The sequence below is a fragment of the Taudactylus pleione genome, unplaced genomic scaffold (genome assembly GCF_031769625.1).
Source record: "Taudactylus pleione unplaced genomic scaffold, aTauple2 ptg001137l, whole genome shotgun sequence".
Classification (NCBI taxonomy): domain Eukaryota; kingdom Metazoa; phylum Chordata; class Amphibia; order Anura; family Myobatrachidae; genus Taudactylus; species Taudactylus pleione.
The window spans coordinates 8,077,196-8,149,284 of record NW_028285538.1 but is presented as its reverse complement, the minus strand read 5'-3'; positions in this window follow the sequence as shown (position 1 = coordinate 8,149,284).

Genomic DNA, 72,089 nt, shown 5'->3' with positions numbered 1-72,089 from the left:
ACGAGTAAATATATTTCTGGTGAGTTGTGTCAAAATTAAGCACCAAAATCAACTTCTGTCCCCTCAGCAAATCTTTTTTAAGTTGTACCAAAAGTTTTAAGAAGAATTTGGGGATTTTTGAAAAAAAAATATTTGGTTGAATTTTAAGGTCCGGGGTTACATAATTTTTCATTCGGGGAAAATATATTTCTGGTGAGTTGTGTCAAAATTAAGCACCAAAATCAACTTCTGTCACCACAGCAAATCTTTTTTAAGTTGTAGCAAAAGTTTTAAGCAGAATTTGGAAATTTTTGAAAAAAAAAATTTTGGGTTGATTTTTTAGGTCCGGGGCTTATGTAATTTTTCATATGGGTAAATATATTTCTGGTGAGTTGTGTCAAAATTAAGCACCAAAACCAACTTCTTTCAACGCAGCAAATCTTTTTAAGTTGTACCAAAAGTTTTAAGCAGAATTTGGGGATTTTTGAAAAAAAAAATTTTTGGCCGATTTTTAAGGTCCGGGGCTTACGTAATTTTTCATACAGGTAAATATATTTCTGGTGAGTTGTGTCAAAATTAAGCACCAAAATCAACTTCTGTCCCCGCAGCAAATCTTTTTTAAGTTGTACCAAAAGTTTTAAGCAGAATTTGGGGATTTTTGAAAAAAAATATTTTTGGCCGATTTTTAAGGTCCGGGGCTTACATAATTTTTCATATGGGTAAATATATTTCTGGTGAGTTGTGTCAAAATTAAGCACCAAAACCAACTTCTTTCAATGCATCAAATCTTTTTTAAGTTGTACCAAAAGTTTTAAGCAGAATTTGGGGATTTTTGAAAAAAAAAAATTGGGGGCCGATTTTTAAGGTCCGGGTCTTACGTAACTTTTCATACGGGGAAAATATATTTCTGGTGAGTTGTGTCAAAATTAAGCACCAAAATCAACTTCTGTCACCGCAGCAAATCTTTTTTAAGTTGTGCCAAAAGTTTTAAGCAGAATTTGGGAATTTCTGAAAAAAAAATTTTTGGTTGATTTTTAAGGTCCGGGGCTTATGTAATTTTTCATACGGGTAAATATATTTCTGGTGAGTTGTGTCAAAATTCAGCACCAAAATCAGCTTGTTTCAACTCAGCAAATCTTTTTTAAGTTGTACCAAAAGTTATAAGTAGAATTTGGGGATTTTTGAAAAAAAATATTTTTGGCCAATTTTTAAGGTCCGGGGCTTACATAATTTTTCATATGGGTAAATATATTTCTGGTGAGTTGTGTCAAAATTAAGCACCAAAACCAACTTCTTTCAACGCAGCAAATATTTTTTAAGTTGTACCAAAAGTTTTAGCAGAATTTGGGTATTTTTGAAAAAAAAATAATTTGTCGCGATTTTTAAGGTCCGGGGCTTACGTAATTTTTCATACGGGTAAATATATTTCTGGTGAGTTGTGTCAAAATTAAGCACCAAAATAATCTTCTGTCCCCGCAGCAAATCTTTTTTAAGTTGTACCAAAAGTTTTAAGCAGAATTTGGGGATTTAAAAAAAAAAAATTTGTCCCGATTTTTAAGGTCCGGGGCTTACGTCATTTTTCATACGGGTAAATATTTTTCAGGTGAGTTGTGTCAAAATTAAGCACCAAGACCAACTTCTGTCACCGCATCAAATCTTTTTTAAGTTGTACCAAAAGTTTTAAGCAGAATTTGGGGATTTTTGAAAAAAAAAATTTTGGACCGATTTTTAAGGTCCGGGGCTTACGTAATTTTTCATATGGGTAATTATATTTCTGGTGATTTGTGTTAAAAAATTAAGCACCAAAATCAACTTCTTTCAACTCATCAAATCTTTTTTAAGTTGTACCAAAAGTTTTAAGCAGAATTAGGGGATTTTTGAAAAAAAAAATTTTGGGCCGATTTTTAAGGTCCGGGGCTTACGTAATTTTTCATACGGGGAAAAAATATTTCTGGTGAGTTGTGTCAAAATTAAGCACCAAAATCAACTTCTGTCACCTCAGCAAATCTTTTATAAGTTGCACCAAAAGTTTTAAGCAGAATTTGGGAATTTTTGAGGAAAAAAATTTTTGGTTGATTTTTATGGTCCGGGGATTACGTATTTTTTCATATGGGTAAATATATTTCTGGTGAGTTGTGTCAAAATTAAGCACCAAAATCAACTTGTTTCAACGCAGCAAATCTTTTTTAAGTTGTACCAAAAGTTTTAAGCAGAATTTGGGGATTTAAAAAAAAAAAAAATTTGGGGCCAATTTTTAAGGTCCGGGGTTTACGTAATTTTTCATATGGGTAATTATATTTCTGGTGAGTTGTGTCAAAATTAAGCACCAAAACCAACTTCTTTCAACGCATCAAATTTTTTTTAAGTTGTACCAAAAGTTTTAAGCAGAATTTGGGGATTTTTGAAAAAAAAAATTTTTGGTTGATTTTTAAGGTCCGGGGCTTATGTAATTTTTCATACGGGGAAACTATATTTCTGGTGAGTTGTGTCAAAATTAAGCACCAAAATCAACTTCAGTCACCGCAGCAAATCTTTTTTAAGTTGTACCAAAAGTTTTAAGCAGAATTTGGGAATTTTTGAGAAAAAAAGTTTTTGGTTGATTTTTATGGTCCGGCTCTTACGTAAGTTTTCATACGGGTAAATATATTTCTGGTGAGTTGTGTCAAAATTAAGCACCAAAACAAACTTCTGTCACTGTAGCAAATCTTTTTTAAGTTGTACCAAAAGTTTTAAGCAGAATTTGGGGATGTTTGAAAAAAAATAATTTTGGGCCGATTTTTAAGGTCCGGGGCTTACGTAATTTTTCATATGGGTAAATATTTTTCTGGTGAGTTGTTTCAAAAATAAGCACCAAAACCAACTTGTTTCAACGCAGCAAATCTTTTTTAAGTTGTACCAAAAGTTTTAAGCAGAATTTGGGGAATTTTGAAAAAAAAACATTTTTGGCCAATTTTTAATGTCCGGGGCTGACGTAATTTTTCATATGGGTAAATATTTTTCTGGTGAGTTGTGTCAAAATTAAGCACCAAAATCAACTTCTGTCACCACAGCAAATCTTTTTTGAAGTTCTACCAAAAGTTTTAAGCAGAATTTGGGAATTTTTGATAAAAAAAATTTTTGATTGAATTTTAAGGTCCGGGGCTTATGTAAATTTTCATATGGGTAAATATATTTCTGGTGAGTTGTGTCAAAATTAAGCACCAAAATAAACTTCTGTCACCGCAGCAAATCTTTTTTAAGTTGTACCAAAAGTTTTAAGCAGAATTTGGGAATTTTTGAGAAAAATAATTTTGGGCCGATTTTTAAGGTCCGGGGCTTATGTAATTTTTCATACGGGTAAATATATTTCTGGTGAGTTGTGTCAAAATTAAGCACCAAAATAATCTTCTGTCCCCGCAGCAAATCTTTTTTAAGTTGTACCAAAAGTTTTAAACAGAATTTGGGGATTTTTGAAAAAAATTATTTTTGGCCGATTTTTAAGGTCCGGGGCTTATGTAATTTTTCATACGGGTAAATATTTTTCTGGTGAGTTGTGTCAAAATTAAGCACCAAACCAAGTTGTTTCAAAGCAGCAAATCTTTTTTAAGTTGTACCAAAAGTTTTAAGCAGAATTTGGGGATTTTTGAAAAAAAAAAATTGTGGACCGATTTTTAAGGTCCGGGGCTTACGTAATTTTTCATACGGGTAAATATATTTCTGGTGAGTTGTGTCAAAATTAAGCACCAAAACCAACTTCTGTCACCATAGCAAATCTTATTTAAGTTGTACCAAAAGTTTTAAGCAGAATTTGGGGATTTTTGAAAAAAAAAAATTTTGGCTGATTTTTAAGGTCCGGGGCTTACGTAATTTTTCATATGGGTAAATATATTTCTGGTGAGTTGTGTCAAAATTAAGCACCAAAATCAACTTCTGTCACCGCTGCAAATCTTTTTTAAGTTCTACCAAAAGTTTTAAGCAGAATTTGGGGATTTTTGAAAAAAAAAATTTGGGGCCGATTTTTAAGGTCCGGGGCTTACGTAATTTTTCATATGGGTAAATATTTTTCTGGTGAGTTGTGTCAAAATTAAGCACCAAAATCAACTTCTGTCACCACAGCAAATCTTTTTTGAAGTTCTACCAAAAGTTTTAAGCAGAATTTGGGAATTTTTGATAAAAAAAATTTTTGATTGATTTTTAAGGTCCGGGGCTTATGTAAATTTTCATATGGGTAAATATATTTCTGGTGAGTTGTGTCAAAATTAAGCACCAAAATAAACTTCTGTCACCGCAGCAAATCTTTTTTAAGTTGTACCAAAAGTTTTAAGCAGAATTTGGGAATTTTTGAGAAAAATAATTTTGGGCCGATTTTTAAGGTACGGGGCTTATGTAATTTTTCATACTGGTAAATATATTTCTGGTGAGTTGTGTCAAAATTCAGCACCAAAATCAACTTGTTTCAACTCAGCAAATCTTTTTTAAGTTGTACCAAAAGTTATAAGTAGAATTTGGGGATTTTTGAAAAAAAATATTTTTGGCCAATTTTTAAGGTCCGGGGCTTACATAATTTTTCATATGGGTAAATATATTTCTGGTGAGTTGTGTCAAAATTAAGCACCAAAACCAACTTCTTTCAACGCAGCAAATATTTTTTAAGTTGTACCAAAAGTTTTAGCAGAATTTGGGTATTTTTGAAAAAAAAATAATTTGTCGCGATTTTTAAGGTCCGGGGCTTACGTAATTTTTCATACGGGTAAATATATTTCTGGTGAGTTGTGTCAAAATTAAGCACCAAAATAATCTTCTGTCCCCGCAGCAAATCTTTTTTAAGTTGTACCAAAAGTTTTAAACAGAATTTGGGGATTTTTGAAAAAAATTATTTTTGGCCGATTTTTAAGGTCCGGGGCTTATGTAATTTTTCATACGGGTAAATATTTTTCTGGTGAGTTGTGTCAAAATTAAGCACCAAACCAAGTTGTTTCAAAGCAGCAAATCTTTTTTAAGTTGTACCAAAAGTTTTAAGCAGAATTTGGGGATTTTTGAAAAAAAAAAATTGTTGACCGATTTTTAAGGTCCGGGGCTTACGTAATTTTTCATACGGGTAAATATATTTCTGGTGAGTTGTGTCAAAATTAAGCACCAAAACCAACTTCTGTCACCATAGCAAATCTTATTTAAGTTGTACCAAAAGTTTTAAGCAGAATTTGGGGATTTTTGAAAAAAAAAAATTTTGGCTGATTTTTAAGGTCCGGGGCTTACTTAATTTTTCATATGTGTAAATATATTTCTGGTGAGTTGTGTCAAAATTAAGCACCAAAATCAACTTCTGTCACCGCTGCAAATCTTTTTTAAGTTCTACCAAAAGTTTTAAGCAGAATTTGGGGATTTTTGAAAAAAAAAATTTGGAGCCGATTTTTAAGGTCCGGGGCTTACATAATTTTTCATACGGGGAAACTATATTTCTGGTGAGTTGTGTCAAAATTAAGCACCAAAATCAACTTCTGTCACCGCAGCAAATCTTTTTTAAGTTCTACCAAAAGTTTTAAGCAGAATTTGCGATTTTTTGAGAAAAAAAATTTTTGGTTTATTTTTATGGTCCGGCTCTTACGTAAGTTTTCATATGGGTAAATATATTTCTGGTGAGTTGTGTCAAAATTAAGCACCAAAACCAACTTCTGTCACTGTAGCAAATCTTTTTTAAGTTGTACCAAAAGTTTTAAGCAGAATTTGGGAATTTTTGAGAAAAATAATTTTTGGTTGATTTTTATGGTCCGGGGCTTACGTAATTTTTCATATCGATAAATATATTTCTGGTGAGTTGTGTCAAAATTAAGCACCAAAATCAACTTGTTTCAACGCTGCAAATCTTTTTTAAGTTGTACCAAAAGTTTTAAGCAGAATTTGGGGATTTTTGAAAAAAAAAATTTTGGGCCGATTTTTAGGGGACGGGGCTTACGAAATTTTTCAAACGGGTAATTATATTTCTGGTGAGTTGTGTCAAAATTAAGCACCAAAATTAACTTCTGTCACCACAGCAAATCTTTCTGAAGTTCTACCAAAAGTTTTAAGCAGAATTTGGGAATTTTTGAGAAAAAAAATTTTTGGTTGATTTTTATGGTCCGGGGCTTATGTAATTTTTCATACGGGTAAATATATTTCTGGTGAGTTGTGTCAAAATTAAGCACCAAAACCAACTTCTGTCACCGCAGCAAATCTTTTTTAAGTTGTACCAAAAGTTTTAAGCAGAATTTGGGAATTTTTGAGAAAAAAAATTTATGGTTGATTTTTATGGTCCGGGGCTTACTTAATTTTTCATACGGGTAAATATATTTCTGGTGAGTTGTGTCAAAATTAAGAACCAAAACCAACTTCTGTCACCGCAGCAAATCTTTTTTAAGTTGTACCAAAAGTTTTAAGCAGAATTTGGGGATTTTTGAAAAAAAAAAATTTTGGCCGATTTTTAAGGTCCGGGGCTTATGTAATTTTTCATACAGGTAATTATATTTCTGGTGATTTGTGTCAAAATTAAGCACCAAAACCAACTTCTTTCAACTCATCAAATCTTTTTTAAGTTGTACCAAAAGTTTTAAGCAGAATTTTTGGATTTTTGAAAAAAAAAAATTTTGGCCGATTTTTAAGGTCCGGGGCTTACGTAATTTTTCGTACGGGTAATTATAGTTCTGGTGAGTTGTGTCAAAATTAAGCACCAAAACCAACTTCTTTCAACGCATCAAATCTTTTTTAAGTTGTACCAAAAGTTTTAAGCAGAATTTGGGGATTTTTGAAAAAAAAAATTTTTGGTTGATTTTTAAGGTCCGGGGCTTACGTAATTTTTCATACGGGGAAACTATATTTCTGGTGAGTTGTGTCAAAATTATGCACCAAATTCAACTTCTGTCACCGCAGCAAATCTTTTTTAAGTTGTACCAAAAGTTATAAAGCAGAATTTGGGATTTTTTGAGAAAAAAAATTTTTGGTTGATTTTTATGGTCCGGCTCTTACGTAAGTTTTAATATGGGTAAATATATTTCTGGTGAGTTGTGTCAAAATTAAGCACCAAAACCAACTTCTGTCACTGTAGCAAATCTTTTTTAAGTTGTACCAAAAGTTTTAAGCAGAATTTGGGGAATTTTGAAAAAAAAAATTTGGGCCAATTTTTAATGTCTGGGGCTGACGTAATTTTTCATACGGGTAAATATTTTTCTGGTGAGTTGTGTCAAAATTAAGCACCAAAATCAACTTCTGTCACCGCATTACATATTTTTTAAGGTGTACCGAATGTTTTAAGCAGAATTTGGGGACTTTAAAAAAAAAAAATGTTTTGGACGATATTTAAGGTTCGGTGCTTATGGAATTTTTCATCTGGGTAAATATTTTTCTAGAGAGTTCTGTGTCAAAATGAAGCACCAAATTCAACTTCTGTCACCGCAATACATCTTTTTTAAGGTGTACCGAAAGCTTTAAGCAGAATTTGGGGATTTTTGAAAAAAAAAAATTTTATCCGATTTTTAAGGTCCGAGGCTTATGGAATTTTTCATCCGGATAAATATATTTCTGGAGAGTTCTGTGTCAAAATTAAGCACCAAAATCAATATCTGTCACCAAAGCAAATTTTTTTTATAGTGTACCAAATGTTTCAAGCTGAATGTAGGGATTTTTGAAAAAAAAATTTTTTGGCCGATTTCTAAATTCCGGGGCTTATGGAATTTTTCATCTGGGTAAACATATTTCTGGAGAGTTCTGTGTCAAAATTCAGCACAAAAATCAACTTCTGTCACCGCAGCAAATCTTTTTTAAAGTGTACCGAAAGCTTTATGCAGAATTTGGGGATTTAAAAAAAAAAAAATTTAGGGCCGATTTTTAAGGTTCGAGGTTTATGGAATTTTTCATCCAGGTAAATATATTTCTGGAGAGTTCTGTGTTAAAATGAAGCACCAGAATCAACTACTGTCACCACAGTAAACCTTTTTTAAGTTGTACCGAAAGCTTTAAGCATAATTTGGGGATTTTTGAAAAAAAAAAATGTTGGCCGATTTTTAAGGTTCGGGTCTTATGGAATTTTTCATCTGGGTAATTACATTATTGGAGAGATCTGTGTCAAAATTAAGCACCAAAATCAACTTCTGTCACTGCAGCAAATCTTTTGAAAAGTGTACCAAAAGTTTTAAGCAGAATTTGGGGATTTTTGAAAAAAAAAATTTTAGGATGATTTTTAAGGTCTGGGGCTTATAGAATTTATCATCCAGATAAATATATTTCTGGAGAGTTCTGTGTCAAAATTAAGCACCAAAATCAACTTCTGTCACCGCAGCAAATATTTTTCAAGGTGTACCAAAAGTTTTAAGCAGAATTTGGGGTTTTTTTTTAAAAAAAAATTGTTGGCCAATTTCTAAGGTCCAGGGCTTATGGAATTTTCCATTTGGGTAAATATATTTCTGGAGAGTTCTGTGTCAAAATTCAGCACCAAAATCAACTTCTGTCACCGCAGGAAATCTTTTTTAAAGTTTATCGAAAGCTTTAAGCAGAATTTGGGGATTTTTAAAAAATAATAATTTTTGGCCGATTTTTAAGGTCCGGGGTTTACGGAATTTTTCGTCCGGGTAAATATATTTCTAGAGTTCTGTGTCAAAATTAAGCACCAAAATCAACTTCTGTCACTGCAGGAAATCTTTTTTAAAGTGTACCAAAAGTTTCAAACAGAATTTGCGGATGTTTGAAAAAAAAATTTTTGGCCAATTTCTAAGGTCCGGGGCTTATGGAATTTTTCATCTGGGTAAATATATTTCTGGAGAGTTCTGTGTCAAAATTAAGCACCAAAATCAACTTCTGTCACCGCAGTACATCTTTTTTAAGGTGTACCGAAAGTTTTAAGCAGAATTTGGGGATTTTCTAAAAAAAAATGTTTTGGCCGATTTTTAAGGTCTGGGGCTTATGGAATTTTTCTTCTGGATAAATATATTTCTGGAGAGTTCTGTGTCAAAATTAAGCACCAAAATCAACTTCTGTCACTGCAGCAAATCATTTTTAAAGTGTACCCAAAGTTTTAAGCAGAATTTGGGGATTTATTAAAAAAAAAATTTGGGATGATTTTTAATGTCCAGGGCTTACGGAATTTTTCATCCATGTGAATATATTTCTGGAGAGTTCTGTGTCAAAATTAAACACCAAAATCAACTTCTGTCACTGCAGCAAATTTTTTTGAAAGTGTACCAAAAGTTTTAAGCAGAATTTGGGGATTTTTGAAAAAAAAATTTTTAGGATTATTTTTAATGTCTGGGGCTTATAGAATTTATCATCCGGGTAAATATATTTCTGGAGAGTTCTGTGTCAAAATTAAGCACCAAAATCAACTTCTGTCACCGCAGCAAATATTTTTAAGGTGTACCAAAAGTTTTAAGCAGAATTTGGGTATTTTTTAAAATAAAAATTTGAGGCTGATTTTTAAGGTCCGGGGCTTACAGAATTTTTCATCTTGGTAAATATATTTCTGGAGATTTCTGTGTCAAAATTAAGCACCAAAATCAACTTCTGTCACCGCAGCATATCTTTTTAAAGGTGTACCGAAAGTTTTAAGCAGAATTTGGGTTTTTTTAAAAAAAAAAAATTGTTGGCCGATTTCTAAGGTCCAGGGTTATGGAATTTTTCATCCGGATAAATATATTTCTAGAGAGTTCTGTGTCAAAATTAAGCACCAAAATCAATTTCTGTCACCGAAGCAAATCTTTTTTAAAGTGTACCAAAAGTTTTAAGCAGAATTTGGGGATTTCTGAAAAAAAAAATTTTCACCTGATTTTTAAGTTCCGAGGCTTTAGGAATTTTTCATCCGGGTAAATATATTTCTGGAGAGTTCTATGTCAAAATTAAGCACCAAAATCAACTTCTGTCACCGCAGTACATCTTTTTTAAGGTGTACCGAAAGTTTTTAGCAGAATTTGGGTATTTTTTAAAATAAAAATTTGAGGCTAATTTCTAAGGTCCGGGGCTTATGGAATTTTTCATCCGGGTAGATATTTTTTTAGAGAGTTCTGTGTCAAAATGAAGCACCAAAATCATTTCTGTCACCGCAATACATCTTTTTTAAGGTGTACCGAAAGCTTTAAGCAGAATTTGAGGATTTTTGAAAAAAAATATTTTTATCCGATATTTAAGGTCCGGGGCTTATGGAATTTTTCATCCGGATAAATATATTTCTGGAGAGTTCTGTGTCAAAATTAAGCACCAAAATCAATATCTGTCACCAAAGCAAATTTTTTTTAAGGTGTACCGAAAGTTTTAAGCAGAATTTGGGGATTTTCTAAAAAAAAATGTTTGGGCCGATTTTTAAGGTCTGGGGCTTATGGAATTTTTCTTCTGGATAAATATATTTCTGGAGAGTTCTGTGTCAAAATTAAGCACCAAAATCAACTTCTGTCACTGCAGCAAATCATTTTTAAAGTGTACCCAAAGTTTTAAGCAGAATTTGGGGATTTATTAAAAAAAAAATTTGGGATGATTTTTAATGTCCAGGGCTTACGGAATTTTTCATCCATGTGAATATATTTCTGGAGAGTTCTGTGTCAAAATTAAACACCAAAATCAACTTCTGTCACTGCAGCAAATTTTTTTGAAAGTGTATGAAAAGTTTTAAGCAGAATTTGGGGATTTTTGAAAAAAAAATTTTTAGGATTATTTTTAATGTCTGGGGCTTATAGAATTTATCATCCGGGTAAATATATTTCTGGAGAGTTCTGTGTCAAAATTAAGCACCAAAATCAACTTCTGTCACCGCAGCAAATATTTTTTAAGGTGTACCAAAAGTTTTAAGCAGAATTTGGGTATTTTTTAAAATAAAAATTTGAGGCTGATTTTTAAGGTCCGGGGCTTACGGAATTTTTCATCTTGGTAAATATATTTCTGGAGATTTCTGTGTCAAAATTAAGCACCAAAATCAACTTCTGTCACCGCAGCAAATCTTTTTAAAGGTGTACCGAAAGTTTTAAGCAGAATTTGGGGGTTTTTTTTAAAAAAAAATTGTTGGCCGATTTCTAAGGTCCAGGGTTATGGAATTTTTCATCCGGATAAATATATTTCTAGAGAGTTCTGTGTCAAAATTAAGCACCAAAATCAATTTCTGTCACCGAAGCAAATCTTTTTTAAAGTGTACCAAAAGTTTTAAGCAGAATTTGGGGATTTCTGAAAAAAAAAATTTTCACCTGATTTTTAAGTTCCGAGGCTTTAGGAATTTTTCATCCGGGTAAATATATTTCTGGAGAGTTCTATGTCAAAATTAAGCACCAAAATCAACTTCTGTCACCGCAGTACATCTTTTTTAAGGTGTACCGAAAGTTTTTAGCAGAATTTGGGTATTTTTTAAAATAAAAATTTGAGGCTAATTTCTAAGGTCCGGGGCTTATGGAATTTTTCATCCGGGTAGATATTTTTTTAGAGAGTTCTGTGTCAAAATGAAGCACCAAAATCATTTCTGTCACCGCAATACATCTTTTTTAAGGTGTACCGAAAGCTTTAAGCAGAATTTGGGGATTTTTGAAAAAAAATATTTTTATCCGATTTTTAAGGTCCGGGGCTTATGGAATTTTTCATCCGGATAAATATATTTCTGGAGAGTTCTGTGTCAAAATTAAGCACCAAAATCAACTTCTGTCACTGCAGGAAATCTTTTTTAAAGTGTACCAAAAGTTTCAAGCAGAATTTGGGGATGTTTGAAAAAAAATTTTTTGGCCAATTTCTAAGGTCCGGGGCTTATGGAATTTTTCATCTGGGTAAATATATTTCTGGAGAGTTCTGTGTCAAAATTAAGCACCAAAATCAACTTCTGTCACCACAGGATATATTTTTTAAAGTGTATCGAAAGCTTTAAGCAGAATTTGGGGATTTTTAAAAAATTATAATGTTTGGCTGATTTTTAAGGTCCGGGGTTTACTGAATTTTTCATATGGGTAAATATATTTCTGGAGATTTCTGTGTCAAAATGAAGCACCAAAATCAACTTCTGTCACCACAGCAAATCTTTTTGGAGAGGAGTGTCCTAGGAGGAGGTGGTGAGCTGCTGAGTTGTGCTGACTTGGCAACAGGGAGAGGGCTTCCCCAGGCAGGCTGATTCCTCCTGGGGAAGATATCACTGCTGATCCTGATGTTTGTGGTGCTGAGGATTTGCTGTGGTGCTGCTGTCTTTTCAGCACCATGACCAAGAGAGGCAGACCCCGGGCTGGAGGATCGAGCAGGGGTTCTTTATTGCCGCCGGTGATCACGGGAGCGCCTGTCCCACCTGACCTGCCTAACCTGCCTGCCGGAGGACTGCAGCGCGAGGCCGGGGATCCACCCGCCGGTTCGCGGAGGCCGCATGTGTGCACGGCTGGAGCTACAGACCCCCCTGTCCCTTTGGCATGCCTGCCCGGGAGATGGAGTGCGGGGAGTCTGACGGAGCAGCCGAAGCAGCCGGAGCTGATGGAGCGGATGGCGACGGCAGGCGTAGGACTCCCTGTACCAGCGGCGGACGTGCCGGGGAGTCGGAAGGCGGCTGATGTGCTGGTGGACCCGGCGGTGGGCGGAGGAGTTGTCCTGGACCCCCCTGGACTTTCAGTTCAGAGAGCGGGGGGTCCAGTGGAGTTCAGCAGAGTGCCAGTCTCCAAACCACTGGTGGCGGGACCCCCGAGTGACGCAACTTGGGGGGTAATGGCGGCCCCCGCTAGTGGTGCAGGGGAGATGGGACCAGTGTCTGCAAGTCTTGCCTCCAAACTGCCAGTGGAGGGACCCCCGAGTGAGGCAACTCGGGGGGGTATGGAGACCCTCACAGGCAGTGAAGCGGAGGACATGGAGACGGCAGAAAGCAGCGATCTGGTGATCAGTGCTGGAGGTGCAGTTATGGTGACCACTAGCCCAGCGGTGCTCCCCAAACTGTCAGTGGTGGGACCCCTGAGTGAGGCAACACAGGAGGAGATGGTGGCCCCCACTGGCAGTGAAGCGGGGGGTGCCGCAAAAGGGGAGAAGATGGTGGCGGTGGAGGAGGACCAAGTGTCTGCGGATGAAGAAGATGACGTGTATGCTGCTTTGAGCATGGATCAGCTTCAAAAAGAGATTAGGAAGCTGAGCAACAAGCTAAGCAAAAAAAAGAGAAAAAGAAATGTTAGCCCTACCTGGGACAGATGGTCTTTTAAGGAGGAAATTACAGCTTTGTCCGTTTTATTGGGAAATGCTAGGGACTGCTTGGAATATTTAAAGAAAATAAAAAAAAGATGATCAAATCGGAATCTACCTCTATGAGTGACATGGAGTTGGTTAAGTCAGAACAGGAGGAGGTTCCGTCTTCAACTGCTGTGGAGGCTCAGCCGTCCGAGGATGCTGGTCGGAGAGTGCAGGGGGAGCCAGTTGATAAGGTAAGCGATGATGCAAAGGAGACTGGGGGGATTGGGAGTGGGGGTGCCCAAATTGTTGCCCTGGTCCCCCTGGTCCCTATAGGTGGAGCAACAGTACCTGTGGGGGAACTGGCAGCTAATATCCCTGATTGCACTGAGGCCATGGATTCTGAGCTGATTCAGGCAGCAGTATTGGTAGAAGCTGGCATGGAGGGGGAATCCCATCAGGATAAGGCTCCTGAGGAAGTGCCAGGGGTGTCATCTGTATCAGTCAGCCGTCCAATATTGGCACAGGGAATGCCGATACTGAATAAAGAGACTCTTTTGGCTGAACAAAGAAAGGTGATTGAAACTATATATGGTGATAAAATGTTAGTCCCTGAAAGGGCTAGAGTGGCTGCTGCTGCAATAGAAAAAGACATGGTCTCGAGAGGTGAGAGGCAGGCTAAATCAGCTCCGGGTGTTCTGTCTTATGCCAGTGTGGTTACTAGACAAAGAGCATATAATGTGTCATATGCTGCACCTACGCCTGGAGGTGTTGGCAAAAGAAGGAACCTTGTTCAATTTAAGTGGATTGCTCCAGGGGAAGCCCCAAGTAGAGAGGCTTTCCTTAAAATGGTGTTTAGCCTGGGGTTCGGTGCGGCAGATCTGTACACCTGCATTCACTCAGTGCGGACCCTGGAGTATGACTTGAGCTTTGTGTCATACCAGGGTCTGCAGGTTTTCTGGGTGAAGTGGCAGGCATGCAGATCCAAGGACCCATTTGACAAGTATGTGGTTAACCTGGTCACCAGGCAGGACAGGGTCAAAGCTACGATCCTAGTCAGAAATGAATCATTACCCCCAGAGGATATTGCCTTTTGGCTTAAGAGATTTTGTGATCTTGAATCGGGGGTAACAAAGGCTGGTTATGTGTTGGGTGTGTGGGGAGGGGCGTGGGAAGTAGGAATTAGGTTGAGGTATTCTGAAAGGGGGTGTGTGCATGTGCCCTCGGCTGCCTATATAGGTAGGGACAGGGTTCAGTGTTTTTATCCTGGGCAGCCGAGGACATGTTTTAAGTGTGGTGATCACCATCACGTTAGTTCCGAGTGCACTGTGGTGAAGTGTTCTTTGTGTGGGGGTGTGGGTCACTGGTCTAGAGATTGTCACACTGTCAGGTGCAATTTGTGTGGGGTGGAGGGGCACCCTTATAGCAGATGTCCGAAATCCAGTCACAATGTGGTGTTAGAACAGGTGGTGGGTAGTAGTGTGGTGGTGAGTGAGGTGGTGAATGAGGTAAAAGAGGGTATAGAGCAGGATGAGGTGGTAAATGTTGAAAGTAGGGAGGAGGTAATGGAGGAGACATTTCAGGAGGTTAGGCAGGGAGGGAAGGGGATAAAAGAGAAAGATACAGAAACACAAGTTGTGTTATCCAATAAATTTGATGTTTTCTCCTCTGATGAGGAGGAAATCATAAGGAAAGATGGAGAGTGTTATCTGGTGTCAAAAAAAACAAAAGAAAAACAAAGAGGTCTTTTAAAGAAAGTGAGAGGCACCGGGACGGGAAAAAAAGAAGGGAGTCAATCCCGGAGGTGGGGGAAGAGGTGGTAAATAAGGAAACTCTGGCCCCGATGGAAAGAAGGGTGGTGGAAAGGAGAAAGGAGGAGGTGGTGGCAATGTAGGAGACAGTGGTGGTTCAGCAGGAGGTAGTCGAAGAGACTGATGTGGAGTCATCCCAGAGCTCGGGGGTCGGGCCAAGTGGCACTGGCGGTGGGGTACACTGCCAGGTCATAAAGTTTGTGGCCAAGGCCCCTGACCCTGGGATCCCTGAGGAGGGTGGTGTACCCTCTGGGGGGGAAGGGAGGGGAGGGGATGCCACAAGCGGTGGTGTGGCTGGCCCGCAGGGGGCTGGTGTGCAGTGTTGAGATTTGTTTTTTGGTGATGGTATGTAAAAGTAAGCAAGGTCTTGTATTATTCCATAACCTAGAAACATGGATCCTCATCCTATACGATGTGCCACGATTAATGTGGCTTCCGTGTTGTCCGAATGTGCTCGTATGATGGCCTTTGATTTTTTCAATATGATTGATGTTGATGTTTTATTTTTGCAAGAGACTAGGATTAGTAAATTGGATATCCTCCACAAGGCGAAGCAGGAGTGGAGGAGGGGTCCTTCTTACTGGTCTCTTGCAGCCGAGCCATACGGTGGGGTGGCAGTCCTTTTTTCTGATATGGTAACTGTGCACAAGGTTATTGAATTGCAAGCAGGTAGATGTATGATTTTGGATGTCAACATAAAGGGACAAGATGTGAGATTAATTAATGTGTATGGGCCACAGACACCAGGTGATAGGAAAAGTCTCTTTATGGAGATAAAACCTTTTCTTTTTACAGCCCAGCAGGTCATCTTTGGTGGTGATTTTAATACCGTTGTTAGGCCAAAAGACAGGGGAGGCTCAAGGAGACCCCTGGGCTATGATTCCAATTTTTTAGTTAGCATGGTTAGACAGGCTGGTTTGGTGGATGTGCATATTCGTCACTCCCCAGACCTCATGGGTTTCACCTACTTTAGTGGTAGTCATAGGTCTAGGATAGATAGGTTTTTTGTTAAGGAGACTTCCAAGACTTCATCCCTTGGGGTGAGGTTGGTGGAATTTTCCGATCACGGTTTGCTCTCAGTAACTTTGAATGCTTCAGAAACCCCTCAGAAGGGGCGGGGTCTGTGGCGTTTGAACTCTGAACTCCTGGAAGAAGAGAGAGTTAGGCAGTCCTTCAGGGTCTTCTTTCAATCTCAGGAGACACTTCTGGAGGCTGGTTGGAGTAGGTCTGAGTGGTGGGAGGTGATTAAAAAGAGAACCTGCAAATTTTTCCGTGGCCTTATAGCTAGGAAAAACTTGATAAAGCAAAATATCTACCGTAATCTGAGAAGGAAATTGGATTTCCTGATCTCTGAGGAGGGAGAAGATGGGGAAATCTCCCGAGTGAAGGCTCAGATGAAAGAGTTCCAATATAACCGATTGGCATCCTTGGTTTTGGAAAGGAATTATGGTATGTACCACTCGCCTGATCCCTACCAGAGCTGTAGGAGGTCAGTCGACGCCAAACATGTCAGAGGACTGGTGGACGGACAGGGTGTTCTTCGTACTGACAAGGAAGGCATTCTGGATGTTATTGTGTCCTACTATTCTGATCTTCTGTCTGAGCAGCCACTCATCAGGGAGAGGATGGAGAAATTTCTGAGGGGAACCCCTAGTCTGAGTTCTCAGGGTGCCTCTCTTGACTCCTTGGCAAGTGATATAACCGCAGAGGAAGTTAGGAAGGCGATAATGGGTTTAAACCCCAAGAAATCACCAGGACCAGATGGTTTAACATCTGAATTTTATAAGACCTTTGCTGACCTCCTGATTCCCCGCCTTGCGGAAGTTTTTAATGAGAGCCTGGATGAGGGAGTCCTCCCTCCTTCCATGAGGTTATCTGCGCTTATTTTGCTGTCCAAAGGGAAGGACTCGTCTCGTATTGAGAACTGGCACCCCATAGCCCTTCTCAATACAGACAGGAAGATTTTGGCAAAGGTACTGTTTAACAGGCTTTCAGAATTTTCTGAGCTGTTGCTTTCTCCTTCTCAGCACTGTATGGTGAAGGGTCGTAGCACCTTTAGTGCTGTCCTTGGTGTCCGGGAGGCCATTGAGCGGTGCAGGGCTGAGAAGTGGGGAAAGTACTTACTGGCATTGGATCAGTCTAAAACTTTTGACCGAGTGAATCATGAGTACCTTTGGGCTCTACTGAGATGGTATGGTCTTCCAGAGAGGGTGGTTAATTGGTTACAGACGATCTATTGTATGGCTGAAAGCTTTCCACTGGTAAACGGTTGGGTGGGCCCTACCTTTGGTGTAGGCTCGGGTGTTCGTCAGGGTTGTCCCCTGAGCCCCCTCCAGTATGTCTTTGCAATCGATCCCTTCGTTAGGAGGGCAGAGTGTGGGACTGTAGGGGGGCTGCAGCTGAGTCCGGAGTTTGCATTGAGGGTGGTGGCTTACGCAGATGATGTCACGGTGGTTCTGTCCTCGCAGGCAGAGGCCCGTGGCATAGAACACCTCATTTGCGAGTACTCTGAGGCTTCGTGCTCCAGAGTAAACCGAGAAAAGTGTGATGTTTTCTGGATGGGGGAGGAGGGGGAGCTTTTTCCTCTTCCGGACAGCTTCCCTCAGGTCAACGATCAGATTAAAATTCTTGGTATCAAATTTGATCATGGAGATTATGCCTCCCTAAATTGGGTTAACAAGCTGGAAGATGCTACCAAGAAGGTAGAGAGTTGGAAAAGATGGAAATTGTCTTTGAGGGAAAGGGTTGACTTGTGCAAAACTTACCTGATCCCGATTTTTTTGTATGTCAGTTACGTGTGCTTTTTGCCACAATCTTTGTGGTCCAGATTGAATTCCTTGTTCTTCCTCTTGTTGTGGAAGAACAGGATCAATATAGTGAAGAGGGGTATCACCTACAGACCGAGGAAAGATGGGGGTTAGAACATGGTAAACCCAGTGATCTTTTTTGTTACAGCTTTTTTAAAGCTTAACATTGGGAGCATGTTTTTAGACACTCCTCCTCGGTGGGTAGAGGGATTTAGACCATGGGTGTTTCCCTTCCTCAGATTCTGGATAGATGGAGGCCAAGTGAGAAGTTTCCGGATTCGTCATGGTTACCTCCCGATCTACGTCATCCAGAGCTTGAAGGTGATAAAGCGATATGACGTGGGAGTGGGTGACGTCAAAAACTTCTCTAGGAGGGAGTTGGAGAGAAGAATTTTTCACACTCACTTTCATGTTCCGCTGTCACTGAGGGACTGCCCAGGTAATGTCGCTTCAGCTGGATTGGCTTTGTTAAATTCACAAAGGTTACCGCCCAAGTTCAAAGATATTGCCTGGCTCACTTTTCATGGGAGGCTTTATGTTGGAGGGAACCTCAGGTGGCGAAGTGCAAGTGAACGTGACTGCCCACGGGAGGAATGTCCAAGGGTGGAGGAGACGATGGACCACTTCCTGCTTGAGTGTCCTTTTAATGTAAAGGTTTATGAGGAGGTTTCAAAGGCCATTGGTATCCCGTACCTTTCGGGTCTTAGTTACCCTGAGTGGGCTTATGGGGTGGTCAGAAGACACGGTGACTTTAATTTAACCACAATTTTTTTAGTTAGTTTAGCTGTTAGGTATCACACGTGGAATGCACGGTGCCAGGTATCTATTCGAAGGAAGGTCCTCCCCTGTGATGTGGTGGTAGGTATGATTATGCAAGAGGTGAAAAAGATGATGGATCTGGATAAGGGGAGACTGGATGCTGTCAGATGGTCACAGTGGTGGGGCCGTTTGAAACCCCCTTGAGTGGGTGGTTGAAAGTCTCTTCTTGTTCAGCTGGGTTTCTTTTCTGTCCTTTCACTCCCTGTAGATTTTTTATTCTATTTTTTGGTTTTTGTTGAAAAGGTTTTACATACATCTACCTGAGGTGGTGTGTATTGGTGATGGGTAGGATTAGATAAGATGGATAGTAGTTAAAGTATTTGTATTGATTTATGGTTTGCTGTGTATATATATATAATATATTAATAAAAAAAATAAAAATAAAATATATATATATATATATATATATATATATATATATATAGATAGTGGTTAAGGTAGTTGTTATTTTAAAATCCTTGCTTACTTTTTCTCATAGGAGATAAGTTGTTTATTATTAGGATTGGTATAGTTTTCTTTTGGTTATAAGGCATAATATGGAGTAATACTGTGTATCCTTATGTTGATATTTGATTTTGTGTATATATATATTTTATCTATTTATTTATTTTTTATATATGTAATTATTGTTTATATATATCTTTGTTGCAAGTTAAAATAAAGAAGCATATTCTGTCACCGTAGGAAATCTTTTTTAAAGTGTATCGAAAGGTTTTAAGCAGAATTTGGGGATTTTTAAAAAATAATAATTTTTGGCCGATTTTTAAGGTCCGTGGTTTACGGAATTTTTCATCTGGGTAAATATATTTCTGGAGAGTTCTGTGTCAAAATTAAGCACCAAAATCAACTTCTGTCACCGCAGTACATCTTTTTTAAGGTGTACCGAATGTTTTAAGCAGAATTTGGGGATTATTGAAAAAAAAAATTTTTATCCGATTTTTAAGGTCCGGGGCTTATGGAATTTTTCATCTGGATAAATATATTTCTGGAGAGTTCTGTGTCAAAATTAAGCACCAAAATCAATTTCTGTCACCAAAGCAAATTTTTTTTAAAGTGTACCAAATGTTTCAAGCTGAATTTAGGGATCTTTGAAAAAAAAATTTTTGCCCGATTTCTAAATTCCGGGGCTTATGGAATTTTTCATCTGGGTAAACATATTTCTGGAGAGTTCTGTGTCAAAATTCAGCACAAAAATCAACTTCTGTCACCGCAGCAAATCTTTTTTAAGGTGTACCGAAAGTTTTAAGCAGAATTTGAGTATTTTTTAAAATAAAAATTTGGGGCTGTAAGGTCCGGGGCTTACAGAATTTTTCATCTGGGTAAATATATTTCTGGAGATTTCTGTGTCAAAATAAAGCACCAAAATCAACTTCTGTCACGGCAGCAAATATTTTTTAAGGTGTACCGAAAGTTTTAAGCAGAATTTGGGGATTTTTAAAAAAAAAAAAATTTAGGGCCGATTTTTAAGGTCCGGGGCTTACAGAATTTTTCATCCGGGTAAATATATTTCTGGAGAGTTCTGTGTCAAAATTAATCACCAAAATCAACTTCTGTCACCGCAGCAAATCTTTCTTAAAATGTACCAACAGTTTTAAGCAGAATTTGGGGATTTTTGAAAAAAAAAAAATTTTGGATGATTTTTAAGGTCAGGGGCTTAGGGAATTTTTCTTCCGGGTAAATATATTTCTGGAGAGTTCTGTGTCAAAATTAAACACCAAAATCAACTTCTGTCACTGCAGCAAATTTTTTTGAAAGTGTACCAAAAGTTTTAAGCAGAATTTGGGGATTTTTAAAAAAAAATTTTTAAGGATAATTTTTAAGGTCTGGGGCTTATAGAATTTATCATCCCGGTAAATATATTTCTGGAGAGTTCTGTGTCAAAATTAAGCACCAAAATCAACTTCTGTCACCGCAGCAAATCGTTTTTCAAGTGTACCAAAAGTTTTAAGCAGAATTTGGGGATTTCTGAAAAAAAAAAAATTCACCTGATTTTTAAGTTCCGGGGCTTAAGGAATTTTTCATCCGGGTATATATATTTCTGGAGAGTTCTATGTCAAAATTAAGCACCAAAATCAACTTCTGTCACCTCAGTACATCTTTTTTAAGGTGTACTGAAAGTTTTAAGCAGAATTTGGGGATTTTCGAAAAAAAAAAATTTTGGGCCGATTTTTAAGGTCCGGGGCTTATGGAATTTTTCTTCTGGATAAAAATATTTCTGGAGAGTTCTGTGTCAAAATTAAGCACCAAAATCAACTTCTGTCACCGCAGCAAATCATTTTTAAAGTGTACCAAAAGTTTTAAGCAGAATTTGGGGATTTATTAAAAAAAAATTTGGGGATGATTTTTAATGTCCAGGGCTTACGGAATTTTTCATCCATGTGAATATATTTCTGGAGAGTTCTGTGTCAAAATTAAACACCAAAATCAACTTCTGTCACTGCAGCAAATCTTTTTGAAAGTGTACGAAAAGTTTTAAGCAGAATTTGGGGATTTTTGAAAAAAAAATTTATAGGATGATTTTTAAGGTCAGGGGCTTATAGAATTTATCATCTGGGTAAATATATTTCTGGAGAGTTCTGTGTCAAAATTAAGCACCAAAATCAACTTCTGTCACCGCAGCAAATATTTTTTAAGGTGTACCGAACGTTTTAAGCAGCATTTGGGTATTTTATAAAATAAAAAATTGAGGCTGATTTTTAAGGTCCGGGGCTTACGGAATTTTTCATCTGGGTAAATATATTTCTGGAGATTTCTGTGTCAAAATTAAGCACCAAAATCAACTTCTGTCACCGCAGCAAATCTTTTTTAAGGTGTACCGAAAGTTTTAAGCAGAATTTGGGGGGGGGGGTTTAAAAAATTGTTGGCCGATTTCTAAGGTGCAGGGCTTATGGAATTTTTCATCCGGATAAATATATTTCTAGAGAGTTCTGTGTCAAAATTAAGCACCAAAATCAACTTCTGTCATCACAATACATATTTTTTAAGGAGTACCGAAAGCTTTAAGCAGAATTTGGGGATTTTTGAAAAAAAAAAATGTTGGCCGATTTTTAAGGTTCGGGTCTTATGGAATTTTTCATCTGGGTAATTACATTATTGGAGAGTTCTGTGTCTAAATTAAGCACCAAAATCAATATCTGTCACCAAAGCAAATTTTTTTTAAAGTGTACCAAATGTTTCAAGCTGAATTTAGGGATTTTTGAAAAAAAATTTTTTTGGCCGATTTCTAAATTCCGGGGCTTATGGAATTTTTCATCTGGGTAAACATATTTCTGGAGAGTTCTGTTTCAAAATTCAGCACAAAAATCAACTTCTGTCACCGCAGCAAATCTTTTTTAAAGTGTTCCGAAAGCTTTAAGCAGAATTTGGGGATTTAAAAAAAAAAAATTGAGGGCCGATTTTTATGGTTCGGGGTTTATGGAATTTTTCATCCAGGTAAATATATTTCTGGAGAGTTCTGTGTCAAAATGAAGCACCAGAATCAACTTCTGTCACCACAGTAAACCTTTTTTAAGGTGTACCGAAAGCTTTAAGCATAATTTGGGGATTTTTGAAAAAAAAAAATGTTGGCCGATTTTTAAGGTTCGGGTCTTATGGAATTTTTCATCTGGGTATTTACATTATTGGAGAGATCTGTGTCAAAATTAAGCACCAAAATCAACTTCTGTCACTGCAGCAAATCTTTTGAAAAGTGTACCAAAAGTTTTAAGCAGAATTTGGGGATTTTTGAAAAAAAAAATTTTAGGATGATTTTTAAGGTCCGGGGCTTATAGAATTTATCATCCGGATAAATATATTTCTGGAGAGTTCTGTGTCAAAATTAAGCACCAAAATCAACTTCTGTCACCGCAGCAAATATTTTTCAAGGTGTACCAAAAGTTTTAAGCATAATTTGGGAATTTTTGAAAATAAAAATTTGAGGCTGATTTTTAAGGTCCGGGGCTTACGGAATTTTTCATCCATGTGAATATATTTCTGGAGAGTTCTGTGTCAAAATTAAGCACCAAAATCAACTTCTGTCACCGCAGCAAATATTTTTCAAGGTGTACCAAAAGTTTTAAGCAGAATTTGGGGATTTTTGAAAAAAAAATTTTTAGGATTATTTTTAAGGTCTGGGACTTATAGAATTTATCATCCGGGTAAATATATTTCTGGAGAGTTCTGTGTCAATATTAAGCACCAAAATCAACTTCTGTCACCGCAGCAAATATTTTTTAAGGTGTACCAAAAGTTTTAAGAAGAATTTGGGTATTTTTTAAAATAAAAATTTGAGGCTGATTTTTAAGGTCCGGGGCTTACGGAATTTTTCATCTGGGTAAATATGTTTCTGGAGATTTCTGTGTCAAAATTAAGCACCAAAATCAACTTCTGTCACCGCAGCAAATCTTTTTAAAGGTGTACCGAAAGTTTTAAGCAGAATTTGGGTTTTTTTTTTTTTTTTTTTTAAATTGTTGGCCGATTTCTAAGGTCCAGGGCTTATGGAATTTTTCATCCGGATAAATATATTTCTAGAGAGTTCTGTGTCAAAATTAAGCACCAAAATCATTTTCTGTCACCGAAGCAAATCTTTTTTAAAGTGTACCAAAAGTTTTAAGCAGAATTTGGGGATTTCTGAAAAAAAAAATTTTCACCTGATTTTTAAGTTCCGAGGCTTTAGGAAATTTTCATCCGGGTAAATATATTTCTGGAGAGTTCTATGTCAAAATTAAGCACCAAAATCAACTTCTGTCACCGCAGTACATCTTTTTTAAGGTGTACTGAAAGTTTTAAGCAGAATTTGGGTATTTTTTAAAATAAAAATTTGAGGCTAATTTCTAAGGTCCGGGGCTTATGGAATTTTTCATCCGAGTAAATATTTTTTTAGAGAGTTCCGTGTCAAAATGAAGCACCAAAATCAACTTCTGTCACCTCAATACATCTTTTTTAAGGTGTACCGAAAGGTTTAAGCAGAATTTGGGGATTTTTGAAAAAAAAAATTTTTATCCGATTTTTAAGGTCCGGGGCTTATGGAATTTTTCATCCTGGTAAACATATTTCTGGAGAGTTCTGTGTCAAAATTCAGCACAAAAATCAACTTCTGTCACCGCAGCAAATCTTTTTTAAGGTGTACACCGAAAGCTTTTCAAAAATCCCCAAATTCTACTTAAAGCTTTCGGTACACCTTAAAACAGATTTACTGCGGTGACAGAAGTTGATTTTGGTGCTTAATTTTGACACAGAACTCTCCAGAAATATATTTACCAGGATGAAAAATTCCATAAGCCCAGGACTTTAGAAATCGGATAAAAAATTTTTTTCAAACATCCCCAAATTCTGCTTGAAACTTTTGGTACACTTTAAAAAAGAATTGCTTCAGTGACAGAAATTGATTTTGGTGCTTAATTTTGACACAGAACTCTCCAGAAATATATTTATCCTGATGAAAAATTCCAGTAAATCTTTTTTAAGGTGTACCAAAAGCTTTAAGCAGAATTTGGGGATTTTTGAAAAAAAAATTTTGGACGATTTTTAAGGTCCGGGGCTTACGGAATTTTTTTTCTTGATAGATATATTTCTGGAGAGTTCTGTGTCAAAATTAAGGAAAAAAATCAACTTCTGTCACCGCAGCAAATCATTTTTAAAGTGTACCAAAAGATTTAAGCAGAATTTGGGGATTTTTGATAAAAAAAAAATTTTACTCATTTTTAAGGTCCGGGGTTTATGGAATTTTTCATGCGGGTAAATATATTTCTGGAGAGTTCTGTGTCAAAATTAAGCACCAAAATCATTTTCTATCACCGAAGCAAATCTTTTTTAAAGTGTACCAAAAGTTTCTAGCAGAATTTGGGGATGTTTAAAAAAAAATTTTTTATCCGATTTCTAAGGTCCGGGGCTTATGGAATTTTTCATCTGGGTAAATATATTTCTGGAGAGTTCTGTGTCAAAATTTTACACCAAAATCAACTTCTGTCACCGCAGTACATCTTTTTTAAGGTGTACCGAAAGTTTTAAGCAGAATTTGGGGATTTTTAAAAAAAAAAAATTTTTGGCCGATTTTAAAATTTCCGGGGCTTACGGAATTTTTCAACCATGTAAATATATTTCTGGAGAGTTCTGTGTCAAAATTAAACACCAAAATCAACTTCTGTCACTGCAGCAAATCTTTTTTAAAGTGTTCCAAAAGTTTTAAGCAGAATTTGGGGATTTTTTTAAAAAAAATTTTTAGGATGATTTTTAAGGTCCGGGGTTTATAGAATTTATCATCTGGGTAAATATATTTCTGGAGAGTTCTGTGTCAAAATTAAGCACCAAAATCAACTTCTGTCACCGCAGCAAATCTTTTTTAAGGTGTACCGAAAGTTTTAAGCAGAATTTGGGGATTTCTTTGAAAAAAAAATTTTTGGCCGATTTCTAAGGTCGAGGGCTGATGGAATTTTTCATCCGGATAAATATATTTGTGGAGAGTTCTGTGTCAAAATTAAGCACTAAAATCAATTTCTATCACCGAAGCAAATCTTTTTTAAAGTGTACCAAAAGTTTCTAACAGAATTTGGGGATTTTTGAAAACAACATTTTTTGGCCGATTTCTAAGGTCCGGGGCTTATGGAATTTTTCATCTGGGTAAATATATTTCTGGAGAGTTCTCTGTCAAAATTCAGCACGAAAATCAACTTCTGTCACCACAGCAAATCTTTTTTAAGGTGTACCGAAAGCTTTTCAAAAATCCCCAAATTCTACTTAAAGCTTTCGGTACACCTTAAAAAAGATTTATTGCGGAGACAGAAGTTGATTTTGGTGCTTCATTTTGACACAGAACTCTCCAGAAATATATTTTTCCTGAAGAAAATTTCCAGTAAATCTTTTTTAAGGTGTACCAAAAGCTTTAAGCAGAATTTGGGGATTTTTGAAAAAAAATATTTTTTGGCCGATTTTAAAATTTCCGGGGCTTACGGAATTTTTCATCCATGTAAATATATTTCTGGAGAGTTCTGTGTCAAAATTAAACACCAAAATCAACTTCTGTCACTGCAGCAAATCTTTTTTAAAGTGTACCGAAAGTTTTAAGCAGAATTTGGGGATTTTTAAAAAAAAAAGTTTTAGGATGATTTTTAAGGTCTGGGGCTTATAGAATTTATCATCTGGGTAAATATATTTCTGGAGAGTTCTGTGTCAAAATTAAGCACCAAAATCAACTTCTGTCACCGCAGCAAATCTTTTTTAAGGTATACCGAAAGTTTTAAGCAGTATTTGGGGATTTTTGAAAACAAAATTTTTTGCCCGATTTCTAAGGACCGGGGCTTATGGAATTTTTCATCTGGGTAAATATATTTCTGGAGAGTTCTGTGTCAAAATTCAGCACAAAAATCAACTTCTGTCCCCACAGCAAATTTTTTTTTCAAGTTTACCGAAAGCTTTAAGCAGAATTTGGGGATTTTTTAAAAATAATAATTTTTGGCCGATTTTTAAGGTCCGGGGTTTACCTAATTTTTCATCTGGGTAAATATATTTCTGGAGAGTTCTCTGTCAAAATTAAGCACCAAAATAAACTTCTGTCACCGCAGTACATCTTTTTTAAGTTGTACCGAAAGCTTTAAGCAGAATTTGGGGATATTTGATAAAAAAAAAATTTATCCGATTTTTAAGGTCCGGGGCTTATGGAATTTTTCATCCGGATAAATATATTTCTGGAGAGTTCTGTGTCAAAATTAAGCACCAAAATCAATTTCTGTCACCAAAGCAAATTTTTTTTAAAGTGTACCAAATGTTTCAAGCTGAATTTAGGGATTTTTGAAAAAAAAAAATTTTGGCCGATTTCTAAATTCCGGGGCTTATGGAATTTTTCATCTGGGTAAACATATTTCTGGAGAGTTCTGTGTCAAAATTCAGCACAAAAATCAACTTCTTTCACCGCAGCAAAACTTTTTTAAAAGTGTACCGAAAGCTTTAAGCAGAATTTGGGGATTTTGAAAAAAAAAAATTTTTTGGCCGATTTTTAAGGTTCGGGGTTTATGGAATTTTTCATCCAGGTAAATATATTTCTGGAGAGTTCTGTGTCAAAATGAAACACCAGAATCAACTTCTGTCACCACAGTAAACCTTTTTTAAGGTGTACCGAAAGCTTTAAGAAGAATTTGGGGATTTTTGAGAAAAAAAAATTTTGGCCGATTTTTAAGGTCCGGGTCTTATGGAATTTTTCATCTGGGTAATTATATTACTGGAGAGTTCTGTGTCAAAATTAAGCACCAAAATCAACTTCTGTCACGGCAGCAAATCTTTTTTAAGGTATACCGAAAGTTTCAAGCAGAATTTGGGGATTTAAAAAAAAAAAAATTTAGGGCCGATTTTTAAGGTCCGGGGCTTACAGAATTCTTCGTCCGGGTAAATATATTTCTGTTAAAATTAAGCACCAAAATCAACTTCTGTTACTGCAGGAAATCTTTTTAAAGTGTACCAAAAGTTTCAAGCAGAATTTGGGGATGTTTGAAAAAAAAATTTTTGGCCGATTTCTAAGGTCAGGGTCTTATGGAATTTTTCATCTGGGTAAATATATTTCTGGAGAGTTCTGTGTCAAAATTCAGCACCAAAATCAACTTCTGTCACTGCAGTAAATCTTTTTTAAGGTGTACCGAAAGCTTTAAGCAGAATTTGGGGATTTAAAAAAAATAAAAAATTTTGCCCTGTTTTTCAGGTCCGGGGCTCTTGGAATTTTTCATCCAGGTAAATATATTTCTGGAGAGTTCTGTGTCAAAATTAAACACCAAAATCAACTTCTGTCAACGCAGCAAATCTTTTTTAAAGTGTACCAAAAGCTTTAAGCAGAATTTGGGGATTTTTGAAAAAAAAATTTTTTGACCGATTTCAAAGGTCCGGGGCTTATGGAATTTTTTATCTGGGTAAATATATTTCTGGAGAGTTCTGTGTCAAAATGAAGCAACAAAATCAGCTGTCACCACAGTAAATCTTCTTTAAGGTGTACCAAAAGTTTTAAGCAGAATTTGGGGATTTATTAAAAAAAAATTTTTTTGAATTTCTAATTTCCGGGGCTTAAGGTATTTTTCATCCGGGTAAATATATTTCTGGAGAGTTCTGTGTCAAAATTAAGCACCAAAATCAACTTCTGTCACCGCAGCAAATCTTTTTTAAGGTGTACCAAAAGTTTTAAGCAGAATTTGGGGATTTTTGCAAAAAAAAATTTTGGGGCCGATTTTAAAATTTCCGGGGCTTACGGAATTTTTCATCCATGTAAATATATTTCTGGAGAGTTCTGTGTCAAAATTAAACACCAAAATCAACTTCTGTCACTGCAGCAAATCTTTTTTAAAGTGTACCAAAAGTTTTAAGCAGAATTTGTGGATTTTTGAAAAAAAAAAATTTGGGGCCGATTTTTAAGGTCTGGGTCTTATGGAATTTTTCATCAGGGTAAATATATTACTAGAGAGTTCTTTGTCAAAATTAAACACCAAAATCAACTTCTGTCACCGCAGCAAATCTTTTTTAAGGAGTACCGAAAGTTTTAAGCAGAATTTGAGGATTTTTGAAAAAAAAAATGTTTTGGCCGATTTTTAAGTTCCGGGGCTTACGGAATTTTTCATCCTGGTAAATATATTTCTGGAGAGTTCTGTATCAAAATGAAGCACCAAAATCAACTTCTGTCACCACTGCAAATCTTTTTTAAAGTGTACCGAAAGCTTTAAGCAGAATTTGGGGATTTTTGAAAAAAAAAAAATTTTTATCCAATTTTTAAGGTCCAGGGCTTATTGAATTTATCATCCGGGTAAATATATTTCTGGAGAGTTCTGTGTCAAAATTAAGCACCAAAATCAACTTCTGTCACTGCAGCAAATATTTTTTAAGGTGTACCAAAAGTTTTAAGCAGAATTTGGGTATTTTTTAAAATAAAAATTTGAGGCTGATTTTTAAGGTCCGGGGCTTACGGTTTTTTCATCTGGGTAAATATATTTCTGGAGATTTCTGTGTCAAAATGAAGAACCAAAATCAACTTCTGTCTCCGCAGCAAATCTTTTTTAAGGTGTACCGAAAGTTTTAAGCTGAATTTGGGATTTTTTTTTTTAGAAATTGTTGGCCGATTTCTAAGGTCCAGGGCTTATGGAATTTTTCATCTGGATAAATATATTTCTGTAGAGTTCTGTGTCAAAATTAAGCACTAAAATCAATTTCTGTCAACAAAGCAAATTTTTTTTAAAGTGTACCAAATGTTTCAAGCTGAATTTAGGGATTTTTGAAAAAAAAAAATTTTGGCTGATTTCTAAGTTTCGGGGCTTATGGAATTTTTCATCTTGGTAAACATATTTCTGGAGAGTTCTGTGTCAAAATTCAGCACCAAAATCAACTTCTGTCACCACAGCAAATTTTTTTTTAAAGTTTACCGAAAGCTTTAAGCAGAATTTTTTTTTTTTTTTTAAATAATAATTTTTGGCCGATTTTTAAGGTCCGGGGTTTACGGAATTTTTCATCCGGGTAAATATATTTCTGGAGAGTTCTGTATCAAATGAAGCACCAAAATCAACTTCTGTCACAGCAGCAAATCTTTTTTAAAGTGTACCGAAAGCTTTAAGCAGAATTTGGGGATTTTTGAAAAAAAATAAAAAATTTATCCGATTTTTAAGGTCCGGGGCTTATTGAATTTTTCATCCGGATAAATATATTTCTGGAGAGTTCTGTGTCAAAATTAAGCACCAAAATCAATTTCTGTCACCAAAACAATTTTTTTTTAAAGTGTTCCAAATGTTTCAAGCTGAATTTAGGGATTTTTGAAAAAAAATGTTTTGCCCGATTTCTAAGTTCCGGGGCTTATGGAATTTTTCCTCTGGGTAAACATATTTCTGGAGAGTTCTGTGTCTAAATTCAGCACAAAAATCAACTTCTGTCACCGCAGCAAATCTTTTTTAAGGTGTACCGAAAGCTTTTCAAAAATCCCCAAATTCTACTTAAAGCTTTCGGTACACCTTAAAAAAGATTTACTGCGGTGACAGAAGTTGATTTTGGTGCTTCATTTTGACACAGAACTCTCCAGAAATATATTTACCCGGATGAAAAATTCCGTAAACCCCGGACCTTAAAAATCAGCCAAAATTTTTTTTTTTTAAATCCCCATTTTCTGCTTAAAGCTTTTGGTACACTTTAAAAAAGATTTGCTGCGGTGACAGAAGTTGATTTTGGTGCTGAATTTTGACACAGAACTCTCCAAAAATATATTTACCCAGATGAAAATTTCCATAAGCCCCGGACCTTAGAAATCGGCCAAAAATTTTTTTTTCAAACATCCCCAAATTCTGCTTGAAACTTTTGGTACACTTTAAAAAAGAATTGCTTCGGTGACAGAAATTGATTTTGGTGCTTCATTTTGACACAGAACTCTCCAGAAATATATTTATCCGGATGGAAAATTCCAGTAAATCTTTTTCAATGTGTACCAAAAGTTTTAAGCAGAATTTGGGGATTTTTGAAAAAAAATAATTTTTTTGCCGATTTTTAAGGTACGGGGCTTATGGAATTTTTCATCTGGGTAAATATATTTCAGGAGAGTTCTGTGTCAAAATTCAGCCCCAAAATCAACTTCTGTCACCGCAGCAATTTTTTTTTTCAAGTTTAAAGAAAGGTTTAAGCAGAATTTGGGGATTTTTAAAAAAAAATAATTTTTGGCCAATTTTTAAGGCTCGGGGTTTACGGAATTTTTCATCCGGGTAAATATATTTCTGGAGAGTTCTGTGTCAAAATGAATCACCAAAATCAACTTCTGTCACCACAGCAAATCTTTTGGGAGAGGAGTGTCCTAGGAGGAGGTGGTGAGCTGCTGAGACAGGGAGAGGGCTTCCCCAGGTAGGCTGATTCCTCCTGGGGAAGATATCGCTGCTGATCCTGCTGTTTGTGGTGCTGAGGATTTGCTGTGGTGCTGCTGCCTTTCAGCACCATGACCAAGAGAGGCAGACCCCGGGCTGGAGGATCGAGCAGGGGTTCTGTCGCGCCTGTCCCGCCAGTCCCGCCTGACCCACCTGACCCGCCTAACCTGCCTGCCGGAGGACTGCAACGCGAGGCCGGGGATCTACCCTCCAGTTCGCGGAGGCCACAAGTGTGCGCGGCTGGAGCTCCGGACCCCCCTGTCCCTTTGGCGCGCCTGCCCGGGAGACGGAGTGTGGGGAGTCTGACGGAGCAGCCGAAGCAGCCGGAGCTGATGGAGCGGACGGCGGCGGCAAGCGGAGGACTCCCTGTACCAGCGGCGGACGTGCCGGGGAGTCGGAAGGCGGCTGATGTGGTGGTGGACCCGGCGGCGGGCGGTGAGGTGTCCTGGACCCCCCTGGACTTTCAGTTCGGAGAGCGGGGGGTCCAGTGGAGTTCAGCAGAGTGCCTGTCTCCAAACCGCTGGCGGCGGGACCCCCGAGTGATGCAACTCGGGGGGTAATGGCGGCCCCCGCTAGCGGTGCAGGGGAGATGGGACCAGTGTCTTCTAGTCTTGCCTCCAAACTGCCAGTGGAGGGACCCCCGAGTGAGGCAACTCGGGGGGGTATGGAGACCCTCACTGGCAGTGAATCGGAGGACATGGAGACAGCAGAAAGCAGCGATCTGGTGATCAGTGCTGAAGGTGCAGTTATGATGACCCCTAGCCCAGCGGTGCTCCCCAAACTGTCAGTGGTGGGACCCCTGAGTGAGGCAACTCAGGGGGAGATGGTGGCCCCCACTTGCAGTGAAGCGGGGGGTGCCGCAAAAGGGGAGAAGACGGTGGCGGTGGAGGAGGACCAAGTGTCTGCGGATGAAGAAGATGACGTGTATGCTGCTTTGAGCATGGATCAGCTTCAAAAAGAGATTAGGAAGCTGAGCAACAAGCTAAGCGAAAAAAAGAGAAAAAGAAATGTTAGCGCTACCTGGGACAGATGGTCTTTTAAGGAGGAAATGACAGCTTTGTCCGTTTCATTGGGAAATGCTAAGGACCGCTTGGAATATTTAAAGAAAATTAAAAAAAAGATGATTAAATCGGAATCTACCTCTATGAGTGACATGGAGGTGGTTAAGTCAGAACAGGAGGAGGTTCCGTCTTCAGCTGCTGTGGAGGCTCAGCCGTCCGAGGATGCTGGTCGGAGAGTGCAGGGGGAGCCAGTTGATAAGGTAAGCAATGATGCAAAGGAGACTGGGGGGATTGGGAGTGGGGGTGCCCAAATTGTTGCCCTGGTCCCCCTGGTCCCTATAGGTGGAGCAACAGTACCTGTGGGGCAACTCACAGCTACTATCCCTGATTGCACTGAAGCCACGGATTCTGAGCTGATTCAGGCAGCAGTATTGGTAGAAGCTGGCATGGAGGGGGAATCCCATCAGGATAAGGCTCCTGAGGAAATGCCAGGGGTGTCTTCTGTATCAGTCAGCCGTCCAATATTGGCACAGGGAAAGCCGATACTGAATAAAGAGACTCTTTCGGCTGAACAAAGAAAGGTGATTGAAACTATATATGGTGATAAAATGTTAGTCCCTGAAAGGGCTAGAGTGGCTGCCGCTGCAATAGAAAAAGACATGGTCTCGAGAGGTGAGAGGCAGGCTAAATCTGCTCCGGGTGTTCTGTCTTATGCCAGTGTGGTTACTAGACAAAGAGCAAATAATGTGTCATATGCTGCACCTACGCCTGGAGGTGTTGGCAAAAGAAGGAACCTTGTTCAATTTAAGTGGATTGCTCCAGGGGAAGCCCCAAGTAGAGAGGCTTTCCTTAAAATGGTGTTTAGCCTGGGGTTCGGTGCGGCAGATCTCTACGCCTGCATTCACCCAGTGCGGACCCTGGAGTATGACTTGAGCTTTGTATCGTACCAGGGTCTGCAGGTTTTCTGGGTGAAGTGGCAGGTGTGCAGATCCAAGGACCCATTTGACAAGTATGTGGTTAACCTGGTCACCAGGCAGGACAGGGTCAAAGCTACGATCCTAGTCAGAAATGAATCGTTACCCCCAGAGGATATTGCCTTTTGGCTTAAGAGATTTTGTGATCTTGAATCGGGGGTAACAAAGGCTGGTTATGTGTTGGGTGTGTGGGGAGGGGCGTGGGAAGTAGGAATTAGGTTGAGGTATTCTGAAAGGGGGTGTGTGCATGTGCCCTCGTCTGCCTATATAGGTAGGGACAGGGTTCAGTGTTTTTATCCTGGGCAGCCGAGGACATGTTTTAAGTGTGGTGATCACCGTCACGTTAGTTCCGAGTGCACTGTGGTGAAGTGTTCTTTGTGTGGGGGTGCGGGTCACTGGTCTAGAGATTGTCACACTGTCAGGTGCAATTTGTGTGGGGTGGAGGGGCACCCTTATAGCAGATGTCCGAAAGCCAGTCACAATGTGGTGTTAGAACAGGTGGTGGGTAGTAGTGTGGTGGTGAGTGAGGTGGTGAATAGGGTAGAAGAAGAGGGTATAGAGCAGGATGAGGTGGTAAATGTTGAAAGTAGGGAGGAGGTAATGGAGGAGACATTTCAGGAGGTTAGGCGGGGAGGGAAGGGGATAAAAGAGAAAGATACAGAAACACAAGTTGTGTTATCCAATAAATTTGATGTTTTCTCCTCTGATGAGGAGGAAATCATAAGGAAAGATGGAGAGTTTTATCTGGTCTCAAAAAAGAACAAAAGAAAAACAAAGAGGTCTTTTAAAGAAAGTGAGAGGCACCGGGATGGGAAAAAAAGAAGGGAGTCAATCCCGGAGGTGGGGGAAGAGGTGGTAAATAAGGAAACTCTGGCCCCGATGGAAAGAAGGGTGGTGGAAAGGAGAAAGGAGGAGGTGGTGGCAATGTAGGAGACAGTGGCGGTTCAGCAGGAGGTAGTTGAAGAGACTGATGTGGAGTCATCCCAGAGCTCGGGGGTCGGGCCAAGTGGCACTGGCGGTGGGGTACACTGCCAGGTCATAAAGTTTGTGGCCAAGGCCCCTGACCCTGGGATCCCTGAGGAGGGTGGTGTACCCTCTGGGGGGAGGGAGGGGGGTGGGGATGCCACAAGCGGTGGTGTGGCCGGCCCGCAGGCGGCTGGTATGCAGTGTTGAGATTTGTTTTTTGGTGATGGTATGTAAAAGTAAGCAAGGTCTTGTAATATTCCATAACCTAGAAACATGGAACCTCATCCTATACGATGTGACACGGTTAATGTGGCTTCCGTGTTGTCCGAATGTGCTCATATGATGGCCTTTGATTTTTTCAATATGATTGATGTTGATGTTTTATTTTTGCAAGAGACTAGGATTAGTAAATTGGATATCCTCCACAAGGCGAAGCATGAGTGGAGGAGGGGTCCTTCTTACTGGTCTCTTGCGGCCGAGCCATACAGTGGGGTGGCAGTCCTTTTTTCTGATATGGTAACTGTGCACAAGGTTATTGAATTGCAAGCAGGTAGATGTATGATTTTGGATGTCAACATAAAGGGACAAGATGTGAGATTAATTAATGTGTATGGGCCACAGACACCAGGTGATAGGAAAAGTCTCTTTATGGAGATAAAACCTTTTATTTTTACAGCCCAGCTGGTGGTGATTTTAATACCGTTGTTAGGCCAAAAGACAGGGGAGGCTCAAGGAGACCCCTGGGCTATGATTCCAATTTTTTAGTTAGCATGGTTAGACAGGCTGGTTTGGTGGATGTGCATATTCGTCACTCCCCAGACCTCACGGGTTTCACCTACTTTAGTGGTAGTCGTAGGTCTAGGATAGATTGGTTTTTTGTTAAGGAGACTTCCAAGACTTCATCCCTTGGGGTGAGGTTGGTGGAATTTTCCGATCACGGTTTGCTCTCAGTAACTTTGAATGCTTCAGAAACCCCTCAGAAGGGGCGGGGTCTGTGGCGTTTGAACTCTGAACTCCTGGAAGAAGAGAGAGTTAGGCAGTCCTTCAGGGTCTTCTTTCAATCTCAGGAGACACTTCTGGAGGCTGGTTGGAGTAGGTCTGAGTGGTGGGAGGTGATTAAAAAGAGAACCTGCAAATTTTTCCGTGGCCTTATAGCTAGGAAAAACTTGATAAAGCAAAATATCTACCGTAATCTGAGAAGGAAATTGGATTTCCTGATCTCTGAGGAGGGAGATGATGGGGAAATTTCCCGAGTGAAGGCTCAGATGAAAGAGTTCCAATATAACCGATTGGCATCCTTGGTTTTGGAAAGGGATTATGGTATGTACCACTCGCCTGATCCTTACCAGAGCTGTAGGAGGTCAGTCGACGCCAAACATGTCAGAGGACTGGTGGACGGACAGGGTGTTCTTCGTACTGACAAGGAAGGCATTCTGGATGTTATTGTGTCCTACTATTCTGATCTTCTGTCTGAGCAGCCACTCATCAGGGAGAGGATGGAGGAATTTCTGAGGGGAACCCCTGGTCTGAGTTCTCAGGGTGCCTCTCTTGACTCCTTGGCAAGTGATATAACCGCAGAGTAAGTTAGGAAGGCAATAATGGGTTTAAACCCCATGAAATCACCTGGACCAGATGGTTTAACATCTGAGTTTTATAAGACCTTTGCTGACCTCCTGATTCTCCGCCTTGTGGAAGTTTTTAATGAGAGCCAGGATGAGGGAGTCCTCCCTCCTTCCATGAGGTTATCTGCGCTTATTTTGCTGTCCAAAGGGAAGGACTCGTCTCGTATTGAGAACTGGCACCCCATAGCCCTTCTCAATACAGACAGGAAGATTTTGGCAAAGGTACTGTTTAACAGGCTTTCAGAGTTTTCTGGGCTGTTGCTTTCTCCTTCTCAGCACTGTACGGTGAAGGGTCGTAGCACTTTTAGTGCTGTCCTTGGTGTCCGGGAGGCCATTGAGCGGTGCAGGGCTGAGAAGTGGGGAAAGTACTTACTGGCATTGGATCAGTCTAAAGCTTTTGACCGAGTGAATCATGAGTACCTTTGGGCTCTACTGAGATGGTATGGTCTTCCAGAGAGGGTGGTTAATTGGTTACAGACGATCTATCGTATGGCTGAAAGCTTTCCACTGGTAAATGGTTGTGTGGGCCCTACCTTTCGTGTAGGCTCGGGTGTTCATCAGGGGTGTCCCCTGAGCCCCCTCCTGTATGTCTTTGCAATCGATCCCTTCATTAGGAGGGTAGAGTGTGGGACTGTAGGGTGGGTGCAGCCGAGTCCGGAGTTTGCATTGAGGGTGGTGGCTTACGCAGATGATGTCATGGTGGTTCTGTCCTCGCAGGCAGAGGCCCGTGGCATAGAACACCTCATTTGCGAGTACTCTGAGGCTTCGTGCTCCAGAGTAAACCAAGAAAAGTGTGATGTTTTCTGGATGGGGGAGGAGGGGGAGCCTTTTCCTCTTCCAGACAGCTTCCCTCAGGTCAACGATCAGATTAAAATTCTTGGTATCAAATTTGATCATGGAGATTATACCTCCCTAAATTGGGTTAACAAGCTGGAAGATGCTACCAAGAAGGTAGAGAGTTGGAAAAGATGGAAATTGTCTTTGAGGGAAAGGGTTGACTTGTGCAAAACTTACCTGATCCCGATTTTTTTGTATGTCAGTTACGTGTGCTTTTTGCCACAATCTTTGTGGTCCAGATTGAATTCCTTGTTCTTCCTCTTGTTGTGGAAAAACAGGATCAATATAGTGAAGAGGGGTATCACCTACAGACCGAGGAAAGATGGGGGTTTGAACATGGTAAACCCAGTGATCTTTTTTGTTACAGCTTTTTTAAAGCTTAACATTGGGAGCATGTTTTTAGACACTCCTCCTCGGTGGGTAGAGGGATTTAGACCATGGGTGTTTCCCTTCCTCAGATTCTGGATAGATGGAGGCCAAGTGAGAAGTTTTCGGATTCGTCATGGTTACCTCCCGATCTACGTCATCCAGAGCTTGAAGGTGATAAAGCGATATGACGTGGGAGTGGGTGAAGTCAAAAACTTCTCTAGGAGGGAGTTGGAGAGAAGAATTTTGCACACCCACTTTCATGTTCCGCTGTCACTGAGGGACTGTCCAGGTAATGTCGCTTCGGCTGGATTGGCTTTGTTAAATTCACAAAGGTTACCGCCCAAGTTCAAAGATATTGCCTGGCTCACTTTTCATGGGAGGCTTTACGTTGGAGGGAACCTCAGGTGGCGAAGTGCCAGTGAACGTGGCTGCCCACGGGAGGAATGTCCAGGGGTGGAGGAGACGATGGACCACTTCCTGCTTGAGTGTCCTTTTAATGTAAAGGTTTATGAGGAGGTTTCAAAGGCCATTGGTATCCCGTGCCTTTCGGGTCTTAGTTACCCTGAGTGGGCTTATGGGGTGGTCAGAAGATACTGTGACTTTAATTTAACCACAATTTTTTTAGTTAGTTTAGCGGTTAGGTATCACACGTGGAATGCATGGTGCCAGGTATCTATTCGAAGGAAGGTCCTCCCCTGTGATGTGGTGGTAGGTATGATTATGCAAGAGGTGAAAAAGATGATGGATCTGGATAAGGGGAGACTGGATGCTGTCAGATGGTCACAGTGGTGGGGCCGTTTGAAACCCCCTTGAGTGGGTGGTTGAAAGTCTCTTCTTGTTCAGCTGGGTTTTCTTTTCTGTCCTTTCACTTCCTGTAGATTTTTCATTCTATTTTTTGGTTTTTGTTGAAAAGGTTTTACATACATCTACCTGAGGTGGTGTGTATTGGTGAAGATTAGATAAGATAGATAGTAGTTAAAGTATTTGTATTGATTTATGGTTTGCTGTGTATATATATATATATATATATATATTATAAAAAAAAAAAAATATATATAGATAGTGGTTAAGGTAGTTGTTATTATAAAATCCTTGCTTACTTTTTCTCATAGGAGATAAGTTGTTTATTATTAGGATAGGTATAGTTTTCTTTTGGTTATAAGGCATAATATGGAGTTAATATTGTGTATCCTTATGTTGATATTTGATTTTGTGTATATATATATTTTATCTATTTATTTATTTATTTTTTATATATGTAATTATTGTATATATATATATCTTTGTTGCAAGTTTAAAATAAAGAAGCATATTCTGTCACCGCAGCAAATAATTTTTTAAAGTGTACCGAAAGCTTTAAGTAGAATTTGGGGATGTTTGAAAAAAAAAAATTTTTGGCTGATTTATAACGTTCGGGTCTTATGGAATTTTTCATCCAGGTAAATATATTTCTGGAGAGTTCTGTGTCAAAATGAAGCACCAAAATCAACTTCTGTCACTGCAGTAAATCTTTTTTAAGGTGTACCGAAAGCTTTAAGCAGAATTTGGGGATTTTAAAAATAAAAATTTTTTGCCCTGTTTTTCAGGTCTGGGGCTCTTGGAATTTTTCTTCCAGGTAAATATATTTCTGGAGAGTTCTGTGTCAAAATTAAGCACCAAAATCATCTTCTGTCACCGCAGCAAATCTTTTTTAAAGTGTACCAAAAGTTTTAAGCAGAAGTTGGGGATTTTTGAAAAAAAAAATTTTTTGACCTATTTCTAAAGTCCAGGGCTTAAGTAATTTTTCATCCGGGTAAATATAATTCTGGAGAGTTCTGTGTAAAAATTAAGCACCAAAATAATTCTGTCACCGAAGCAAATCTTTTTTAAACTGTACCAAAAGTTTTAAGCAAAATTTGGTGAATTTTGAAAATATCTTTTTTGGCCGATTCTGAAGGTCTGGGGCTTATGGAATTTTTCATCCGGGTAAATATATTTCTGGAGAGTTCTGTGTCAAAATTTTGCACCAAAATCAACTTCTGTCACTGCAGCAAATCTTTTGTAAGGAGTACTGAAAGTTTTAAGCAGAATTTGGGATATTTAAAAAAAAAATTTTCACCTGATTTTTAAGGTCCGGGGCTTTAGGAATTTTTCATCCGGGTAAATATATTTCTGGAGAGTTCTGTGTCAAAATTAAGCACCAAAATCAACTTTTGTCACCGCAACAAATCATTTTTAAAGTGTACCAAAAGTTTTAAGCAGAATTTGGGGATTTTTGAAAAAAAAATTTTTGACTGATTTTTAATGTCCAGGGCTTACGGAATTTTTCTTCCGGGTAAATATATTTCTGGATAGTTCTGTGTCAAAATGAAGCACCAAAATCAACTTCTGTCACCGCAGTACATCTTTTTTAAGGTGTACCGAAAGTTTTAAGCAGAATTTGGGGATTTAAAAAAAAAAAAATGTTTTGGCTGATTTTTAAGTTCCGGGGCTTACGGAATTTTTCATCCGGGTAAATATATTTCTGGAGAGTTCTGTGTCAAAATTAAGCACCAAAATCATTTTCTGTCACCGAAGCAAATCTTTTTTAAAGTGTACCAAAAGTTTCTAGCAGAATTTTGGGATTTTTGAAAACAAAATTTTTTTGACGATTTCTAAGGTCCGGGGCTTATGGAATTTTTCATCTGGGTAAATATATTTCTGGAGAGTTCTGTGTCAAAATTCAGCACCAAACTCAACTTATATCACCACAGCAAATTTTTTTTTCAAGTTTACCGAAAGCGTTAAGCAGAATTTGGGGATTTTTAAAAAAAAATAATTTTTGGCTGATTTGTAAGGTCCGGGGTTTACGGTATTTTTCATTCGGGTAAATATATTACTGGAGAGTTCTGTGTCAAAATTAAGCACCAAAATCAACTTCTGTCACGCAGCAAATCTTTTTTAAGGTGTACCGAAAGCTTTAAGCAGAATTTGGGGATTTTAAAAATAAAAATTTTTTGCCCTTTTTTTCAGGTCTGGGGCTCTTGGAATTTTTCATCCGGGTAAATATATTTCTGGAGAGTTCTGTGTCAAAATTAAGCACCAAAATCAACTTTTGTCACCGCAACAAATCATTTTTAAAGTGTACCAAAAGTTTTAAGCAGAATTTGGGGATTTTTGAAAAAAAAATTTTTTACTGATTTTTAATGTCCAGGGCTTACGGAATTTTTCTTCCGGGTAAATATATTTCTGGATAGTTCTGTGTCAAAATGAAGCACCAAAATCAACTTCTGTCACCGCAGTACATCTTTTTTAAGGTGTACCGAAAGTTTTAAGCAGAATTTGGGGATTTAAAAAAAAAAATGTTTTGGCTGATTTTTAAGTTCCGGGGCTTACGGAATTTTTCATCCGGGTAAATATATTTCTGGAGAGTTCTGTGTCAAAATTAAGCACCAAAATCATTTTCTGTCACCGAAGCAAATCTTTTTTAAAGTGTACCAAAAGTTTCTAGCAGAATTTTGGGATTTTTGAAAACAAAATTTTTTTGACGATTTCTAAGGTCCGGGGCTTATGGAATTTTTCATCTGGGTAAATATATTTCTGGAGAGTTCTGTGTCAAAATTCAGCACCAAACTCAACTTATATCACCACAGCAAATTTTTTTTTCAAGTTTACCGAAAGCGTTAAGCAGAATTTGGGGATTTTTAAAAAAAAATAATTTTTGGCTGATTTGTAAGGTCCGGGGTTTACGGTATTTTTCATTCGGGTAAATATATTACTGGAGAGTTCTGTGTCAAAATTAAGCACCAAAATCAACTTCTGTCACGCAGCAAATCTTTTTTAAGGTGTACCGAAAGCTTTAAGCAGAATTTGGGGATTTTAAAAATAAAAATTTTTTGCCCTTTTTTTCAGGTCTGGGGCTCTTGGAATTTTTCATCCGGGTAAATATATTTCTGGAGAGTTCTGTGTCAAAATTAAGCACCAAAATCAACTTTTGTCACCGCAACAAATCATTTTTAAAGTGTACCAAAAGTTTTAAGCAGAATTTGGGGATTTTTGAAAAAAAATTTTTTTACTGATTTTTAATGTCCAGGGCTTACGGAATTTTTCTTCCGGGTAAATATATTTCTGGATAGTTCTGTGTCAAAATGAAGCACCAAAATCAACTTCTGTCACCGCAGTACATCTTTTTTAAGGTGTACCGAAAGTTTTAAGCAGAATTTGGGGATTTTTTTAAAAAAAAATGTTTTGGCTGATTTTTAAGTTCCGGGGCTTACGGAATTTTTCATCCGGGTAAATATATTTCTGGAGAGTTCTGTGTCAAAATTAAGCACCAAAATCATTTTCTGTCACCGAAGCAAATCTTTTTTAAAGTGTACCAAAAGTTTCTAGCAGAATTTTGGGATTTTTGAAAACAAAATTTTTTGGCCGATTTCTAAGGTCCGGGGCTTATGGAATTTTTCATCTGGGTAAATATATTTCTGGAGAGTTCTGTGTCAAAATTAAGCACCAAAATCAACTTCTGTCACCGCAGCAAATCTTTTTTTAAGGAGTACTGAAAGTTTTAAGCAGAATTTGGGAATTTTGTAAAAAAATATTTTTGGCCGATTTTTAAGGTCCGGGGCTTACAGAATTTTTCATCCGGGTAAATATATTTCTGGAGAGTTCTGTATCAAAATGAAGCCCCAAAATCAACTTCTGTCACCGCAGTACATCTTTTTTAAAGTGTACCGAAAGCTTTAAGCAGAATTTGGGGATTTTTGAAAAAAAATAAAATTTTATCCGATTTTTAAGGTCCGGGGCTTATGGAATTTTTCATCCGGATAAATATATTTCTCGAGAGTTCTGTGTTAAAATTAAGCACCATAATCAACTTCTGTCACCGTAGCATACCATTTGGGAGAGGAGTATCCTAGGAGGAGGTGGTGAGCTGCTGAGACAGGGAGAGGGCTTCCCCAGGCAGGCTCATTCCTCCTGGAGAAGATATTGCTGCTGATCCTGCTGTTTGTGGTGCTGAGGATTTGCTGTGGTGCTGCTGCCTTTCAGCACCATGACCAAGAGAGGCAGACCCCGGGCTGGAGGATCGAGCAGGGGTTCTGTCGTGCCTGTCCCGCCTGACCCACCTGACCCTGCCTGCCGGAGGACTGAAACGCGAGGCCGGGGATCCACCCACTGGTTCGCGGAGGCCACAAGTGTGCGCGGCTGGAGCTCCGGACCCCCCTGTCCCTTTGGCGCACCTGCCCGGGAGACAGAGTGCGGGGAGTCTGACGGAGCAGCCGATGCAGCTGGAGCTGATGGAGCGGGCATTGGCGGCAAGCGGAGGACTCCCTGTACCAGCGGCGGACGTGCCGGGGAGTCGGAAGGCGGCTGATGTGCAGGTGGACCCGGCGGCGGCCGGAGGAGGTATCCTGGACCCCCCTGGACTTTCAGTTCGGAGAGCGGGGGGTCCAGTGGAGTTCAGCAGAGTGCCAGTCTCCAAACCGCTGGCGGCAGGACCCCCGAGTGACGCAACTCAGGGGGTAATGGCGGCCCCCGCTAGCGGTGCAGGGGAGATGGGACCAGTGTCTGCAAGTCTTGCCTCCAAACTGCCAGTGGAGGGACCCCCAAGTGAGGCAACTCAGGGGGGTATGGAGACCCTCACTGGCAGTGAATCGGAGGACATGGAGACGGCAGAATGCAGCGATCTGGTGATCAGTGCTGGAGGTGCAGTTATGGTGACCCCTAGCCCAGCGGTGCTCCCCAAACTGTCAGTGGTGGGACCCCTGAGTGAGGCAACTCAGGGGGAGATGGTGGCCCCCACTGGCAGTGAAGCGGGGGGTGCCGCAAATGGGGAGAAGACGGTGGCGGTGGAGGAGGACCAAGTGTCTGCGGATGAATAAGATGACGTGTATGCTGCTTTGAGCATGGATCAGCTTCAAAATGAGATTAGGAAGCTGAGCAACAAGCTAAGCGAAAAAAAGAGAAAAAGAAATGTTAGCACTACCTGGGACAGATGGTCTTTTAAGGAGGAAATTACAGCTTTGTCCGTTTCATTGGGAAATGCTAAGGACCGCTTGGAATATTTAAAGAAAATAAAAAAAAAGATGATCAAATCGGAATCTACCTCTATGAGTGACATGGAGGTGGTTAAGTCAGAACAGGAGGAGGTTCCGTCTTCAGCTGCTGTGGAGGCTCAGCCGTCCGAGGATGCTGGTCGGAGAGTGCGGGGGAGCCAGTTGATAAGGTAAGCGATGATGCAAAGGAGACTGGGGGGATTGGGAGTGGGGGTGCCCAAATTGTTGCCCTGGTCCCCCTGGTCCCTATAGGCAGAACAACAGTACCTTAGGGGGAACTGGCAGCTACTATCCCTGATTGCACTGAGGCCACAGATTCTGAGCTGATTCAGGCAGCAGTATTGGTAGAAGCTGGCATGGAGGGGGAATCACATCAGTATAAGGCTCCTGAGGAAGTGCCAGGGGTGTCATCTGTATCAGTCAGCTGTCCAATATTTGCACAGGGAATGCCGATACTGAATAAAGAGACTCTTTCGGCTGAACAAAGAAAGGTGATTGAAACTATATATGGTGATAAAATGCTAGTCCCTGGAAGGGCTAGAGTGGCTGCTGCTGCAATAGAAAAAGACATGGTCTCGAGAGGTGAGAGGCAGGCTAAATCAGCTCCGGGTGTTCTGTCTTATGCCAGTGTGGTTACTAGACAAAGAGCAAATAATGTGTCATATGCTGCACCTACGCCTGGAGGTGTTGGCAAAAGAAGGAACCTTGTTCAATTTAAGTGGATTGCTCCAGGGGAAGCCCCAAGTAGAGAGGCTTTCCTTAAAATGGTGTTCAGCCTGGGGTTCGGTGCGGCAGATCTGTACGCCTGCATTCACCCAGTGCGGACCCTGGAGTATGACTTGAGCTTTGTATCGTACCAGGGTCTGCAGGTTTTCTGGGTGAAGTGGCAGGCGTGCAGATCCAAGGACCCATTTGAGAAGTATGTGGTTAACCTGGTCACCAGGCAGGACAGGGTCAAAGCTACGATCCTAGTCAGAAATGAATCATTACCTCCAGAGGATATTGCCTTTTGGCTTAAGAGATTTTGTGCTCTTGAATCGGGGGTAACAAAGGCTGGTTATGTGTTGGGTGTGTGGGGAGGGGCGTGGGAAGTAGGAATTAGGTTGAGGTATTCTGAAAGGGGGTGTGTGCATGTGCCCTCGGCTGCCTATATAGGTAGGGACAGGGTTCAGTGTTTTTATCCTGGGCAGCCGAGGACAAGTGTGGTGATCACCGTCACGTTAGTTCCGAGTGCACTGTGGTGAAGTGTTCTTTGTGTGGGGGTGTGGGTCACTGGTCTAGAGATTGTCACACTGTCAGGTGCAATTTGTGTGGGGTGGAGGGGCACCCTTATAGCAGATGTCCGAAAGCCAGTCACAATGTGGTGTTAGAACAGGTGGTGGGTAGTAGTGTGGTGGTGAGTGAGGTGGTGAATGAGGTAGAAGAAGAGGGTATAGAGCAGGATGAGGTGGTAAATGTTGAAAGTAGGGAGGAGGTAATGGAGGAGACATTTCAGGAGGTTAGGCGGGGAGGGAAGGGGATAAAAGAGAAAGATACAGAAACACAAGTGGTGTTATCCAATAAATTTGATGTTTTCTCCTCTGATGAGGAGGAAATCATAAGGAAAGATGGAGAGTGTTATCTGGTGTCAAAAAAAAACAAAAGAAAAACAAAGAGGTCTTTTAAAGAAAGTGAGAGGCACCGGGACGGGAAAAAAAGAAGGGAGTCAATCCCGGAGGTGGGGGAAGAGGTGGTAAATAAGGAAACTCTGGCCCCGATGGAAAGAAGGGTGGTGGAAAGGAGAAAGGAGGAGGTGGTGGCAATGGAGGAGACAGTGGCGGTTCAGCAGGAGGTAGTCAAAGAGACTGATGTGGAGTCATCCCAGAGCTTGGGGGTCGGGCCAAGTGGCACTGGTGGTGGGGTACACTGCCAGGTCATAAAGTTTGTGGCCAAGGCCCCTGACCCTGGGATCCCTGAGGAAGGTGGTGTACCCTCTGGGGGTGGAAGGGAGGGGGGTGGGGATGCCACAAGCGGTGGTGTGGCTGGCCCGCAGGGGGCTGGCGTGCAGTGTTAAGACTTGGTTTTTGTTGATGGTATGTAAAAGTAAGCAAGGTCTTGTAATATTCCATAACCTAGAAACATGGATCCTCATCCTATATGATGTGCCACGATTAATGTGGCTTCCGTGTTGTCCGAATGTGCTCGTATGATGGCCTTTGATTTTTTCAATACGATTGATGTTGATGTTTTATTTTTGCAAGAGACTAGGATTAGTAAATTGGATATCCTCCACAAGGCGAAGCAGGAGTGGAGGAGGGGTCCTTCTTACTGGTCTCTTGCGGCCGAGCCATACGGTGGGGTGGCAGTCCTTTTTTCTGATATGGTAACTGTGCACAAGGTTATTGAATTGCAAGCAGGTAGATGTATGATTTTGGATGTCAACATAAAGGGACAAGATGTGAGATTAATTAATGTGTATGGGCCACAGACACCAGGTGATAGGAAAAGTCTCTTTATGGAGATAAAACCTTTTCTTTTTACAGCCCAGCAGGTCATCTTTGGTGGTGATTTTAATACCGTTGTTAGGCCAAAAGACAGGGAAGGCTCAAGGAGACCCCTGGGCTATGATTCCAATTTTTTAGTTAGCATGGTTAGACAGGCTGGTTTGGTGGATGTGCATATTCGTCACTCCCCAGACCTCACGGGTTTCACCTACTTTAGTGGTAGTCGTAGTTCTAGGATAGATAGGTTTTTTGTTAAGGAGACTTCCAAGACTTCATCCCTAAGGGTGAGGTTGGTGGAATTTTCCGATCACGGTTTGCTCTCAGTGACTTTGAATGCTTCAGAAACCCCTCAGAAGGGGCGGGGTCTGTGGCGTTTGAACTCTGAACTCCTGGAAGAAGAGAGAGGTAGGCAGTCCTTCAGGGTCTTCTTTCAATCTCAGGAGACACTTCTGGAGGCTGGTTGGAATAGGTCTGAGTGGTGGGAGGTGATTAAAAAGAGAACCTGCAAATTTTTCCGTGGCCTTATAGCTAGGAAAAACTTGATAAAGCAAAATATCTACCGTAATCTGAGAAGGAAATTGGATTTCCTGATCTCTGAGGAGGGAGATGATGGGGAAATCTCCCGAGTGAAGGCTCAAATGAAAGAGTTCCAATATAACCGATTGGCATCCTTGGTTTTGGAAAGGGATTATGGTATGTACCACTCGCCTGATCCTTACCAGAGCTGTAGGAGGTCAGTTGACGCCAAACATGTCAGAGGACTGGTGGACGGACAGGGTGTTCTTCGTACTGACAAGGAAGGCATTCTGGATGTTATTGTGTCCTACTATTCTGATCTTCTGTCTGAGCAGCCACTCATCAGGGAGAGGATGGAGGAATTTCTAAGGGGAACCCCTGGTCTGAGTTCTCAGGGTGCCTCTCTTGACTCCTTGGCAAGTGATATAACCGCAGAGTAAGTTAGGAAGGCGATAATGGGTTTAAACCCCAAGAAATCACCTGGACCAGATGGTTTAACATCTGAGTTTTATAAGACCTTTGCTGACCTCCTGATTCCCCGCCTTGTGGAAGTTTTTAATGAGAGCCTGGATGAGGGTGTCCTCCCTCCTTCCATGAGGTTATCTGTGCTTATTTTGCTGTCCAAAGGGAAGGACTCGTCTCGTATTGAGAACTGGCGCCCCATAGCCCTTCTCAATACAGACAGGAAGATTTTGGCAAAGGTACTGTTTAACAGGCTTTCAGAGTTTTCTGAGCTGTTGCTTTCTCCTTCTAAGCACTGTACGGTGAAGGGTCGTAGCACTTTTAGTGCTGTCCTTGGTGTCCGGGAGGCCATTGAGCGGTGCAGGGCTGAGAAGTGGGGAAAGTACTTACTGGCATTGGATCAGTCTAAAGCTTTTGACTGAGTGAATCATGAGTACCTTTGGGCTCTACTGAGATGGTATGGTCTTCCAGAGAGGGTGGTTAATTGGTTACAGATGATCTATCGTATGGCTGAAAGCTTTCCACTGGTAAACGGTTGTGTGGGCCCTACCTTTGGTGTAGGCTCGGGTGTTCATCAGGGGTGTCCCCTGAGCCCCCTCCTGTATGTCTTTGCAATCGATCCCTTCATTAGGAGGGTAGAGTGTGGGACTGTAGGGGGGGTGCAGCTGAGTCCGGAGTTTGCATTGAGGGTGGTGGCTTACGCAGATGATGTCACGGTGGTTCTGTCCTCGCAGGCAGAGGCCCGTGGCATAGAACACCTCATTTGCGAGTACTCTGAGGCTTCGTGCTCCAGAGTAAACCGAGAAAAGTGTGATGTTTTCTGGATGGGGGAGGAGGGGGAGCCTTTTCCTCTTCCGGACAGCTTCCCTCAGGTCAACGATCAGATTAAAATTCTTGGTATCAAATTTGATCATGGAGATTATACCTCCCTAAATTGGGTTAACAAGCTGGAAGATGCTACCAAGAAGGTAGAGAGTTGGAAAAGATGGAAATTGTCTTTGAGGGAAAGGGTTGACTTGTGCAAAACTTACCTGATCCCGATTTTTTTGTATGTCAGTTACGTGTGCTTTTTGCCACAATCTTTGTGGTCCAGATTGAATTCCTTGTTCTTCCTCTTGTTGTGGAAGAACAGGATCAATATAGTGAAGAGGGGTATCACCTACAGACCAAGGAAAGATGGGGGTTTGAACATGGTAAACCCAGTGATCTTTTTTGTTACAGCTTTTTTAAAGCTTAACATTGGGAGCATGTTTTTAGACACTCCTCCTCGGTGGGTAGAGGGATTTAGACCATGGGTGTTTCCCTTCCTCAGATTCTGGATAGATGGAGGCCAAGTGAGAAGTTTCCGGATTCGTCATGGTTACCTCCCGATCTACATCATCCAGAGCTTGAAGGTGATAAAGCGATATGACGTGGGAGTGGGTGAAGTCAAAAACTTCTCTAGGAGGGAGTTGGAGAGAAGAATTTTGCACACCCACTTTCATGTTCCACTGTCACTGAGGGACTGTCCAGGTAATGTCGCTTCGGCTGGATTGGCTTTGTTAAATTCACAAAGGTTACCGCCCAAGTTCAAAGATATTGCCTGGCTCACTTTTCATGGGAGGCTTTATGTTGGAGGGAACCTCAGGTGGCGAAGTGCCAGTGAACGTGGCTGCCCACGGGAGGAATGTCCAGGGGTGGAGGAGACGATGGACCACTTCCTGCTTGAGTGTCCTTTTAATGTAAAGGTTTATGAGGAGGTTTCAAAGGCCATTGGTATCCCGTGCCTTTCGGGTCTTAGTTACCCTGAGTGGGCTTATGGGGTGGTCAGAAGATACGGTGACTTTAATTTAACCACAATTTTTTTAGTTAGTTTAGCGGTTAGGTATCACACGTGGAATGCACGGTGCCAGGTATCTATTCGAAGGAAGGTCCTCCCCTGTGATGTGGTGGTAGGTATGATTATGCAAGAGGTGAAAAAGATGATGGATCTGGATAAGGGGAGACTGGATGCTGTCAGATGGTCACAGTGGTGGGGCAGTTTGAAGCCCCCTTGAGTGGGTGGTTGAAAGTCTCTTCTTGTTCAGCTGGGTTTTCTTTTCTGTCCTTTCACTCCCTGTAGATTTTTTATTCTATTTTTTGGTTTTGTTGAAAAGGTTTTACATACATCTACCTGAGGTGGTGTGTATTGGTGATGGGTAGGATTAGATAAAATAGATAGTAGTTAAAGTATTTGTATTGATTTATGGTTTGCTGTGTATAAATATATAATATATTATAAAAAATAAATAAATAAATAAATATATAGATAGTGGTTAAGGTAGTTGTTATTATAAAATCCTTGCTTACTTTTTCTCATAGGAGATAAGTTGTTTATTATTAGGATAGGTATAGTTTTCTTTTGGTTATAAGGCATAATATGGAGTAATATTGTGTATCCTTATGTTGATATTACATTTTGTGTATATATATATTTTATCTATTTATTTATTTATTTATTTTTTATATATGTAATTATTGTATATATATATCTTTGTTGCAAGTTAAAATAAAGAAGCATATTCTGTCAGCGCAGCAAATCTTTTTAAAGTGTACCGAAAGCTTTAAGCAGAATTTGGGGATTTTTTTAAAAAAAAATATTTGGCCGATTTTTAAGGTCCGGGGTTTATGGAATTTTTCATCTGGGTAATTATATTACTGGAGAGCTCTGTGTCAAAATTAAGCACCAAAATCATCTTCTGTCACCGCAGGAAATCTTTCTTAAAGTTTACCGAAAGCTTTAAGCAGAATTTGTTTTTTTTTTTTAAAAATAATAATTTTTGGCCAATTTTTAAGGTCCGGGGTTTACGGAATTTTTCATCCGGGTAAATATATTTCTGGAGAGTTCTGTATGAAAATGAAGCACCAAAATCAACTTCTGTCACCGCAGCAAATCTTTTTTAAAGTGTACCGAAAGCTTTAAGCAGAATTTGGGGATTTTCGAAAAAAAAAATGTTTTGGCCGATTTTTAAGGTCCAGGGCTTACGGAATTAATTCATCTGGGTAAATATATTTCTGGAGAGTTCTGTGTCAAAATGAAGCACCAAAATCAACTTCTGTCACCACAGTAAATCTTTTTTAAGGTGTACCGAAAGTTTTAAGCTGAATTTGGGGATTTCTGAAAAAAAAATTGGGGGCCGATTTTTAAGGTCTGGGTCTTATGGAATTTTTCATCTGCGTAAATATATTACTGGACAGTTCTGTGTCAAAATTAAGCACCAAAATCAACTTCTGTCACCGCAGTACATCTTTTTTAAGGTGTACCGAATGTTTTAAGCAGAATTTGGGGATTTATTTAAAAAAAATTTTTTGGACGATTTTTAAGGTTCGGTACTTATGGAATTTTTCATCTGGGTAAATATTTTTCTAGAGAGTTCTGTGTCAAAATGAAGAACCAAAATCAACTTCTGTTACCGCAATACATCTTCTTTAAGGTGTACCGAAAGTTTTAAACAGAATTTGGGGATTTTTGAAAAAAAAAAAATTTTATCCGATTTTTAAGGTCCGGGGCTTATGGAATTTTTCTTCTGGGTAAACATATTTCTGGAGAGTTCTGTGTCAAAATTAAGCACCAAAATCAACTTCTGTCACCGCAGCAAATCTTTTTTAAGGAGTACTAAATGTTTCAAGCAGAATTTGGGGATTTTTGAAAGAAAAAATGTTTTGGCCTATTTTTAAGGTCCGGGGCTTATGGAATTTTTCATCTGGGTAAATATATTTCTGGAAAGTTCTGTGTCAAAATGTAGCACCAAAATCAACTTCTGTCACCACAGTAAATCTTTTTTAAGGTGTACCAAAAGTTTTAAGCAGATTTGGGGATTTTTGAAAAAAAAAAAATTTTGACCTATTTCTAAAGTCCGGGGCTTAAGTAATTTTTAATCCGTGTAAATATATTTCTGGAGAGTTCTGTGTCAAAATTAAGCACCAAAATCAACTTCTGTCACCGAAGCAAATATTTTTTAAAGTGTACCAAAAGTTTCAAGCAGAATTAGGGGATTTTTGAAAAAAATATTTTGCCCGATTTCTAAGGTCCGGGGCTTATAGAATTTTTCATCTGGGTAAATATATTTCTGGAGAGTTCTGTGTCAAAATTAAGCACCAAAATCAAATTTCTGTCACCAAAAGCAAATTTTTTTTAAAGTGTACCAAATGTTTCAAGCTGAATTTAGGGATTTTTGAAAAAAAAATTTTTTGGCCGATTTCTAAGTTCCGGGGCTTATGGAATTTTTCATCTGGGTAAACATATTTCTGGAGAGTTCTGTGTCAAAATTCAGCACAAAAATCAACTTCTGTCAGCACAGCAAATCTTTTTTAAGGTGTACCGAAAGCTTTTCAAAAATCCCCAAATTCTACTTAAAGCTTTCGGTACACCTTGAAAAAGATTTACTGCGGTGACAGAAGTTGATTTTGGTGCTTCGTTTTGACACAGAACTCTCCAGAAACATATTCACCAAGATGGAAAATTCCGTAATCCCCTGACATTAAAAATCGACCAAAAATTTTTTTTTCAAACATCCCCAAATTCTGCTTGAAACTTTTGGTACACTTTAAAAAAAGAATTCCTTCGGTGACAGAAATTGATTTTGGTGCTTAATTTTGACACAGAACTCTCCAGAAATATATTTATCCGGATGAAAAATTCCAGTAAATCTTTTTTAAGGTGTACCAAAAGCTTTAAGTAGAATTTGGGGATTTTTGAAAAAAAAAATTTTTTGGCCGATTTCTAATGTTCGGGGCTTATGGAATTTTTCATCTGGGTAAATATATTTCTGGAGAGTTCTGTGTCAAAATGCAGTACAAAAATCAACTTCTGTCAGCGCAGCATATCTTTTTTAAAGTGTACCGAAAGCTTTAAGCAGAATTTGGGATTTTTTTAAAGAAAAATTTTTGGCTGATTTTTAAGGTCCGGGGTTTATGGAATTTTTCATCTGGGTAATTATATTACTGGAGAGTTCTGAGTCAAAATTAAGCACCAAAAGCAACTTCTGTCACCACATTAAATCTTTTTTAAGGTGTACCAAAAGTTTTAAGCAGATTTGGGGATTTTTGAAAAAAAAAAATGTTTGACCTATTTCTAAAGTCCGGGGCTTAAGTAATTTTTCATCTGGGTAAATATATTTCTGGAGAGTTCTGTGTCAAAATTAAGCACCAAAATCAACTTCTGTCACCGAAGCAAATCTTTTTTAAACTGTACCAAAAGTTTTAAGCAAAATTTGGGGATTTTTGAAAAAACATTTTTGGCCGATTCTTAAGGTCTGGGGCTTATGGAATTTTTCATCCGGATAAATATATTTCTGGAGAGTTCTGTGTCAAAAATAAGCACCAAAATCAACTTCTGTCACCGAAGCAAATCTTTTTTAAACTGTACCAAAAGTTTTAAGCAAAATTTGGGGATTTTTGAAAAAACATTTTTGGCTGATTCTTAAGGTCTGGGGCTTATGGAATTTTTCATCTGGATAAATATATTTCTGGAGAGTTCTGTGTCAAAATTAAGCACCAAAATCAATTTCTGTCACCAAAGCAAATTTTTTTTAAAGTGTACCAAATGTTTCAAGCTGAATTTAGGGATTTTTGAAAAAAAAATTTTTGGGCCGATTTCTAAGTTCCGGGGCTTATGGAATTTTTCATCTGGGTAAACATATTTCTGGAGAGTTCTGTGTCAAAATTCAGCACAAAAATCAACTTCTGTCACCGCAGCAAATCTTTTTTAAGGTGTACCGAAAGCTTTTCAAAAGTCCCCAAATTCTGCTTAAAGCTTTCGGTACACCTTAAAAAAGATTTACTGCGGTGACAGAAGTTGATTTTGGTGCTTCATTTTGACACAGAACTCTCCAGAAATATATTTACCCGGATGAAAAATTCCGTAAACCCCGGACCTTAAAAATCAGCCAAAATTGTTTTTTTTTTAAATCCCCAAATTCTGCTTAAAGCTTTTGGTACACTTTAAAAAAGATTTGCTGCGGTGACAGAAGTTGATTTTTGTGCTGAATTTTGACACAGAACTCTCCAGAAATATATTTACCCAGATGAAAAATTCCATAAGCCCCGGACCTTAGAAATCGGCCAAAAAATTTTTTTGCGAACATCCTCAAATTCTGCTTGAAACTTTTGGTACACTTTAAAAAAGAATTGCTTCGGTGACAGAAATTGATTTTGGTGCTTAATTTTGACACAGAACTCTCCAGAAATATATTTATCCGGATGAAAAATTCCAGTAAATCTTTTTTAAGGTGTACCAAAATGCTTTAAGCAGATTTGGGGATTTTTGAAAAAATAAAATTTTTGACCTATTTCCAAAGTCCGGGGCTTAAGTAATTTTTCATCTGGGTAAATATATTTCTGGAGAGTTCTGTGTCAAAATTAAGCACCAAAATCAACTTCTGTCACCGAAGCAAATCTTTTTTAAACTGTACCAAAAGTTTTAAGCAAAATTTGGGGATTTTTGAAAAAACATTTTTGGCCGATTCTTAAGGTCTGGGGCTTATGGAATTTTTCATCCGGATAAATATATTTCTGGAGAGTTCTGTGTCAAAATTAAGCACCAAAATCAACTTCTGTCACCAAAGCAAATTTTTTTTAAAGTGTACCGAAAGCTTTAAGCTGAATTTAGGGATCTTTGAAAAAAAAAAATTTGGGCCGATTTCTAAAGTCCGGGGCTTATGGAATTTTTAATCTGGGTAAACATATTTCTGGAGAGTTCTGTGTCAAAATTCAGCACAAAAATCAACTTCTGTCACCGCAGCAAATCTTTTTTAAGGTGTACCGAAAGCTTTTCAAAAATCCCCAAATTCTGCTTAAAGCTTTCGGTACACCTTAAAAAAGATTTACTGCGGTGACAGAAGTTGATTTTGGTGCTTCATTTTGACACAGAACTCTCCAGAAATATATTTACCCGGATGAAAAATTCCGTAAGCCCCGGACCTTAGAAATCGGCCAAAAAATTTTTTTGCGAACATCCCCAAATTCTGCTTGAAACTTTTGGTACACTTTAAAAAAGAATTGCTTCGGTGACAGAAATTGATTTTGGTGCTTAATTTTGACACAGAACTCTCCAGAAATATATTTATCCAGATAAAAAATTCCAGTAAATCTTTTTAAGGTGAACCAAAAGCTTTAAGCAGAATTTGGGGATTTTTGAAAAAAAAAAATTTTAGAAGATTTTTAAGGTCCGGGGCTTACAGAATTTTTTTTCTGGATTAATATATTTCTGGAGAGTTCTGTGTCAAAATTAAGCACCAAAATCAACTTCTGTCACTGCTGCAAATCTTTTTTAAGGAGTACTGAAAGTTTTAAGCAGAATTTGGGGACTTTGTAAAAAAAAAATTTGTGGCCGATTTTTAAGGTCCGGGGCTTACAGAATTTTTCATCCGGGTAAATATATTTCTGGAGAGTTCTGTGTCAAAATTAAGCACCAAAATCAACTTCTGTCACCGCAGCAAATCTTTTTAAAAGTGTACTGAATGTTTTAAGCAGAATTTGGAGATTTTTGAAAAATGCGACATTGTATCATTGATATAACCACAAGAAGGCTTTAATGTAGCAGTTCCCACCATAGATATCAAATAGTATTTCTCACCTTAGAAGTCTATGGGAGACACAGGCTGGCCGCATTCAGCTAATCAGGGAGCTGCTCTGATGGAGATGCTCCCTGATTGGCTGGCGGCCCCTTCACTGATGGGGCACATGTGTGCCCCGGTCATTTATGCAGATCAAAGGTATGTGTACACACATACCATTGCTCAGTCCGGCATGGATCGGGGTTTTTTTATTTTTTATTTTAATCCCTGGATTGCCTACTTGGAGAAGTGGAAGCGATCTACACATAGGAGACGTGAGTATGTTTTTTTTTTCAGGTACACCCCTATGGATTACTTTGGATACTAGGTAAATATGTGTGAGTGTGAGTGTGCATGTCTGTTTTATTAAAATTTTACTATCACGGTGTATGTTTGTTTATTTACGTATTTCTTTAGTTGTGGAACTACAAGTGCCAGCGGGCCCATAATGCCCCGCATGCTGGTATTTGTGGTTCTCCAAATACCAGCATGCAGGGAAGGCTTGCTGGTATTTGTGGTTCTACAACTAAAGACAATATGTAAACTTTATTTTTACACTTTACACTATCAACCCGGCACCCACGGGAATAGGGTGCTGGGAATAGCCCCGGGCTATCAGTCTAGGCCTGGGGTGCCCTGGAGAGTGGTACCCCTTTATTGGGGGGGTACCCAACTTCCCAGGGATACCTAGCCTGGACTAACTAGCGGTCAGGGATAATGCATTGGCTGGGGAAACCGGTGAAAGGTTTTCCCTGGCTGTGGCATTATCCCCCCACTAGAAAGAGTTCAGTGCTGGTTCTGGAATTTTCAGGGGACCCATACTCATTTTGTCCCCTGATTTTCCAGAACCAGGACCAGCTCAACAAAGCCCTGTGCTGGTTCTTAATATACAGGGACCCCCTATGCATTTTGGCCCCTGTATTTTTAGAACCAGAACAGGCTTTATAAAGCCCGGGGCTGGTTATGCTTTTGGGGAGGGGGTGCACGTTTTTTTTTTAAAACACACACAGAAGCTATCACGGATCTCACTGATCTGTGATGGCTTCTCTAAAACTCACACCTTTTAATGCTACTCGCATTAAAAGGTGTCAGTTTACATAGTCCTAAACTCACCTAAACTCGCAAATGCAGTAGCCTCGAGCTGAAAAGTTCACAGGCTATTGAATTTGCGAGTTTCAGTACAAATTCGTACTTTTTAAAAGTGCGAGAAGGTGCGAGTTTGTACTGTTACTAAAACTGACACCCTATTACATTTGGCCCATAGAGTTTTTTGGCAAAAGTAGTCTATCTTTATGTACTAAAATAGTCGCAGTCCTGACAGTACCCTTCCTTTTTGGGTGGTCTCCAAACACCCACAATGTTTTAAAGGAAATTTAGCATGAAAATTACATATCAACTTAGGAGCATGGACATCAGAGTCTTTAATCCAAGATCTCTCCTCTGGGCCATAACCCTTCCAGTCTCCAAGATATTGCAATTGATATTGATGCTTACGTGAATCCAGAATCTTATCAATCTCAAACTCCACACCTCAAGCAGTTGTTATGGGAGGTACTTTAGGCAAGCTGTCATGAAATCAATTAAGAATCAATGGTCTAAGCAAGGAGACATGAAAGGAGTTAGGTACACGCACAGTTGGAGGTAACTGTAACTTACATGCCACTGGGTTGATCATTTTTATAATATGAAAAGGACCAATCTACTGGGGGGCAAACTTCATGGTAGGTACTTTAAGTCGAAGATTTCTAGTAGACAACCAGACTCGATCCCCAACAGAATACTTAGGAACAGCCAAACATTTTCTATCAGCAAAGGTTTTATAATTGTGAGAGGCTTTCCTAAGACACTTATGTACCTGGGTCAAAATCCAGAAAAATGTTGGAGGGTACCTTTAGCTGTTTGGGCATACACAGTAGGAATTGACTGAAGCTCAGGAACTCAAGGATGTCGACCAGTATTGGCAAAAAAAGGACTTACACCTGTAGCAGATGGATAATGAAAGTTATGAGCAAACTCAGCCCAAGGCAAAAAATCCATCCAATCATCTTGGGAGGAAGGAATATACATTCTTAAGAAGGTCTCCAACTCCTGGTTCACTCTTTCAGTTTGTCCATTTGACTGAGGATGATATGCAGAATAAAACTGTAATTTGATTTGCAATGATGAACATAAAGCCCTCCAAAACTGAGCAACAAACTGGACACCCCGATCAGACACTATCTCAGAAGGGAGTCCATGAAGATGAAATATCTCTTTGATAAATATTTGTGCTAATTTGGGGGCTGATGGAATTTGAGCCAAAGGACAAAAATGATCCATCTTGGTAAAACGATCCACTACTACTCAAATAACTGTACACCCCCCAGACTCAGGAAGATCAGTAATAAAATCCATGGAAAGATGGGTACATGGTTGGGTGGGAATGGGTAGTGGATGGAGAGAACCAACTGGAGACTGCCGGGAGGACTTATGTTGTACACACTTAGAACAAGAATGTATAAACTCTTGGACATCTTTTTTCATGGAAGACTACCAATAGGAAAGTTGCAAAAAAAGAGTATATTTTACGAACCCCTGGATGTCCGGAGAAATGAGAATTATGTGCCCAGGAAAGAAGTTTACCTCATAACTCTGGTGCCACAAATATCTTCCCAGGAGGAGGATCAGGAGAAATGGAAATTGAAGAAAAGGCCAGAGGGCTTATTATAGGGTACCTTTGATCCTCACTTTGTTCTTTCTCTTCCAACATTGAGCGTGAGAGAGCATCTGCCTTTTTATTCAAAGAACCTGGATGATACCTGAGGACAAAATCAAAATGAGAAAAGAAGAGTGCCCAACGAGCTTGTCATGGGTTCAGACAATGGGCAGTCTTCATATACAACAAATTTTTATGGTCAGTAAAAATAGTAACAGGATGTTTTGTGCCTTCTAATATATATCTCCACTCCTCCAAAGCTAACTTAATAGCTAACAGTTCTTGGTCCCCGATGGAGTAATTACTCTCAGCACTAGAAAACTTTTGTGAAAAGAATCCACAAGACACTGTTCTCCCATATGCAGCCACTTAAGACAAAATAGCCCCAACTCCATAAGTGGAAGCATCCACTTCTAGCATAAATAGTTTCTCAATGTCAGGTTGAACTAGAATGGGGGCCGCAGAAAATACATCTTTAAGAGTCTGAAAGGCATTCAATGCCTCTGGGGACCATACTTTGGGATTAGCCCCTTTTTTTGTCATAGCAGTAATTGGGGCTACAATTGTTGAAAATGCTTTGATAAACTTACTGTAATAATTGGCAAAGCCTAAAAATCTCTGAATAGATTTTAACAAAGTGGGCAAAACCCAATCTTGAATAGTCTTTAACTTTTCAAGGTCCATCTGAAGCTCAGAACCGGAGATGATATACCCCAAAAAGGGTATGACTGGAACTTCAAAAACACACTTGGAGATCTTACCATAAAGCTTATTAGCTCAAAGATGACTTAATACCTCTTTAACATGGGTACGATGATCAGAAAGATTCCTGGAAAAACTAAAAATATCATCAAGATAAACAATAACAAACTGGTAAAGTATATCTCGGAAAATTTCATTCACAAACTCCTGGAACACCGCAGGAGCATTACATAAACCAAAAGGCATGATGAGGTTCTCATAATGGCCATCTCGCATATTAAACGCAGTTTTCCACTCATCACCCTCTTTAACTCTGATCAAGTTATAAGCTCCTTTTAGATAAAGTTTAGTAAATAGTTGAGAACCCTTATCTCTATCAAACAATTCAATAATGAGAGGTAAAGGATATTTATTTTTTACCGTAATCTCATTTAGACCTCTAAAGTCGATACATGGATGAAGACCACCATTTTTTTCTTTACAAAAATGAAGCCAGCTACAGCGGGAGATGAAGAAGGCCTGGTAAACCCCTTTCATAGGTTATCTTGCACATACTCCGACATGGCTTGTGTCTCAGTAACAGAGAGAGGGTATACTCGACCTTTAGGTGGCATTTACCAGGGATAAGTTCAAAGGACAATCCCAGGGACGATGCGGTGGGAGTTTGTCTGCCACCTGCTCAGAAAAGACATCAGCAAATTCATGGTAAGGCTGTGGGAGAGAAGGTGGAACATCTACTTTCACTTCAGCCAATCGTACCACAGGAATCAAACAATTTAATTTGCATTTGGGACTCCAAGAAAGAATTTGAGAACAAGTCCAATCAATATGAGGGTTATGAAGAGTTATCCATGGTAAACCAAGAACTATATCATACATAGAAAAGGTAATACCAAAAACTCTTAACTTTCTTTATGCAAAGATCCTACCCTCAACTTCACAAACTTTGTTTGATGTGTAACATATCCATTAGAAATTCTAGTCCCATTTAATGGAGAGAGAGAAAAAGAACAAGTTAATTTGACAACTGGAATTTTCAACTTTTGAACCAAAGACAATGAAATAAAATTGCCAGCTGCTCCAGAATCTAGCAATGCAGAAAACTCTTGACATGAAGGACCAAAGTCAGGAATGCTCACAGAAATTAAACAATCTTTTTGGGGGGAATCTTTAGAAAGTACCCCTAGTTTGACTTCCCCTCCATCAACTAGGGATGACCGTTTCCCGGCCTTATTGGTATTTTGGCCAAAAAATGTTCTGAGGATGCACAATACAAGCAGAGATTAGAATGCCTTCTATGCTGCTTCTACACTTCAGACAATTTGGCTTTATTAATTTGCATAGGCTCATCAGATGTACCATGAATAGATCGAGACTGGGGAAGAGAATTTTTAGAACACTCAGTGCGATTCCTCTGAACCCCTCATTCTTGCATACGCAGATCAATTTTAATAGTCAATGAAATTAACTCATCCAAACTCTCATGAAGATCCCGAGTCACCAACTCATCTTTAAGTCTCTCAGAGAGAGCATTCCAATATGCTGCTCTTGATGCCTCATTGTTCCACTTAAGCACTGTGGCTATAGTTTGAAAATGAACCACATACTGACCAACTGGAGATGCTCCCTGCTTTACTCATAGATCTTCTAGGTTCATCAAATATCCTTTTAAAAGTAGAAACAAAAGCTTGGGAATTAGACATTAAGGCATCATTTCTCTCCCATAAAGGAGAGGCCCACTCAAGAGCAGTACCAGACAATAATGACATAATATAAGCCACTTTGACACGAGGGGTGGTAAAACTCTGAGGTAACAATTCAAAATTAATCTCACATTGGTTGAGAAATCCTCTACATGTTTCTGGATTACCACCATAAGAGGTGGGAGTTGGTAGGCATAAATGAGAAGCAGAAACCCCAGATGTGCTTGTAACAGGAATTTTAAGTTTATAAAGACATGTGGAAAGATCCTATAGACACTGTAAAACTTGAACTTGAGTATTTTCCTGTACTTCCAAATTGGGCAGTCAAACCCTGAAGCACCTGTACCCAAGTAGCCTCTTCCAGATCCAGATTCATTTTTAGGTCTGTGCAAACTGTCACGGCTGCTTACACTTGAGACTCCTGGAGGGAGGCAGGCCTACTAAGCACAATAAACTGGGGTGGTCTTAGGAATGACCTTTCCATAAAACTCAGTAGCACAGGATAAAAGTAAAATAGAATTTATTCACAAAAGAATGATAATCAGCATGGTCTCAAAATAAAGGATCAAACAGCACAGAGGTTCACATATGCAATAATAAGTATAGGAGAGAATCCCCAAATATATATATATATGCAGTCTTTAACATATAAGAACTAATGTGGTAGGGAACCCCAAGCCCAGAATGAGGCCAATACCTCAGGATGACACTGAGGACCTTTGCCAGGGTAGAACCCTGTAGTAATGGAAATCCGGAGCAGAGCGAACCCTGCAAAATAATATTGTTCTGGGACCTGTGGTGCAGTGAGAGATGAAGCAAACTTGAGCCTTGCGGGGTAGTGAAGTCGGAGCAGGGTTAAGCCTGTAAGGCAATGAGATTCCAGGACAGGGTTGAGCTCTGCGGCGTGGCTAGAGTTCGGAGCAGGGTTGAGCCCCATGATGCTGAGAAGATTGTAGTGGGCTTGAGCCCCGTGATGTGGAGGAGCTTGTAGCAGGGTTGGGCCCTGTGGTGTGGCTAGGGTTCGGAACGGGGTTGAGCCCGTGATGCGGAGAAGATTGTAGTGGGCTTGAGCCCCATGATGCGGAGAAGATTGTAGCAGGGTTGAGCCCTGTGATGCATAGATGACACTGTAACAGTGCAGTTGACAACTTTGACAAGGATGAGTTCAATATCCACAGGAATGGAAAGGCAACAGGCAAAGGTGAATAGTGCAGCAAATAGTGAAACTGCAGTGATGGAGCAAAAAGCAATACTTAGGCAATAGGAATGCTGGACCCTGTAGTGCAGCGGGTAACTGACATCAGAAGTTCATCTTGAATACAACAAAGTCCACAGCAATCCACAGGCACAGCGGGGATCTGGCAGGAGTCCTAGAAAAGACCTGAAAGTAACGTTGCACAAACACTGAGACACAGTTAGTAACAGGCTTTATACTAGAGGTCTGTGATCCATAGGAAATTTCAGAACATGTGACCCAAATGGAATCAGGTTTGAAATAATGAGCAATCTAGGAATCCCACAACCTGACGACACCAGGGAAACAGATGATTACTTTAACACTCTATCCCCTGAATGAAAAGCATGCCAGCAAGCAGGATAGCTCCTCCAATGACCACAATGGAACTTTGGCAAAAGTAGTCTATCTTTATGTACTGAAATAGTTGCAGTCCTGACAGGCAATTTTGGACTTTTTATTTTTTTCTGAGTTTTAAGGTCCAGGGATTAGGGAATTTTTCATAGGGGTACAAATGTATGTCACTTTTTTGTTAAAACTAAGCTACATAATCAACTTCTACCACCACTGGGAATCAATTGGGGGAAGTACCTAAAGTATAAAGCAGAAATTGGGGCATTTTTGGATTTTTCATTTTTCGTCAATTTTTAAGGTCCGAGGCTTAGGGAAATTTGCATAGGTGTAAAAATGTATGTAACTTCTGTGTCAAAACCTAGCACCAGAATCTACTTCTGCCACAGCTGGTATCCTTTTTGCAGAGATACCTAAAGTTTCAATAAGCATTTGGTGCACTTTTAACATTTCCATTTTTGGTCAAGTTTGAAGGTCCGTGGCTTAGGGAAATTTTCATATGGGCATTTATGTGTGATACTCCTGTGTCAACACCAAGCATCCAAATCAACATTTGTCAAAGCAGTGATTTATTTTGGCTGTTTACCTAAAGTTTCAACAGAATTTGGGGCACTTTTGGAATTTTTATTTTGGGTTGAGGTTTATGGTCTGGAGCTTAGGGAAATTTGATATGTGCAAAATTGTGTGCATCTCCTATATCAAAACTAAGCCCCAGAATCATCTTTCCTCGCCAGAGGGATTCATTTTGGAGAGGTACATGAAACTTCAAACTGAAATTGGGGCACTTTTGGAATTTTTTTTAGATGATTTTTAAGGCTTAGGGAAATTTTAAGGCTTAAAGAAATTTTCTTAATGGTAAAAATTAGATGTGACTCCTGTGCTGAGAAAAAGAACCAATATCTACCTTTGTCACCACTGGGATTCATTTGGGATAGGAACCTAAAGTTTCAAGCTGAAATTGGGACACTTGGAATTTTCATTTTTGGCCAAGTTTTAAGGTCCAGGGATTAGGGCATTTTTCATAGGTGTACAAATGTATGTGACTCTTGTATTAAAACTTAGCACCAGAATCAACTTCTACCACCGCTGGGATGCTTTTTGGAAAAGTACCTAAATTTTCAAACAGAAATTTGCTCATTTTTGGTATTTTCAATTTTTGGATGAGTTTTAAGGTTTGGGGTTTTGGGAAATTTTCATAGAGTTGAAAATTATATATGACTCCTGTGTCAAAAACAAGCACCAATATCAACCTTTGTCACCGAAGGGATTCATTTGGATGAGGTACCTAAAGTTTCAATCAGAAATTGTGGCATTTTTGGACTTTTCATTTTTGTCTGAGTTTTAAGGTCTGGGGATTAGGGAATTTTTCATAGGGGTACAAATGTATGTCACTTTTGTGTTAAAAAACATAATCAACTTCTGCCACCACTGGGAATCATTTGGAAGAAGTACCTAAAGTTTTAAGCAGAAATTGGGGCATTTTTGGAATTTTCATTTTTAGTAGATTTTTAAGGTCTGGGGCTTAGGGAAATTTGCATAGGTGTAAAAATGTATGTGACTTCTGTGTCAAAAAATAGCACCAGAATCTACTTCTGCCACAGCTGGGATCCTTTTTGGAGAGATACCTAAAGTTTCAATAAGCATTTATGCACTTTTAAGGTTTACATTTTTGGTCAAGTTTGAAGGTCCGTGGCTTAGGGAAATTTTCATATGGGCATTTATGTGTGAGACTCCTGTGTCAACACCAAGCATCCAAATCAATTTTTGTCAAAGCAGTGAGTCATTTTGGCTGTTTACCTAAAGTTTCAACAGAATTTGGGGCACTTTGGAATTTTTATTTTGGGTTGAGGTTTAAGGTCTGGGGCTTAGGGAAATTTAATATGTGCAAAATTGTGTGCATCTCCTATATCAAAACTAAGCCCCCTGAATCATCTCTCGCCAGAGGGATTACATTTTGGAGAGGTACATAAAACTTCAAACTAAAATTGGGGCACTTTTGGAATTTTTATTTTTCATCGCATTTCAGAGTTCGGGGCTTAGGGAAATTTTCATATGGGCATATGATCCAGAATAAACTTCTAGCATTTTGGAGAGTTACCCAAAGTTGAAAGTAGAATTTGGAGCATGTTTGGAATAGCTTAGGGAAATGAATAAATGGCAAAATTAGTGTATTTATTAACCAAGCCCCAGAATAAACCGCCATTGCTGCAGAGTTTCATTTTGGAGAGGTATCTAAAGTTTAAATTAGAAATTGTGGCACTTTTGGATTTTTAATTTTTGGTTGAATTTTAAGGTCTGTGGCTTCAGGAAATTTTCATATAGGCAAAATGTGTGCATCTTATTTGTGAAAACCAAGCCACAGAATCATAATCCATTGCTGTAGTGATTCATTTTGGTTAAGTACCTAAAGTTTAAATCAGATTTGGGGAACTTTTGGAATATTAATTTTTGGTAAAATTTTATTTCCAGGGCATAGAGAAATTTTCATATGGGCATATATGTGTAAGACTCCTTTGTCAAAAACAAGCCCCAGAATAAACTTCTATCACACCAGGGAATTATTTTGGAGAGGTACCGAAAGTTTAAAGTAGAATTTGGAGCATTTTTGGAATAGCTTAGGGAAATTTTTAAATGGGCAAAAATGAGTGTGTTTACTAACCAAGCCCCAGAATAAACTTCCGTTGCTGTAGGGTTTCATTTTGGAGAGGTATCTAAAGTTTAATTTAGAAATTGGGAAACTTTTGGATTTTTATTTTTGGTCAAATTTTAAGGTCTGGGGCTAGGAAATTTTCATATGGGCAAAAATGTGTTCATTTTCTGTGTGAAAACCAAGCCCAAGAATCATAATCAATTGCTGTTGTGATTAATTTTGGTTAAGTACCTAAATTTTCAATTAGAATTTGGGGAACTTTTTGAATATTCATTTTTGGTAAAATATTTAGGTCCGGGGCTTAGGGAAATTTTCATATGGGCATATATGGGTGAGACTTCTGTGTCAACACCAAGTATCAAAATCAACTTTTGTCAAAGAAGGGATTTTCACTTTCAGTCGAGTTTTAGGGTCCAGGACTTAGGGAAATTTTAATATGGGCAAAAATGTCTGCGTCTATTATGTCAAACTCAGAATCAACTTCCTTCACCCGAGGGATATGTTTTGGAAAGTACCTAAAGTTTCAAGCAGAATTTGGGGCACTTTTGTAATTTTCATTTTTGGTTGATTTTTAAGATCTGGGGCTTAGGGAAATTTTTACATATGGGCAAACGTGTGTATCTCCTGTTTCAAAACCAAGCCCCAGAATCAAAATCCATTGCCATAGGGCTTCATTTTGTAGAGGTACCTAAAGTTTCAATAAGCATTTGGAATTTCCATTTTTGGTCGAGTTTTAAGGTCTGGGGCAAAAAAATGTATGCGTCTCTTATGTGAAAACCAAGCACAAGAATCAACTTTTGATGCTGCAGGGATTTATTTTGGAGAGGTACTCAAAGTTTAATGTAGAATTTGGGGCACTTTATTCATTTTCAGTTTTTGTCAAGGTTTAAGGTCCAGGGCTTAGGGAAATTTTTATACAGACAAACAATTTTGCATCTCTTATGTAAAAACCAAGCATCAGAAACATCTTATGTTCCAGTAGGAAATCATTTGGAGAGGTACTTAAAGTTTAAAGTAGAATTTGTGGCACTTCTGGAATTTTCATACAGGCAAAAAATTATGCATCTTCTATGTGAAAACCGAGCACCAGAATCAACTTCCATTGTTGCATGAATTCATTTTGGACATGTACCCAAAGTTTAAAGTATAATTTGGGGCACTTTTGGAATTTTCATTTTCAGTTGAGTTTTAAGGTCCGGAAGTTAAAAACATTTTAATTCAGGCAAAAATGCCTTTAACCCCTGTATGAGTGTTGGAATGTGTGTCCTGGGAGGAGGCTGGGAGCTCTTGTGCTTGGGCATGTGTGCTGATGTTGCAGTAGAGAGGTGCAGCCCCTGCAGGCTTCCCCAGTCAGGGTTCCTCCTTCTGGTGCTGTCCTATTGCTGATTCCAATTAGACAAATGGAGTACTCGGCTGTGCACTCAAATTCAATTCTTTTCCTACAGAAAAGATTATAATAAAAATAAGTATTTAATATGCTTGTTTTAAATATCAAAGAAAAAATTAACCAAGAGCTAATATGTCAAAAAGGTCAAATAAAAGTGCAGCAGTGAAGATAAAAGGTGATTGTCAACCTCATCAAAGAACAAGAAATTACAAATTTCACTGCGCTCTAATATTTATGCTGGGACACAGGCAATAGTATGTATTATATAAATGAGTGTTTTATTTCACCTTGAACATACATATAAAAAATTAGTCATATAATATAGTAGAAATAAATCATAAATAAGTTATAAATAGATTAAGGAGTTGATCAGGCTCCTGATCTAAAAAAGCTGAATATTTAGATACAAATTGCAATGACACTATTGAAACTGGATACACTTCAATGCAAAATAAAGATAATAGACAATATTGCATAAAAGAGTAAGCACAATTTGCCTACAGGCAAGGAGAAAAAGTCAAAAAATAAGAATTAAAAATGTAGTATAGCGACATATTCCAATTTAAGAATGAGAATGGAGATCCAGTACTGTCCCTGCATGTAATTCCAGTCCTGTAGATAAAAAATAAGTGGGCAAAGAACCTTTACATGGATTCAGGGGGACCGGAGAATGTTGAACTCACAATGAAATTTTGCAAAATAAACGTGACTACTGTCTCCGTTCCAGCCGTTAAATGTATAGCAGCGGTCAAGCTTGTCAGACCGCAAATGAGGCGGCTCCACGTGTGGGCTGAACTTCGTATTGGTGTGTCAGACGAGGTAGCTGGAAAACTCACCGGCGAGCGTCTCCTGTCTCCGGCTTGTTGAGACCTGGATCGGGACATAGTCAGGTGGTTAGCCAGTGAAGTGAGGGAGCCCCCATGTGCCGGCTCTGCAACAGAGCCCGTCTCTGTCACCACAGCAGCCTCTTCAAGTGGAATCTCACACCAGGAATATTAGCGGTCAGCCGGTGCATATGTGGGCAATTATGAAGACGGTAAAGGATGATAAAATAATGTCCAGAAAATGAGAGAACAGCAACGCATTTCGGCTACACTGTAGCCTTTTTCAAGCTAAAGTGTTCTCTCATTGTAAACTTGCTGTATAAATAGCAGTAGGTTTTTAATCATTGGATAATTGCTTAATTAGTTTTAGCCAGTTTTTTAACTCCTTATGAACTGATCCCATATATAGCAAAGGGATCATATGGTAATTATCAATGCAATCATACCATAAAAACAAAAAGAACAAAACATCAAATGACATTAATAGCTAAATATTAATACTCATTAGTACAACATTAGTACATGGGAATTACTTAATATCTATATACATACACAAACATAGCCTTATGTCCCAGCAAAAAAACATGACAGATATATCGGATTAAAATTAGAATTATATTTAATAAAAATATAATTATTATATAGAGATTAATAATAATATCAATATCAATAATAATAATAATAATAATATTGGATGAAAATAATCAGTATAAAAAAATATTAATAAATCCATATAAAATTAAATTATTAATCCAATGGCAATAACTAAATCTTAGACCTTTTCAAAGTCCATATATGGCTCATTAAATATAAGTAAATTAAATATAATATATTGATCTAACACATACAAAACCCGCATATACATATATACCCACATAGGTATATACACATATACATACACACACCCATGAAAGTATGATAAATCAAAGGGGGGGGGGAAAGGGGGATGCAAGGTGGGACATGGTCACTCCATCGACCAGACAGTATGTATGGAATCGGCGACAGCCCACCCAGCAACCCAAAATAAACATCTACTCATAAAAATCTAATGCCTCTTTAAGTCCACCTGGAGATAGGGATTGTAATCTAAAAATTCACTTAGATTCTGCTTCACATAACTTTTTTAACCTGTCGCCACCCCGTAGTGTTTTTTTAATGATCTCTAGCCCCACAACTCTTAAACATTCTGGATTACAATGATGAAATTCAGAAAAATGTCTGGGGACACTATGTCCCTCCAGACACTTCAAGATATTTAATCTGTGCTCATGAAAACGCTCCTTCAGATTTCGTGTGGTATGACCAACATGCTGTAGGGGACAGTTACAGCTCAGCACATATATAACATAGGAAGATTCACAATTAATAAAACTATTGATATCAAAAGTATCCCCAGATGTCACCGATATTATTTGATTACATTTATTTACAATATGTTTACAAGTAAGGCATCTCGTATGGTTACAAGTATAACAACCTTTAGGTTTTTGTAATAACCAACTATTAGTTGCCTCTGTTTTTATTGAATTATTCCTAAAAGTGCTTGGGGCTAGAAAGCTCTTTAGATTTCTGTTCTTTTTAAATACTATAGTTGGTTTTAGTGCAATGTTTTCTGAAAGAATCGGATCACAATGTGGGATTTTATAGTTCTTAGTGAGAATAGTACTTATCCGTCTAGATTTATTATTGAATTGCGAAACAAATAATAGAGATGTATCTATATTCTTTGTTTTTCTTTTCAGTTCATTATCTGATTTAGAAATATTGGTCTTTATATCGGACTCACTATTCTGTCCAGGTTTCAAATTATGTATTCTTTCTGCATGGATTTTTGCATCTTCCAACAGACCCAAAGGGTAACCTCTATCTAAGAGGGTATCTCTGAGTCTATTGGCATGCAAATCAAAATCAGCATCCTGGGTACAGTTGCGTCTGATTCTACCCATTTGGCTTCTAGGGATATTTTGGACCCAAGGGCGATAGTGTCCACTCCTATAATGTAAGAAGGAACTGCAATCTACCTTCTTAGTGTACAGGGTAGAGACAATTTTACCATCAGCAACAGATAATGTGACATCAAGAAAATTAATTGATTCGTGACTAAAATGTGAAGTGAATTTTAAGTTCATATTGTTAGTGTTCAGAAAATCAGTGAAAAGAGTGGCTGACAAATTATTCCCATCCCAAATAAAGAATAAATCATCTATATAATGGCCATAGAACACCAGACTCGTCCCGGCTGGGCCACCCTAGATGTAAAGATCTTCAAACATGCCCATATAAATATTGGCAAAGCTCGGAGCGAATCTGGTGCCCATGGCCATTCCGTGAATTTGTAAAAAGTGGGTGGAGTCAAAAATAAAATTATTGTGCGTTAAAATAAACCAAATACAATCTAGGAAAAAGTCACGCTGTTCCACGGAGGTACCCACACTACTGCCTATTGTCTGTCTAACTGCAGACAAACCTGCCTCATGTGGAATGTTGGTATATAATGCCTGGATATCGAGGGTAAAAAATCCATATCCAGGACGGCAGGCAATATCTTTAAATTTTTCTAGAAGATCAAGGGTATCACGAATATGAGACTTCTGTGAAACAACGTGACCCTGTAAAAAGTGATCAACATAAAAAGACAAATTAGAAGTAAGTGACCCAATACCAGAAATTATAGGACGCCCAGGTGGTAAAACTAAAGATTTATGTAATTTAGGTAAATAATAAAACACTGGTGTAATAGGGTGACATATAAATAAAAAGTGGAATTCATCTTTGCTGATGATCTTTTTCTCTTTTGTCCCTTCTAATAGAATCCTAAGTTCCCCCTGGAACCTCACTGTAGGATCACTGTCCAAAGTTTGGTAAAAGTAAACATCCCGCAACTGACCAAGAGCCTCTCCAATGTAGTCTTGTTTATTCAGGATGACGACTCCACCGCCCTTATCGGCAAGTTTAATTATGATGGAGTCATCATCCTGAAGTGTTCTGAGAGCCATCCTTTCACCATAAGATACATTTCTCTTCCCCAAGTCCAGATGTGGATTAGAATAGCAAAGACTTTTAAAATCCCTCAAGGTATTTTTATAGAAGAGTTGTATACTAGTGCTCCTATGATTAAGAGGAAAAAAATTAGATTTTTTCTTAAATTTGTTTCTATCAGGATATAGATGGGAGATGGAGGAGGAAGAAGAGGAGGGAGACTCCTGAATATTATATATTAATTCACTTTGTTCGCTCGTGGTATTTTCCAATTGTAGTGATTCCAGGATTGATAGACAGTCCAGGTCATCTACATCCAACACTATTGGGTTATCATTAGCTTCCAATCCAGTTTTTTTCTTCTTTTTGGAAAAAAAATATCATTGTCTACACAATGCCCGCACGTATCTATTAAGTTCTGAAAATAAATTAAAAAGATTTGGATTGATGCTAGGAGCAAAAGTTAAACCTTTAGAAAGAAGCAATAATTCAGTGTCACTCAGAGGCCTATCTGATAGATTGAATACACCTTATCCACTTAAAGAAACCTTGGACGTCTGAGATATCCCTCTTCCCAATCCTCTCTTTCCTCTATATCTCTTGATCTTTTTGGTGTCCTTTCCTGCAAAGGTTGGTATTGATTGTAATGTGATGGTATCCTCCAATCTTTCTCTCGATTGCGAAAATCCTGTTTCCTTTGTGTCTGGTTAGATTTATTCTTTGGTCTAGCTCCCAACCGAGGATCAGGAGAGAGAGTGTGCAATCTCTCTTCTTATGGGTCTCGTAACCTCAACAGGTGATACATAATTTACTCTTGATCTATCTAGTGTTACATGGAATGGCGTTGTTCTTTGATGATAATTAGATCTAAACTGAGAAAGGGAATTCATAGGATTTTTCTGATTTTTTATATATGGAACTATGGGCCTGATTCAGACCCACTCGCGAGCGGCTGTCCGCTCGCAAGTGGGTCGATGTTCTGCACTGAGCATGCGCACGACGGAGGGAGCTCCGTCGTGCGCATGCGCCAGACACGACGAGCGAAGGACTTTCCTTCGCTCGTTGTGTCCGATCAAAGAGGGCGTGCTGTCAATGTTGATTGACAGCACGCCCCCTTTGGTGGGCGTGCCGTGGCATGCCTCCCTGACGGGGGCGTTCCCACGGGAACGCCTCCCATCAGAAGCCGGCCCACTGACATCACTAGTGATGTCAGTGGGAGTGATTTTGGCTCTGATAGAGCCAAAATCACTCCGGAGCTTGCGGTTGAAAACCTCAACCGCAGGCTCCGGCTCGCAATTTCGATGGTCGCGATGGTCACGACCATCGCGGCCATCAAAATGCACGCTCGTATAGCATGTGGGTGGTGACCCACAGCTATACGAGCGTCCAGGAGGACGCTCCATGAAAATGGAGCCCGGCCCTCATTCAGAGCGTGCGCTCTGCTCAGAGCGTACGGCTCTGAATGAGGGCCTATATCTTCTCTTATTAATTTTAATTATTTTTTATCTACAGGACTGGAATTACATGCAGGTACAGTACTGGATCTCCATTCTCATTCTTAAATTGGAATATGTCCTATACTACATTTTTAATTCCTATTTTTTGATTTTTTCTCCTTGCCTGTAGGCAAATTGTGCTTAATCTTTTATGCAATATTGTCTATTATCTTTATTTTGCATTGAAGTGTATCCAGTTTCAATAGTGTCATTGCAATTTGTATCTAAATATTCAGCTTTTTTAGATCAGGAGCCTGATCAACTCCTTAATCTATTTATAACTTATTTATGATTTATTTCTACTATATTATATGACTAATTTTTTATATGTATGTTCAAGGTGAAATAAAACACTCATTTATATAATACATACTATTGCCTGTGTCCCAGCATAAATATTAGAGCGCAGTGAAATTTGTAATTTCTTGTTTTAAATATGCCAGAGAACAGTTATTGAATACAAAACAGTCCAATATACTGCACTAAATGCAGTTTTTTTTCTCCACCTGATATGATATTTAGATAAGAAACCTGCATTTAGTGCAGTATATTGGACTGTTATGTATTCAATAACTATTCTCTGGCAGAGTGTTTAGTAACAATATTGTTTCCACTATTGAGATACAATTTTTGTGATTAGTTACATTGTACGTTACAACTGAATGTTTATGATTGCCCAGTACATGTTATTATATATTCAATATCCTTTTTTAAAACAAGCATATTAAATAATTATTTTTATTATAATCTATTCTGTGGGATCTTAATTGAATTTGAGTGTGCAGCTGAGCACTCCATTTGTCTAATTGTTTTGACGAAATAGCACTTTCTTCTTTAATCGGCAGCTGCACTCAATCTTTTGGGCTAACCCTGTTAGTGCTAGGTGTCAACATGCATTTATATTATTACATCTATTGCTTATTCCTGCTGCTAATCTGATGCTGTATGGTGACATGGCACAAGGTAAGTGCCTTTGCCGAGGAAAGCTAAACACCAGGTATTCATGGCAACTGGCCAACCCAGTTAGATGGATGATGGCGGAGGGATGAGCATGGTTGCATAGAAGGAACTGCAGCCACACAAGGGTCACCTGGAGCTAGTGATGGGTCCTCCAGAGCTGACAGTGATTCCGATAATTACAGTGGTATTGAGTGTTTCAGAGGCTCATAGCGTCTTGGCTTTCCCCTCCAAACTACTGGTGGTGGTGCCTCTGAGTAAAATAACTCAGGGGGTATGGCAGACCCCACTGGTAGTGGGGTGGAGGTTGCACTGCCCTCAAAAAAGGAAGATGGCAGACAGCTGTCCTTGAAAGACAGTGAAGGGGATCTTTACAGTGCTAACAGCTTTTAGCAGCTGCAGAAAGTGCTAAAGAGAATCAACACAAAGATTAATGATAAGAAAAAGAAGTATTCCTGCTTCAATTGGGAATGGCCAGGTTTGCAGGACGAGTTTGTAACCCTGACCGCTTCCCTAGAGAATGTAAAAAGCAGGTTGGCAATGTTAAAGAAAATAAACAAAGAAGCATTGGAGAAATAATTTGTTTTGCCAGCTGATGGTGAGGAAGCTAACCTGAGGCTATGCAGACACAAGTGGTACTTCAAGGAGTGGTGACAAGTATGGAAGTCGGGGGTAACCATGAGCTGGCTGTGACATGATGTACTGTATGGAGGTTTGTGAAGCAGTGGAGGTCAGAGAGAGGGCCCAGAGTGAAGCCAATCTAAAGGTGAGTGACAATGCAGTGGTGGAACTCCCAGAGACAATGGAGTCATTTGCCGCTGGGCTCCAGCCCTTAAGAGGGCACTTGGCTCCATTGTCCCCTGGGCCATTCCGAGCACTGCTATGGAGATGGAGCGCTGCTGATCGGTGCTCCACCTCCAGTGGCGTCAATACGGGAGGTGCGGTTGCACCCCCTATTTTCCGGGCGCCCACTGGTAACACACTCAGCGGTAGCTGGAGGAACGGAGCTTACTCCTGAGCTCCGCTTCCAGGTCCCGCAATGCACTATGGGAGTGACGTCATGATGTCACTCCCATAGTTCCGAGGAGCGGGCGCCGGGGACCGAAGGCAGCAGCACTGGAGCGGGGTTTCAGTTAAGTATTGTTTTTTGGGGGGTTTTTATGTGTGTGCCGCTCATGGGGGGGCTCACTACAGCGGGCATTATTGGTGGCTCACTACAGTGAGCATTATTGGTGGCTCACTACAGGGAGCATTATTGGGGGCTCACTACAGGGGGCATTCCTGGGGGCTCACTACAGGGGGAATTATTGGGGGCTCACTACAGGGGGAATTACTGGGGCTCACTACAGGGGGCATTACTGGGGGCTGACTACAGGGGGCATTACTGGGGGCTTACTACAGGGGGCATTACAGGGGCTTACTACAGTGGGCATTACTGGGGGCTCACTACAGGGGGCATTATAGGAGCTTACTACAGGGGGCATTACTGGGGGCTTACTACTGGGGGCATTACAGGGGCTTACTACTGGGGGCTTACTACAGGGGGCATTACTGGGGGATAACTACAGGGGGAATTATTGGTGGCTTACTACAGGGGTCATTACTGGGGGCTTACTACTGGGGGCTTACTACAGGGGGCATTACTGGGGGGTACTACAGGAGAAATTACTGGGGGCTTACTACAGGGGGCATTACAGAATCCTACTACAGGGGGCATTACAGGGGCTTACTACAGGGGGAATTATTGGTGGCTCACTACAGGGGGCATTACAGGAGCCTACTACAGGGGGCATTACTGGTGGCTTACTACAGGGGGAATTATTGGGGCTTACTACAGGGGGCATTATGGGGGCTTACTACAGGGGGAATTACTGGGGGCTTACTACAGGGGCATTACGGGGGCTTACTACAGGGGGCATTACTGGGGCTTACTACAGGGGGCATTGCT